At 32.4% G+C, this 54207-nt stretch overlaps 3 protein-coding genes across 13 annotated transcripts; 1 reads left to right on the top strand and 2 right to left on the bottom strand.

The window, feature by feature from the left end:
- Nucleotides 1–2452: 2452 nt before the first annotated feature.
- Nucleotides 2453–4282, bottom strand: LOC120771835 (zinc finger protein 775). Of its 2 annotated transcripts, none has more exons than XM_040100077.1 (3): nt 3799–4282; nt 3351–3727; nt 2453–3294 (listed from the first exon to the last, which is right to left on the bottom strand). In XM_040100077.1, the coding sequence occupies exons 1-3, from the start codon at nt 3878–3880 to the stop codon at nt 2536–2538; spliced, it is 1218 nt and encodes a 405-aa protein (XP_039956011.1). In that variant the 5' UTR covers nt 3881–4282; the 3' UTR covers nt 2453–2535. The 2 variants fall into 2 exon arrangements, with proteins under 2 accessions (XP_039956011.1, XP_039956010.1); XM_040100076.1 differs by having other exon boundaries at nt 3787–4282.
- A 2189-nt stretch (nt 4283–6471) lies between these two features.
- LOC120770998 (myosin heavy chain, non-muscle) lies at nt 6472–44403 on the top strand. 9 transcript variants are annotated; one of them, XM_040098754.1, is made up of 14 exons: nt 6969–7539; nt 9771–9985; nt 15156–15371; nt 23895–24051; nt 30387–30508; nt 33524–33547; nt 35053–35196; nt 35843–35935; nt 36206–38945; nt 39159–39463; nt 40573–41103; nt 41168–42463; nt 42527–42690; nt 43849–44403. In XM_040098754.1, the coding sequence occupies exons 2-14, from the start codon at nt 9854–9856 to the stop codon at nt 43973–43975; spliced, it is 6051 nt and encodes a 2016-aa protein (XP_039954688.1). In that variant the 5' UTR covers nt 6969–7539; nt 9771–9853; the 3' UTR covers nt 43976–44403. The 9 variants fall into 9 exon arrangements, with proteins under 9 accessions (XP_039954682.1, XP_039954685.1, XP_039954683.1 ...); XM_040098753.1 differs by lacking the exon at nt 35053–35196 and adding an exon at nt 42887–43016 and having other exon boundaries at nt 43849–43936; XM_040098748.1 differs by lacking the exons at nt 6969–7539; nt 35053–35196 and adding an exon at nt 6472–6551.
- A 3067-nt stretch (nt 44404–47470) lies between these two features.
- On the bottom strand, nt 47471–50201 carry LOC120771000 (dolichol kinase). Of its 2 annotated transcripts, XM_040098755.1 has the most exons (6): nt 50088–50201; nt 49901–50011; nt 49241–49721; nt 49006–49185; nt 48460–48952; nt 47471–48397 (listed from the first exon to the last, which is right to left on the bottom strand). In XM_040098755.1, the coding sequence occupies exons 2-6, from the start codon at nt 49999–50001 to the stop codon at nt 48180–48182; spliced, it is 1473 nt and encodes a 490-aa protein (XP_039954689.1). In that variant the 5' UTR covers nt 50002–50011; nt 50088–50201; the 3' UTR covers nt 47471–48179. The 2 variants fall into 2 exon arrangements, with proteins under 2 accessions (XP_039954689.1, XP_039954691.1); XM_040098757.1 differs by lacking the exon at nt 50088–50201 and having other exon boundaries at nt 49792–49987.
- Between the last annotated feature and the right edge of the window lie 4006 nt (nt 50202–54207).

Genomic DNA, 54207 nt, shown 5'->3' on the forward strand with positions numbered 1-54207 from the left:
CCTTTGGTACCAGGCGACTATAACGCGCATCTTTGACATTCCTGCTTGTCAAATGTCGTAGAGGGTGAAGCTTATAGACGATTCGAAATTGTACACAATGAATGACGAATAAAGCTAATTGGCACAATGCACTACCCATTCCTACGGACGTAATTGTTGCCGAACGTCGCAGCTGCTACCGCTCGCTTCATTACGGCGAGAAGAATCGTGGAACTTCACCCAAATTTCCTAGACGAAGCAGCAGATTTAGCTAAGGAATATATGATCTCAATTTGGAGATTCGGCAAATGGTAAACTAACATAAGGGGATAAAATGGATAGAGCACCTGAAGGCTCACCACCAGTGTGAGTAAGCTTTGAACTACTGTCTAGGCTTCGCCTAACCCGAACAGACGTGATGACCAAGTTGAAACTCAATTCATTGGCCATGCCTCTTCGGACTCGAAGAAGTGCGCTAGATATTTTAGTTAAACGACGGCTGTGCAAAATGCCAAAAGGCTGCGCACCACTTACTTTCACCGATGAGGAGGTGAGTAGTGTCATCAATAGAGAAAAATCCTCTAAATCCATTTGCCTTGCTGGAATAAGCTACTTCAACTTGTCGCTGGCCACTCTTCAAGTACCCGATGATGGAAGATTGGTCCCAATACTGAAACCTGGGAGACCCGCCAATAAAAATGTTCTTATCACGAGATAACTCTCCTTTCTCCAGTAGTGAATACACTTGAGGCCTTGCTACTCCTAACATTCGCTCCCAACCACTTGCATGGCTTTCGCAAAGTACACATCAGTGGCGTCATAAACGCCCAGATAGTTCATGACCTCAACCAAAAACCATCCGGTGAGAGGACGATCTTCGTATTGTTGGACTTGACATGTCCTCAAAAGTAAACAGCTATCTCTCTGACCTTTCTCACTTCTTCGAAAACTGAACGAAGGACTACAGAGAATATTGCAATAGAGGCCGTTAAAATTCCGACTGTCAATAACCCTAAGATTTTAGGCATGATACTAGACAGTTTGTGCTCCATCACTCTTCATACGACCGCGGGAAGAGTCGCAACAAAATATGTAGATGCAGTGAATGCCAGAAGATCTCTAAACAGTTTCTGCTTGCGTAGAAATAATACCCACAGTCGCCTGCTTGAATCAGTACCGGCACCCAAAAACATCAAATGATCTTTACTTGACTACGACATAAGACAATACGCCGACCAGACTTCGGACGCAACATGGTTCAGACACAATGGAGCCTAAACACCTTCTCCGCTCCCTCTCAGTGAATGGCGTACTTGAAGTCAAACCACCACCTATTGCAGACGACGAGCTGGAGTTACCGCGAGAGACGCAGCTTCATTATGGATCATGTTGCAGGCTAAACTCCTACTTATCCAAAATAGACCCCAACATACCCAATACAATATATGTCCAGCATGCAACGAGTCCTCGCACGACTCTAACCTACCTATTCTCATGCCCTGCTAACCCCACACATCTGGCACCCCTCTCCCTATGGGCTGACTCTTTCTAAACAGTATGTTACAACAACAACAGGGTTGGGGAGGATTACCATTTGAATATTGGTAGAATCTCATAAACTCTGTTACCAAGATGTGTGGTAATCTGCTAAAAAACCCGAAGTTATTGAATGAAGGTAGGTTGTAAAGGTTTGAAACCATTTTAAAAAGAAAATTGTCATAATACATAGTATTATCCTATTTTTATATGGAACTAGGTTTTCCAATTTATTTAGCATAAATTTTAATACATCATTGGTGAATATGTTGTGTACAAATTTTGACACAAAAAAATATTTTTCTTAATAATAATTTAAAGTTTCGCTTCGTACATGTGATCACTTCCTTTTTTGTGCACAACTGTATATATGTACATATATGTATGTATGTAAATGAAAAATATTTATTTTTTGTAGATAAACATTATAAATACATTATAATAAAAGTTTTTAAACATAATAAAAAAAAAAACTATATACACATTAATTTTGACAACAGTCATTAAAATATTAAAAAGTTGAGTAAGCTTTATAATTTTTAAATAATACCCATATTTTCAATTAATAAATGATTCAGTATTTTGCGGATAAATGTTTTTAACAATGTGAATATCCGAGATCAATATATAACTCTTACTTTACATATATATTTTATTTTATACACACAACTTAAGATTGCACCGTTTATCCTGGAAATAAAGCATTAATAAAGCAAAGCAATAATATATTTTTTTCTAATGATTGATTGACGATTTCCAGACTAAGGGAAGTCTTTTGTAAGGATTTCTGTACGCGATATATTTATGGCAAGATGTAAAATTTTGGAAATCTCAATAAATATGTTTCCATTTTCTGCCAAATTATAATAGTTAATATTTTGACTTATTACTCACATTGCGAAAGAAACTCGTCGATTACATAATAACCATCCAAATATTTTAGATTGTATAACTCATTTAGTATTATGCATTTATATTTATTTATCCATATAACATACGTTTACTATTTGCTTAATATAACTACCGACATTTAGTATGAGTTTTAACATGTTTTTTTAAATGATCACTACGCATGAACCGTCGCTCACATTCCGTGCATATAAAAGGTTTCTCTCCAGTGTGCGTACGAAGGTGGCGATTGAGATCATCCTGTCGTTTAAATGACTTTTTACAAAGATTGCACCGACATGGACGGTGGGGATCAATTAAATCTTCCGAAGTATCTTTTCCTAGTTGGGGCCACCCCATAAATGCACCCTGCCCAGATAGCACTGTTAAACGTTGTTCCATCGTATCAGAATTTTGCTTTTTCATTGTATGTGTCACGAATTCAGAAGACATTTGATCTTCCGAGACCAAAACTGAGGAATTTTGTTTTTTTTGATCAGCTGTTTCGGGTGGCACTATATGGTACTCTTCGCTATTTTCCGGTCGTTCTAGTTTTATTTTTATAGGTTTGTGATCCAGTAAGCAATCAGACGTAAGTTTTTCAGACACTTGTTTAACTTCAGCTTCAGACGTTACATCTTTAGACTGACTACAGTTTTCAATTAGAGCTGCCATAAAATGCATCCCGTTGCTATATTCTTCCGTTTCGTTAGGGAAATCTGAATCATCAAAGCTATTTTTCGAATCAGATGACTCATTTAAATAACATCCCTTTTTGGAACGATTTCCCTCTTCATGTACTCGTACTTTTTTAGAACAATTTTGCATCTGTTTAGCATGAGTAGCAAGGTGTTTTGTGAGATGGTCACTACGAGAGAATTTCTTTGTGCACTGTGAAAACGCTAAGCAAATATAAGATGTTAAAGTTTAAATTATAAATTTCCAACCTGTATACATTCAAACGGTTTTTCTCCCGTATGCGTTCTCACGTGACGATTAAGCTCATCGGATCTAGTAAATCCTTTACCACAGTTTTGTTGTGAACAAACAAAAGGTTTGATGCCAGTATGCCAGGTTAAATGTGAACGTAGATGAGAACTCTTTCCATAACTTTTCGTGCAATTCTCATACGGACAAGCAAACCTTCGTTTGGGATCTACCGGATTTGGTATGGGCATCAGCTTAATTGTTGGTGTAAGACGAATTTTAGGACTATCTGTACGTTCATTGGGATTTGTATTGCTAACGTTTTGAAAATTTAAAATACTTGCTGGGCGATCATCGATATCTTCGGGAGGTTCATGCTTTATCTCGCAACTTAATCCTGGAATCAATGAAAATAGGATTTAATTTGCGGTAAAATTATAATTATATCTACATTACCATCACTCCCACCTATAGCAGTTGGTAACAACAGCGATGTTGCAGCTGACGTCATCTCTTGCGGTGTGGGCGTGTCATTTATTTTGGCAGACATTTTGTTGCGTACTTTAACCAATTTTTTCTTCAAATGTTGACTATTAGCATATTAGTGTGTTTATTTGTACAAAATATGTGTTTTTAATAAGTAACTTTGGACTATGAAGATAAGAATATTCGATTTGTTTTTAAGGTTTTGTCGCCGCAAGTTTTCAGTAGGCGTTCCCGTTTGCTTTAGAAGTCCAATCCCACCCCGCTTATCTTTCCAATTTGAAGTACACTATTGTAATTTTATGTCTACAAATAACAATCCTTAAAAACATAGTATTTTTGCTGCCGGTGAAAACTAAACAATAACAATATGTTACAATCAATGCATTAATTATGTTAAACGCGTCAAAACGGAATTTTTTCAATATATGCCCACATACCGGGGAAACCACTTGCATTTACTATGCACAATAAATTACAACGTCTCCCTGTGGCATTACCAACATAAATTTATTCTGACTAATATCGTATTCACACATTGTTTTTATTAATATCTCTATGCGATAATTATCGTTTGCCTAATTGTTTTTTCAAAGAAAACGTTGCAGGAATAGGCATTTCCGTAGACTAAATAAGATTATTCTATTTCAAATAAAAATAAGGGAAAACTTTAGTAGACCATCTTAAGATTTCGGAAATAGAATGGTTATGGTCGGATAGAGGAGGTTCTCCAGATCAAGAATATATATAGTTACAGCCGCGGAAAACTTAATTTTCGACATATTGCGTTTAAAGTTGAAAATTACCACTGTTTGAAGTATGTATTTTTCGATTTTAAATTATTTTTACAATTATATATTGCAATTTTATATAAACATTAGGGGGATTCTCTTGCTCTTGCAAGATTGCAGATTGCAAAAATCCTATACCGAAATATACAAGGGCACTAGAGCACCAATTGCAGAATCTAGTGATATATGAACGGCTGATTAGGTCAATTTATTGTAAATGACTATTGTGCATGGCTATTGTCAATTGGCGCACCTTCTGCATCCATTCTTAACAAAAAAAACTGTAACAAATATTTATAATTTAAATAGAAATTATAAAATCTATTTAAAATTTACATTCCTCAACAATTTAACGTCAAAATATGTATTTAAGTAAAATGACAGCTAGCACAGGGTTGCAATTATTTTTTTACGTGTCATCGCACGAAAATAAACATGGATTTTGGTCTGACATATTTTACAGCCCTTGTAAATATTTTTCGTTGCATTAATCTGCAATTCGTACACCGTGCAAGGGTTTTGCAAGAGCAAGAGAATACTTCTATTATATAGTGCAAAAATAGTTTTATATCAATAGTAAAATTATTGTTCGTCTTTTACTGCTGAATTGCAGAGAATATGGTGAACTCCCCGCTTGAAGTTTTTCAGCTCTGTTAGCCGTCCAAACGAGCATCATGCAAAGTTCAATTTGCACCTTCTCATTGTTTGATGTTCCCTGGTCAGCCAGAACAATAAGCCAGAGATTATCAATTGTTTTCTTATTTTTTAATTGTGTTATGCTCCCTGATCAAACAATGACTTCGAATATTTGTAAATTTTCAACCGGGGAACTCACCTCACCTGTTATCCAATTATCGGTTAAGTCACCGTTTAACTACCTAACGGGGCATCTCGACAGGACGCATGGTTTGAGCTCTTGAAAAGTTTATATATTTATAAAGATCCCTTTTTTCACAAATGTATTTCTGGGAAAAATAAGGAGTCATATTTTTGGATTACGATATAATAATTGCCCCATATATTTTATATACCAATTAAAATAATAAATTTAAAATGAGCAATGATATTTTGATTTATGCTTGTATAAGTTTATTAAATTTAAGACTTCGCTCACTCCCAACATAATTTGCATAATTTTTATGTAAATTAACAATAATAAACTAAATATTAATTTTTTGAAAAAATGTTATTTTGAAAATGTACTTTATTTTTATAATATAACACAACCGTTTTAATACTCGCTCTACTAAATTTCATATTAACGAAATGAAAATGCCGTCGGCATATGTGCAAATGGAATATGTTGCCTCTTCGTAATTTTCATAGAAATGAAAACTGCGCTGTCAAACCGCTGAAGTGACAACTTATTGCTTTCAATATATGGCATACTAATTAGTATTCCATATACTGAAAGCAATAAGCAATATGGAGTCTCCACAGGCAATAGGCACGGCAATACAGTTGGTATAACATAAATTTTATCCTGTCGAAATGCCCCGTAACAGCAGCATTAGAGATCTCTGTTCAAGTTTATTTTTTTCAATTGACAATACAAACCGAATTTCCTGTGCATGAATGATCTAACAGTGTGTAAAACTGAAAAATAGCAGGAGAAGACCTTAAAAACGAATCGAATTGTTTTATAGTACAACAGTATCTATGAAAATACTCATATATTATAAAGATATATACACTAATATACTAAAAATTGCCACAATAATTCTTTATACACTAAAGAAGTGCATTTGCATGACATAAGCGAGTTATCTGTCTGTGATTTTCCAAAAATTTGGGTTATATTGTGTTGCGTTATATTTGCTCAAAAATGTAAGTGGCGTGAAATGCAACCCTAGCGAATTAGTCAGCCATCGCACAAACATAAAACTTAACGAAATCCGCCCGTAAAGGTGTTCGTTTCTACGTGTTTTCTGCCGTATTGGAAAAAAGGTTTTGGTTTAAGTGATAAATTGTGTACAAAAAATTCCAAACATATAAATCTTTATATTTAGTATTTGTGGAGTGTTGAGTGATAGTGTTTTAAGTAGGTATTGGGAAAATTTAAATAGTGATGCAAGTGAGCTATGAACAAGTCGTAGTGATGACAAAGAGAAACTTGATTGGAATGCGTAGATGAGTAAAAGTAATTGAACAAAGTAGACAGTTACAAGCTTGTAATAATTAGTAACTTCAAACTTTAAATATTAAAATATGTTTAGTTTTTGTGTACATTAGCAATTTGATAAAATATAACATTTACATTAATATTTGAGATAAGGTGTTGAGTTTTGAGAATGTGTGTTGGCATTTGTTCATAGTATTGCGCGAATAATTAAATAAAAAGGGTGACTAAGATGCAACACTGCTCTACTGGTAGATATTCGATTGGAAGAAAGAAGCCGGTCGTAGTCGTTTGAGAGTAGAGTAATTGAGAAGTCGTTTAACGAAAGTGGAACAAAGTGGGAAAGTATGTGTTGAATTAAGGAGTGGAGTTAAATATTTTAAAAATCTCCAAAGAAAGGATTAAAGTGTCGTGGAATTTAAATCTATCGGAATTCTCTTTTTTTATCAACATTTTAAGAAACTCAACACAAACAGTTAATATACGATTATTACAGCGGTTAAACGTTCATTCGTATGTACAAACGTGCGGTACTTAATTTAAAAAAGCGAATGTAAATGTAATAAAGAATTCGAATAAATTGTGAAGTGCAAACCTTGTGTGCAACCAACGGTATTACACAAACATCAGTATATATGTACTACATTTGCCTCATATGCTCAGATTACAGTCGTGATTAAAAATTTTTGCATTAAGTACGTCTTAAATGCATTTCTAGTTATTCAAAAATAAAAAAATGCCAGCTGTCTGACCAAACTCTACATATAATAATAGCAAGCAATTTTCACTTTCAGATAGATTTTATATAAAAAGGAGGTGAATGAAGAATATTTTCACAATCTTGTAATTATGTGATGTGTTTTGTTTAATTTGACTAAATTCTTTCGCTTAAATAAACAATCCTCAGAACGGCTGAGTTTTACTATAGCATCCCCGTATTCCGAGATAAAATTGATATGGGCGATAGAAGGTTGTACTCCAGATTAAGAAAATAGGCTGAGATTTATGTGATTTCGCTTAAATAAACAATCCTCAGAACGGCTGAGTTTTACTATAGCATCCCCGTATTCCGACATAAAATTGATATGGGCGATAGAAGGTTGTACTCCAGATTAAGAAAATAGGCTGAGATTTAAAATAGCATCCCCCAATTTCGGGGTTAAAATAGGTATGTACAGATAGAGGAGGTCCTCCAGATCAAGAAAATACATATGTATATGTATATAGTTGTCGCTGACTTATGGTTTTTGAGAGACTGACATTTAAAGTTCAAAAATTCAACTATTTAAAACGCTTACTCTTATATTTTTAACTTTTATAACCACTAACATTTCACTTAATCGTTTCCAACTATTTATTTTAAATTAAAAAGTGTAAAAATAACTGTAATTCCATATTAAACTTTAGTTGAAATCAATTTATTTATACAATAAGAAAATGGTTGTAAAGAAACAAAAAATTCGTGTTACCATATTTTGTAATGGAATAAAAATAAGACAATAGAGTGATTATGACGTCATTACAAAATTCATTATAGTGCAATGAGGAATGGAAAATCTTTCAGAATTTTTATTATCTTATTTCTCGGTGTTGGTCCGACCAGGGTTATTTTTTTGAAGCGCAGAAAGGAATTCTATGCGAAAAACTAAAGTGTTATTTATTTCCTGTCATTGGGGTATTATTCTTTATTTCTTTTGGTTCGTTTGTGAAATATGAACGTAAGATAACACTGATTATTAGTTAGAATGCAACCCTTTTGTTATTGTGTGAACAAAAATAATTGAACAAAAGTTAAATATTGAATAAAAGTTATTTTTGCACTATATAATATAAAATAAATGGTTAGAAACATATTAGTGAAGTCTTCGTGGACAAAAAAGTTAACCAAAAAAATGGATAAACACATGTATCTGAACATTTTAACAAAATAATTTAAATTCTAAGGGTGCTTAAATCGGCTGTTAATAGCAGCCACTTCTATGTACAACAGGATAACGACTCAAAACAAACAAACTGTATACATATTTTCTTGATCTGGAGGACCTCTTCTATTCGTACATACCCATTTTAACCCCGGATTCGGGGGATGCTATTCTAAAATTTATCCAGAAAGTCCAAAAATTCACAACTTAGATATGTAATCTTTCTACGAATTAAAGAAATTTACAATTATATTAATTAATATTTTATTCACTAACACATACATATATGCAATAAATAGAATTTTCACATTTATATATTTATTAATAAATAATGCACATATAGTATAAATCGTAATTAAAGTATTCTCAAATTTGACTTATTTACAAACATACATATAATAAGTGTTACCATACTCATATTTTGCAAATGGACAAAAGTAAACAAAAAGAGAAAAATTCAAAATCCGTAATAGTTTGTTGGCTTATGTAAAATCTTTTAGCGCGGTCGGAGAAAGCAGTTTGACTTGAAAGAAGTAAGAAAACCCCGGTGTTGGATAGACCAGGATTATTTATTTTAAATGCGGCTGCAGGCCACATTGCAGAAAGAGGTTTGACAGAGTTATTTTTTCCCTTATCGGCTACTGAAGTCAAGGATGTCTTATAACTATTTGTATCCTCTATTTTCAGTTCTATCTTTTCCATTTGATTAAATTTTGTCCGTTTGAAAAATATGGGTACGGTACTACTAATTGTTTGCATGTAACTGTTATGTTACGTAAAATTATAAATCTTTAATAACGATTCAAAGCTATTTGTCCATTGTTTATAAATAAATAAATTTCAAAAACTATTTAGTGGTGTGTTTTTGTATATAAAACAATAGAAGTGGAATTCATAATAAATTGAGAAATTGTGTTCTTTAGTTTGTGAGTTTTGGACTCGAAAATCTCGAAAACTATGTCTCCTCTGGCTACATATATATGTAATTCTTAATCCGGAGAACATCCTCTATCCGCATATACCCATTTTATGTGCGAATTCGGGAGATGCTATATTAAAGTTTTCCCTAATCAGATAATAATTTCTTCATATTTGTGCGTGTTATTAAAAACTGTGTTGTTTCAGGTTAATCTGTTTATAACCTTTTAAGTGCTTAATCGATATTGTCTAAAAGTGCCGAAATAACATTTCATAAAAGTATAATAAAAATGGCCGAAGAAGTCGATCGTAACGATCCCGAATTGAAATATCTTTCCGTCGAACGGAACCAATTTAATGATCCAGCAACTCAAGCTGAATGGACACAGAAACGTCTTGTTTGGGTCCCACATGAGAACCAGGTATGTATGATTGACATATAAATTTAATGCAAACAAAACAATGCCGTTAGTGAAATGTTTGAATCGCTAACAGAACAGTTCGAAACAATACACGAAAATTATTCTGATTAAATTCTTCACATCTTCAGTTTAGTCTACTTTAATTTATTAGGTCTTTTCGTTTGTTGAACAACGCTAATTTATAAAAAATGGCGCGAGTCGAAGATATAACCAAATTAAATAATTACTATGTACATATGTATGTATAATTTTGTGTACAAAAAAATATTACTGCAAAAACTTTAAGTAAAATTTTTCCCAATGAGAAATTTGCCTTATCTTGCAAAATTAACAATTCCTTGTTCTTGGTAAAAGAAAAACTCAAAATAAGATATCAATTTATATTTATTTATTTTTAATTCGTAATTGCTACATATTTTAAATAGAAATTTATAACTAAATAAAAAAAACATAATCTTTAAAGAAAAGCTAGAAAAAATAGGGTCGTATTCACGGCTTATAGTAGTAAGGCGGCCGAAAAAAACATTGTTAAAAGGCGTTGGCTATGTTGAAATATCATAGTTGCGGTATCTCATTTATGTAGCAACATAGATATATACAGTTGTCCACAAAAAAATAGGAATGACCACATGAGGAAAACGAATTGTTAATTTTAAATAAAATGTTTTTTTTTTTCAAAATTTCTGCACAATGTAATTTGCTAAAGATCTATTAATATTTCCAGATTTCATCTATTTCAATTTAAACATAAACAAAATTTTATATAGCAGTTTATATCAAGTAAACCAAAAAACTAGTTCCACAAAAAATTACAGTATTTTATGTAATACGAGACCGTTCTATAATTTTAATATATAATGCTTCCAAAGTTTCACAGAATATTAAAATAATTAATATTTCGTTGAATAACCTCGATTTTTTAACACAGCATCACATCTCCGAGGCATGGGGTCTATGATATCCTGGCAACGTTTTGTTGGTATTCCTTTCCAAGCCTCTTTCCCCACTTGCCATAAATCTTTCGAATTGGTTGATTTCTCTTCAGCTACTTTCTTCTTGTTATCTGTTCACAAGTTTTTAATGGAGTTGAGGTCAGGAGACTGAGCAGGTTACCACATAACCTCAACTCCGTTGGACCTAAACCATTTTTTGGGCACTTGCTAGTATGTTTAGGGTCATTATCCTGTTGATATACCCATATCAATGGCATATTCCATGAGGCATGTGTCAACATTACCTCATCTAATATTTTGACATAAGCCCTTTGGTCCATGATGCCTTCAATTAAGTGAATTGTACCAACACCACAATGTGAAAAACGTAGTTTTTTTTATGTTAAACTACGTTTTTGCCAAAATGTTGCAACTAAGCGAAAAAACAACAAAAAAACTGACAGATACGAACGCCAAACACTTTGAGGGTTTTACTATACTGACCTAGTACCATCACCCTAACTTGGAATTTCTCACCCCCCCGATTAGCTGTTGTATTGTGTAATTTAAGGAATTTGCTATCATTTGAAGAGAGCATTTTACGATTTCTTGGATCTCTTTATACGTTTTTCCTAGTCATCTCAATTTTTTTATTGTTTTCCGCTTTTCCTCTGTACAATGATTTCCTCTACCCACTGGAGAAAATCCCAATGATTAAATAAAATAATAACTAATTTAAATTGCTGCTAGATTGTGGAGCTATACTTACTTTTTTAATTTTGTGAATATACATATTTTATGTTAAGTAGAATAGCAATAATCATAATAAAAATTTGTTTTGTATTTTAATGCTAGTATCCCGTTATTTGTATCGTTATTGTTTCGCGTCATTTGCATGTGATTTAAAAAAGTTATGCAGCCAAACATATTTTTCATATTGGCACTCCTATTATTTTGTGGACAACTGTACAAATATACCCAGGTATTTTTTTAGACCGTTCTATACGCAAATGTGTAAAATGCTATTGGCGATTGTCTTTTGTAAGATGCAAATGCTTTGAGAATTACCGATTGACATAAAAATTTTATGTTATGTTTGGTAAGGTCGCGGTGATATATTTCAAACATTCTAGGTACATGGCCAAAATAATAAGTACATTTAATACTTTTTAGAGTGAAAAGAAAATTAATTGAATTAATAAAAATAATAATAATAAATATAACATTCTCTCCAAACCTGAATGAAAGTGAATTGATTAGTTAATGAATGCCATACGGGTGTATGTACTTATTATTTGGACCATGTGTGTATGTCTAAATATGTACACGTATTATGATGTAAATTTACCTACGTTCTTAAATATATTTGTTTAAGTATGATTTTGATTCTTCAGTATTTCAGATGGTTATAACAATATGCATACATACTTGGTATTTTGAGCAGTTCGATGACTTGAATAAGCCTGCATGAAAAGAGACGTTGGTCTCGATCACGTGGTTGACTGTAGTTAAGAAAATTGTAATAATAATAATAGTAGTATAAAAAGTTGTCTTTAATTACACCACTATGCATAAACAAATTTACTATTAACCGATTTGGATAAATTTCGTGGGTGTGTGGTGAATAAAAACTGGTTTTTCTCAATGGTTTGCAAATAAGTATGTACGAGTATTATTGATTACAAATCGTAACACTGTTCTAGCGCTGACCGTATACGCTAAATTAGAGAGGGTGATACAAACTGTTAGAATTCTACAGATCAGAAGATATACCAGCAACCTTAAAAGTTGATAAGAAGAAATGTCTTCATTTCAAATCTTTTAGTTTTGGATATCTGCCATTTTAAAACTAATATGCTGTGGGAAAAATCGAGAAACATTCATTTAATTCGGAGATTGTTTCTAAATCGAAATTTTTTGACAACGACAATAAAATATTAAAAATATAATGTGAAAATGTCTTCATTGCTGTCTATATTCGGATGATCTAATCTAATCTATTCGGATGATCAATTTTTCTATTCCCTTTAATATTTTTATTTAAATCTAAAGAAAGAATTAATAATGTTAAAAACTGCATAAAGCGAACATGCAAATTAATATTATTCTTTTTTTTATTTTGTAAGCCTCGTGCATATAATATTTATACTACAAATTTTTTTTTTTTTTTTTTGTATTGTTTCTAGATACATACATTGTTCTATTTAAACTATTTACATTTGATGTTCCTATTCTATGTAATTATTAAGGGTGCGAAAATAAAATTTTTAGTTACTACCTATGTTGTTATCATGTTTTTCTTTTTTATGCATTCATCTACCCTACACTACTTAACACCGGCTTGCACCAAATAAATATTTTTGCCCTAACATGAATATTTCTTAAAATTATTCAGAAAGTTTCTTAAGCAAAGAAAACAAATAATACCCCCGCAGGAAATAAATAAGTTTTTATATACAGTATAATATTTCTTTTATTCGTTTACTAAATATGGTAGCACTTATTTTTTGCTTCCTAGCAACCATTTTCTTATTGTATGAATAAAGGGATTTCAACGAATTTCAAATAGGGAAATGCAGTTAGTTTTGCACTATTTATTACAAAACAAATGTGTAGAACCGAGTTAGTGAAGTGTTAGTGGATATAAAAGTTAAAAATATGTATATGTATGTGTAAAATTCATTATGAATCAAAGGTACGCGCACTTTATATAGTTTAATTTTTGATCCTTAAATGAAAATATTTCAAAAATCATAAGTCAGCGCTAACCTATAACCCATATATAAATATTCTTAACCTGGATAACCTTCTCTATCTGTACATACATATTTTAACCACGAAATCGGGAGATGCTATTCTTAATCCCAGCCAAAATAATCTCTTTTACAAAATATTAGCATTTCAGTAAAGAATAAACTCTTTTTTTTTATCAAAATATCAAGCGTTGTTAATTATGTGGCCGAGAGGTTATGGTAGATCCTTCCTTAAATAGTGAAAAATGTAGCACAAAATAAAATAATACTAACAAAACACATTAGGTGAGCAGACGTACATAATATGAACCTGTTGTCCTTATATAAAGTTTTCTTTAGTAGTGTTAATGAAATTAAGCATTAAATACAAGTAAACTTTTACTAGCACAGGAATTAAATCACAATTATTAGTACAATTTGACTAAAAACAGCAAATAAAGCAGCAACCAAATAACTTTTACTTCTAAGGAAACATGTCATTAATAAATTTATTCCTATATAAAAAAAATTATAAAAGTAAAAATATTTGTATCCAATGGTTTATGATTTTAAATTTTTTCAACAAGTTAGCACTTTAATTGACAAATCAGTAGATAAGTTGCAAACTACATTATCCATCGCGTAAATAAAATTATAATATTTGAAATATTAAGTCGTCCAAATCAGAATTGTTTTGGATATTTGTTATGATGAACACAATCTCTTTATTAAAACCAATGGTATATGTTCTCGGATAAATAATAAAAATTCGGCATTGACGGCATATGGACGTGTCAAAAATATTATTTTGAAGGGATTGGTGCAGTAGTTTTGAAGTTATAAAGGGCAAACGGTTTACAGTTTTGAACACTAAAAATCTAATGACAAACGTTTATAAGACAGGTATACAAACACTCGGAACGTAAAACTTGCTCAATCAAATTAAAAATATTAAGAATTCAATTAGGGTTTTCATAAATGTAGTCTCACAAAGTTACAAATTATAACGAAGCGAAAACATAGCGTTGAAAATTGTAATTGCGTAAACACATTTTTGTATGTAATCCAACAACAATTTTTTTAAACAATTGTAAAAACTTATGTCTAAATATAATAAAAAAGTGCAAAATAAAAAATTATAATAACTTAGCCATTAAATTATTTTAAATTGGTTGGATGTAGACACTACTGACATTTGAAATAACCGATACCTTATATCTGTGGACGAATCTGTGTGAGAGTGTGGATAAGCCAATTGGACAAATTGTGTGGAATCGAACGACATCAGCACAATGCCATTTGTATTGACTACTAGGCATTAGTTTGAAATCAGATTAGGAAATATGAATTTATATATATAATGAGTTGAAAAAGCCATATTTTTTACTATTTTCAACTATTAAATGTTTGTATACATAAATATTTTTAAACTAAATAAATTCATATAAACTTGAATTTACAATTTTATAAGACGTTTTGAAGAAATGAATGTTTAATTTTTTACAGGGATTCGTAGCTGCTAGCATTAAACGCGAACATGGTGACGAAGTTGAAGTGGAGCTCGCCGAAACTGGAAAACGTATTATGGTTTTGCGTGATGATATACAAAAGATGAATCCGCCGAAGTTCGACAAAGTCGAAGATATGGCGGAACTGACATGTCTGAACGAAGCTTCTGTTTTACACAACATCAAGGACAGATATTATTCTGGTTTAATTTATGTAAGTATGATTGCGTATTATTGGTTAATTGATTAAGTATTCGCGGAAGTAATAGCGCATTTTCTTGCTTCTTGCGGATTCTGCGAATTCTCGTTGTGTTTGGCAACTATCTTCATCAAGTAATGCTTCCAGTTCCTCGTCTTTAAATTATGTTCTTCGTCCTTCTATCCAAAATCAACACTTTTATATGGTACAAATTACATTTGGCACGTACGCTCAGCTAGATCGGTCACTATAAACTTCCACCAAAATACGGTGATTTTCGGCTGGGTGTTTCTTCGTATCAAAGTAATGAAAAATAACTCAACGCAAAAACACTTTTTCAGGCACAAAGTTCGACATATTGGAGTGAAAAAAATTATTGTTGTTTCCGCTTCAATTAAATGACATATATATTTACATATGTGTACTGAAAAATACGCATAAGAACATGAAGCTTTCCAACTTATGATAGAAATATTCGAACAATTATTATTTATCAATTTACGCCATCCTTTGGTAAACCGCGCGAATATACAGGGGTGGCACACTAATTAGCACACCCTCCCATGTGCACTAAAATTAACACAAAATTAAAGAAAAAACTAAAAATATCGAGGATTTGAAGCATAGGTATACACCAACATTTATTCAATAATGTACAAGGGAAACAATTCATAAAAAAAACATAATAGAAGCATAAGGCAGGCCAATTCAGCAAAGGAATTGCCTGATTTTGAAGCCACTGAATCACAGACCTCGACTTATGGTAGGGTGCATTGTCCTGTTGGAAAACAGCGGAGGAGTATACAGATAACGGAAAGTCTTCGAAAAACTGTACGAGATGCTTTACATTATGGGATCAACACCATGCTTCGTAAAGCAACCCCACACCATAACACTTTCCCGTCGAACTTAACTGTCTTCCTTGTATACTTTGGGCCCAATTTTTTATTTGGGAAGCGTCGCACATAAGTTCTCCCATCAAATCCGTGTAAATTAAATTTAGAATCGTGGTTCCAAACTACAGAATTCCAAAAAGAAAGAGGATGAACCCTATGTAACCTGACAAATTCCAATCGCGCATTTCGTTTATTGTGTGCATTCCCAAACACATCCTTCTCGTTCATCGTTTTTTCCAAAAGTCGCTGTCTAATAGTCCTACTGGCGATGTTTTCGCCATATTCCTCGTGCATTGAAGCTCGTATTTGTGAATAAGTTGCAAAAGGATCTTTAAGCGCCTGCCGAACAAGGAAGGAATCTTCTCTTTTTGTGCTTAGATCTCTTTTTATTTGCAAATGTTTTATTCTCACGAGAATATCTGAGAAACTCTGAGAGAGTTTTGAATTTTTTCCCGGGAACTTCTAAGGCAATTTTACTAATATTTTTCCCGTCCAGGAACATGTTCCCCTTTTAAATATTTCGCACTGCTGTCTATTAAAAATTTTACTTACAGCTATTCTCGCAAAAAATCAAAACCTTAGACGCAAACGATTTATTAAAAAATTTTCTGATGTCAGGGTGTGCTAATTAAAATGAGGGCTTGAATTAAAAGCTTTTATGAAATAAAATCATTGAAACCCACTCGAAAATATTCACTGATGCGTGATTTATAACGGCTATATAAGAACGTAATAATATGCAAAAAAAAATTTCCTAAAATATCGTTATCTTACATTTTGAAGCAATAGTATTCGAATATGTAAGGTTGTGCTAATTGGTGTGCCACCGGTGTAGAACTATAAATTTAGAAATGGCAAATAATGAAATGAAGTAATAAGTAAAGCGAAAAGGTGTGTGATAGTATATCAGATATAAATTCTATATTCATACATTATATACCATAACTTAAAAAATACCGAAAATCCTCTGGATCGCTGAACACTGTAGTGGTTTGTGACTGTATTAAGGAAGTATTCCAGTCTAGAGGCTCGAATATCGCGCTGATTCTTGATTAGTACGAATGTCGCTATCTTGACAAACGGCAATAACTTTGGAAACGTTTCAATTTGTGAAAAATTCTGTAAGGATATATTTTTGAATATCTAAACTATCGAATTGTGAAATAAACTTTTTTTTTTTTAAATTTCTAGATTTCTAGTTTTAACTAATTACAATTTAAGAGTTTTGAAACAGAAAGTCTTAAACCCATCTGTTACGTCTAAGTGACGTCAGTTTTCCTCTAAAAAAATTCTTCTTATTATTGAATCTATAAAGAATAATTGGAATAATTTGTATGTATTAAATATTTCACACAAATTTTGTGTCACATTCTTTATAATTGGCACAAAAACCAATTTGCGAGCGAGGGCGAGTATGTCCATTTGAACATTATACACACAAATGTATCGTTACCTAAAATGCAAAGCAACGTACCCTAAAAAAATAGAAATTGGATTTTTTATTGATGTCGATTCATTACATTATATTACATACAAGCCTTTCTAGCGAATTCGTTAGCATTGAATATCTTGAATAAATATCAACGATTATGAACAATATCTAATACTAATATATAGTGTGTATGTACAGTGGTGGTCAAAACATTTGCAACCATATTAACTTTTTTATTTAAAAACATTTCTTTAGCTTTTGATAAAGTATTCCTTTATCTATGTACAAGGAGTGTTCCAAAGTAAACTGGACTTAAAAAAACAGAACAAATATTTTTTTCGGCAAAATTAATTTATTTTATTCAAAATAGTCAAAATAGCTTTTTGCACGGTCCAAAAGCTTGTCGAACGAGTGTTTTAGCTCGTTGGCCGGTATGGCCGCCAGTATGCCGGTGCAAGCCTTTTGAATGACCTCTATGTCTGCCTAACGCTTTCCTTTCATGGGCAAATGTATTTTTCCGAAAAGGAATAAGTCGCACGGTGCCATATCAGGTGAATACGGGGAGTGGTTAATGGTTAAAATGTGATTTTTGGTCAAATAATCGGTCACAAGCGTCGATCGATGAGACGGATTCTGAGCAATTTTTGGTCGTCAGTCAAGTTGTGCGAAACAAACCGTGCACACACCTTTCGTAAGCTCAAATGCGATAAATCGATGTGAGAGATATTCAGTTCCATTTCCATGAATTTCAATAATGATTTCGGCTGATTTTTGATGAATTCACGCACAGTTTCGATGGAATTTCCGATGATCACGGATTTTGATTGGCCCACATGTTGTTCGTCATTTATGTCCTCACGACCACTTTGAAAACATTGAAAGCACTCGTGCACTCTGTTAGGGGATAAGCAATCATCGTCATAAACTTGTTTCATCAATTGAAACGTTTCGGTAAAAGTTTTACCAAATTTTAAAACAAAATTTAATGTTGGCTCTTTGTTCGAAGCTCATTTTCGCACCGATAACACAAACATACTGACACTTCAAACGCAATAACTTCACTTCCAATCGATGAAATGTCGTGAAATTCTCACTGGACAATTGATAAAGATAGCAGATTCTAACGCACCAGTCGACATATGAGGGCGCTAGATTCAAAAAGTCCTGTTTACTTTGAAATGCAACTTGTATATTTTTATTATATTATTTTACTGAAACTTTAATTCATTTGCTTGTAGTAGTAAAAAGATATTAAATAAATAATAATAATAAACCAAAGTCGAATTCATATAATTTAAATTTTGATTTCAAAATTGGAGAGAATGTTTATTACAATGTAAACTATCCGATAATGCAACAATAAAAAATCAATTTTTTGAGGCGACCCTTAAGTTTTTTGAGGTTCCATATAAAAAATATTTATATAGCGTTTTAATAAAGTAATATGTATATACACACATGGTCAAAATAATAAGTACATACGCCCGTGTAACATTCAATGACTAACAAATTCTCTTTTATTCATGTTTAAAGCGATAATATTATCATATTCCATCTCATATATGGCTTAAATAACAAAAATAAAGATATTTGTAATAATAGTTGAAATAGGTGCTTAAATTTCTAGCAAATAATAAAAATACTAAGAAAATGGCTGGACAAAATAATAAGTACATCAGGTAAGGTAGGTGAAAAAATGTATCAGTTTGAGTTTTCTGTTTCCTATTTGATTTTTATTTACTTCTTTTATCAGTATCTAGTATATCCGCCATTATTTTCAATTGAGATTCGTTTCGGCATACTGGAGATAAGTTTGTGGCACGTATCAATTGGAATCTCATACCAGGTTTTTTCAACAAAATTCCATAACTGATCCTTATTTTGGAACGATTGCTTCCCAATCCGTTACTTTAGCTCCCTCCAAAGGTTTTCAATTGGATTCAAGTTGGGAGATTGATATAGCCATTTAAGAGAATTCACATTATTATCCTGGAAACAATCTTTTATCAACCTCGAAGTATGCATAGGATCATTATCCTGCTGAAATTTCCACATTAGTGGCATACTTTCCTCAGCATATGGCAGCATCGTGTTTTTCAAAATATCTTTTTATTAGAACCTATTCATGGTGGCTGAAACACGAACCACGAAAAGCAGCCCTAGACCATTATGTTGCCGCCACGGTGCTTAACGGTCTTTTTTGTAGACTGTGAATGCAATTCTTACCTTTCGGATGACGATCATTCCGTCGAACATCATTTCCAAACAAATTAATTTTTATTTCGTCACTCCACAAGATATTTCGCCACTTTTCTCATTTTTTTTTTTGCAATTATGGTATTTTTCTGGCTATCCTGCCAGGTAAATTAGCTCGATGTAGCCTTCGTCGGGCCATTCGGGAAGATATTATGCTATCAATATCGGCTGATATTATTTTTGAAGATATAAATGGGTGCTTTTTACCAAGAGTGACGATACGGTTGTCCGTTGTTGTTGATGTCTTTTTTGAACCGCGAGTTTCAACATTCTTTTTAAAACTTAGGCCATTCTGCACGAAATACAATGAACGGCCTAATGTTTTTGCGATATTCCTAAGACTTTGGCCCTCTTTTCTGAGGTTTAAGACGATTTCCTTTTCCTCCGCACTCAGGCTTTTTTCTACCCATATATACAATTTTTTAGTTTTTAATGCGTTTTAAACATTGAGCTATACAACCGAAAGAGCAAACCATTAAAATAAATCGTTCGATTTGCTGAAAATCTTAAAATAATTAGCAATGTACTTATTATGTTGACCACTTAGAAACACGAGCATCAACACTCAATTGCCACGCTCACTACAAAAGGGGGGATTCAGCATTTTCTTTTCACTATAAAGGGTACTACAATATCAAATTAACCCGTAGTTGCATTCGTGTACTTCACCAAACATTCAAAATTCAATCATGAATGCAGCCTAAAGGAATGTACTTATTATTTTGACCATATGTGTATATATCTAATAGTAAGATGTTTTTTGTATGCTTATTGGGATGACATATAATGTTAGTACGTAACAATCAAAACCATCGTGCTATTATTGACGAACAAATCTTTAACGGTAGTAGGTCTAGTTTAAAAGGAAAAGGCTGTAGTCGGCTATATAGACACAAATACTCATATGTACTTTTAAATAATAACTTTTTCGCAATCAATGAAAGAAAGGTAAATTTTTTCAAGATTGAATAGCTTTGTTAAATAATTAGGCACACTACGTATACGTAAAATTAGCATAAGTACACGAATTTACTCATATACATACATATATTTAGTATTAATAATTCGATAAATGTATCTAGGCGGTAAGTATATAATAAATATAATAAAAGATGAATAATTAACGTCTCGTGCGAAATGTGCGGTTGCTATGATTCAACATCGACGTGTTCGTCTGTTATTAATTGCTCGCATCTGTTTTGGTTTAAAAATTCAATTAATAAACTTTGCTAACATTACGATGATATACTCTCTCTGTTTTGGTTTATTAAATTTTCATATAATATTTCTGACTTGGTTGGAAAATAAATTTGTCCATAAACATTCAAACTCGTTTACCTTACTAATACCCTTTTCATTTTGATTTAGAAGATATTGTATGTTGTGTTATTTTGAGCTTTTTCCCATATTATTTTAAATAATGTTCCAATTAGTTTGGCCTATTTTCACTGTAATAAATACATAAATGTTCTTATAAGACGAATTGTTTTGCTACTTGATTGAAAACTTTGCATTTCGGCATTGTTGTGTTTCATACCAAAAGCGGTGAATTAGCAAATGAAATCAGATCGAGGTGCCGTGTTTAATTGTCAAGTAAGCGAGTTGCTGATTTGTTGAGTCGTTAATTTCGTCGCTATCTCCGGCTATAATTGCTGAGCTTTGGCCGACCACCTTTTGCCTTCAATGTGTTTTCTTGATTCATTGCATTTTAAGTCAATGCACGTACACTATCTCATCCATTCAATATAAAATTGCTGTCGCGTTACATTTCATTTGAAAATGCAAGAAATGTGCATAACTGGTACATAAATACGTATGTACATGCCATATAGTATATATGTACATTCAATTAAACATTGCCGACTTTTAACATGTATTGTTTTGAATAAATAATTTTCAACAAATCATTTACCACCACATTATTTTAAGTCGTTTTGAAATTTCTCAGTTAAGTGATGTCCACGGCACACACAACTTTTATAAATGTAATTTAGTTTATTCGATTCAAATTTGTAAATTCCTATTTATGTTAAAGAGATGTAATAATGAAAACCAAAAGTATATTGAATTCAGCTTAAATATTTAATATATCATTTAGGTATGTCTGATTTTAGTAGAAGTAAGTAATGTAGGCCAATATTGATACATATGTACATAGATGCACATGCACTCCCATATGTGGCATATAACAAAAAAGGAAATAAATTTAGTATACTTGTATATATTATATTATAGTTATAGAATATTTATACATACATTTTTTTTCAAAATAAATTGTTACATGTATAAATATTATGGTGTCATACTGTTTACAAAGTCAGCCCCTTTAGGAAAGCAATGATTGTTGCCGAAATAAGTAGGTTAAATATCTACATTTTTTTAATTAGTGTATAACATGAAAATAATATGGTAAATGACGTTGTAGCCGTATCCGAATTTTTGTATAATGTATGTGGTAGTAATAGTTTAACTAATTTTTAGAATAATCTGTATTGGGAAATTATTAATCTGAAATCTTAATGATGCACATTAACAACAATCAGCGTTTATTTAGCCGATCCGAAAGTATCACAAATGGATAAAGTAAAAGCAATTCTTCTAATTCCTTATTATTATAATAAATTAATAAAAATCACAAGTAAGATTTGCAAAGATTAAAAAAAAAATTGATAAAGCGAAAATAAGTTGACAAAGTAATTCCTACTTATTTAAATAGTTTTATGGGTTATTTGTTTTAACTCCATAGGTCTAATATTTTCTTAAATAATAAAATATTTACTTACCAAAACATTTCGTAAAGTATAATTTAATTTATTCAAATAATTAAAACAATCGCCTTTAGGCTGAAATCTTTTAAGTAATTAAATTAAAGTAGTTGCATAATAATGCTGTTGTGGTGCAATCCAGCTATTATGATGTGGTTATCTTGGAAATACTTTGAAATTTTTAATGGAGGTTTATTTATTCGTTTTACAGAACAAGCTTTTAAAAAGTTCTCAATTGTTTATTTGTAATTAACTGTGTTTCAGAATTTCCATTTTAATACTTTTCATCAATTTCACTGGTCTCCAGTGGTTTTTTTTTGATATAAGATTGATTTTGGATATGCCACAGTTTTATCAATGGTTTTATAAGTTTTGCTCAACACAAACCTTCCAAGCTTCAATTTCCAGAACATTCATAACCTTGAAAACTTCTGTATCTTTCTTGAATCGCCGTTTTTTTAGGACTAGCAAATAGTGAACTTTTCCCAAGCTTCGAAAATTCTACAAATGTAATTGAGACAATATTTTTCCACGTCTAACGCTTTGATAAATTGTTTTATATTTCCTAACTTGATCACGTATTGAATCACTGGCTTTATTTTGAGAAAAAAACTTTGGTGTAGACGTGCACCCTATTATTAACATCTATTGGTAGACTGCACTGATATCTAGGTATTTGGCGACATTATTTTTTCTGTGTAGTCCATCCGAATTACTTTTAAAATGAAAACGAACTTTTCATCGAGTAAAATACGTTATTTTGTAGACGGCAATTCCAAAACCTTAAAATCTTCGCATAATTTTTCCGGTATGAGAGTAAGGCAGTACATATGTATGTAACTTAACAATATTAGATTGTTTTAACTCCATGCGTTGTTGGTATACGAATGTTTACTTAAAAACGCACAAAAGTTTTTTTTTTTGCTTAACTGAAGAAATAATATCCCGTTCATATGTATATATGTGTTTGTGAGCAAGAGTTTAAAATAAATAAATATATAATATAAGAAATTGTGATAAGGTTTCCTTTTAAAACACTTACTGTAACATTTATCTATCGTACATATGCATAAATTTATTCGTTTTTTACTTAACTTAAGTTAATCATGTTTCTTCCTTTTTTCCTTATTCTTATTCGTTTCCTTTATCTTGAATATTATTAATTTTTATCATATATTTTCTTTTACAGACTTACTCGGGCCTATTCTGTGTTGTTGTGAACCCTTACAAAAAATTGCCAATCTATACCGAGAAGATAATGGAACGGTATAAGGGTATAAAAAGGCATGAAGTGCCTCCCCATGTTTTTGCAATAACCGACACCGCCTATAGATCTATGCTGCAAGGTAAACCATTCCAAATAATTTGATGAAAAAATATCAATAAATATTAGAGAGCAAAGGTCAAAGGTCGACAGGGGTCAGCTCAGTATTTCCTTTCTTTTATTAATAATGTAGTGAGGAGCTAAAGGAAATCGTAGTGCAGTAATTGCTTTACATACGTATGTAAGTGTGGAAAAAGCTTACGGGGAAAATTATGATCTTCTCAAAAAACTTAAGGGGCTATATAATTTCTACAAATATTTAAAAAAATATTTTTTGTTTTTGCTTTTTCGATAGTTCATATTGAAAAATATCATCCTTTTGAATGGCAGCGTTCTAAAGAGCGATCGCTCGTAGGGTTAAAGCGGATAGTTGATTTCAACTTTAATCGCTTATTTCTCGAAACGACATTTTTCAAAATTGCTGAGATCATAACTCAACGAGAAATTGACCAATCGACTTCAAATTGAAATTGAGTATTCTTGAATATATTTACTATACAATGACCTACGATTTTTTTGATTGGTTGAAAATTGTCAATTTGGCATGAAAAAAACGACAATTTTTATCTAAAAAAACGACGTTTTTTTTCGGAACTACGCCATTTTGTTAATTTTTGATAATTTCAAATAATCGTGGGTCATTGTATAGGAAATACATTCAACTTTAATAACCTTTTTGAATTTTTTTGTATCAGCTACTCATACGGCCGGAATCATGTCAGCAGTTGGGGAACTTTTTTTTGACAACCGAAGACAGCTTATTACTCTGTTACTTTTCAATATTTTTGTAATAGCAATCGCGTTTCCGAATCATCTACTTCTTTTTCTTAATTGGCGAACCATCTACATTTGATGAAAATTATGCCAAGGAAAATAGTAATATCGACCAGATCAATATATAAACTTATTTACGACGATATCCACATAAAAGCCTAATGTCGGGCAACTAGGTCATCTTCAATCTTTAGTTCGAGTAGCGTTATCAATGCCAACAAAAATTGTGCGTGCTGCTATTGATCAATGGCCGAATCATTTGAGGGTTTTTGTGAAAGCAAAAGATGGCCATTTCGAATAAAATTTCTACTTTGCATTATTAAATAAAATCAACTTTATTAAAAAATTAATTATAGTTGGCTAGCCATGCTTCGACAAAACTTAAGTGCTCCACTAATATTCTTGATGCTATAATGTGGCTCACTAAAGCTATGTATGTCATCCGCAAAAGTTGAAGTCAATTCATTATTAGCTGTTGGAAGATCTGCTGTATATATGATGTTAGACTTGGACCTATAATGCTGTCCTGTGGTACACCAGTCCTTATCTGTCGTTCATCAGATATGAAATCCCCTACTTTATATATTCTATATAGTATTTTTTGGATTCCGATTCTCTTGTTGACATTTTATACCCTAAGGAATTTCCCTGGCTTTGATTGCTGCAAGTTGCAAGGGTATAAAATTCTCGGTTGCACCCGCACTTATTCCTTCATTACTTGATGTACATAATTGAATTGAGTTTATATTGATTGAAATTACTGAGCATAATTTTTGGATGTTATAGTCTGGGAATGCTTTCTGCTTCTGGTTTGGGGTCACTTCCTCGTATAAATGGCACCATTCATCGGTAAGTCTATAGAGAGGAACTCGTAATGCGCCCACATGATGAATGGAAAATGTAATGGAGTGGCCCGCACAATCCCCAGACCTTAACCCCATAGAAAATTTATGGTAAATCACACAAAAAAGATTGTTGATCGCTGAAATGTGGCAAATGCTTATCTGTTTTTCATTGAGAAATATACCCCAAACGATAGTGGATAATCTTATAGCTTCAATATCGCGGCGATGCAAATCACTTATTGAATGTAATGGGTTTGCCACAAAATACTAAGACTTTCTTCTTATTTTCAATAAAAATAATGTACCGTTTTCTTTGCTTTGCAATTGTTTTGTCTAATTGAATTTAGATGTTTTATCGTTTTTAATACTCTTGGAACCAGTTGCTGCAGAGTAAATATTATAATTTTGTTCACCTAACGGTTGTACCTATCACCTAAAACTAAGAGAGATAGATATTGGTTTATATACATACATACATATGTGTATATAAATGATGAGCATGACAAGAAAAGTTGAAATCTGGTTGACTGTCTGTCTGTCCATGCGTCCGTCCGTGCAAGCTGTGACTTGAGTAAAAATTGAGATATCTCGATGAAACTTGGTATGTGAGTTCCTTACTATGAAAAAATCGAGTTCGTAGATGGCCGTAATCAGACCACAGCCACGCCCAGAAATCGCCATCAACCGAAAACCTATAAAGTGCCGTAACTATGGACTAAATTAAGATATAAAACTATAATTTGGTACAGGAGATCGTAGTAGCAAGGGGCACTAGTGGGCAAAATTTTTGTGATAAAGTGGCCACGTCCTCTAATAAGTTTAATGTACGTATCTCCTAAATCACTTAAGCTACAACTACCGCAAAAATTTGTTACCTTGCATTTTTCTTACATTCTTATGTCAAATTGCACATATACAAGTAGCACAATTTAAAATTCCACTTGATTCACAGTACACAAATCAAGAAGCCATTATTATAACGAGATACAACTTTGCACGAATAATGTCTTTAGTGCCACCTTATGACCAAAAATTCTTTAAATCCAATAAAAACTATACAAGCCCCTAGGTACCGAATATTTAAACCCTCGGTACCTACATACATATAAGTATGTATGTATTTTGATCGAAAATGTTGATCAATATGTGATATGTATAACTGAAATGAAGGGATAATCTTTTTCTTATAATGATATGTGTGTTTACACCTTAAAGCATTTCCCTGGCTTTGATTCTTGCAAGTTGTTGTGTTCGGTTGCACCCGCCGTAACCCTTTCTTACTTGTTTTGTTTACATTAAACAAATAAAAAGTTTATTTTTAATAAAGGGGTTTAGTTTAGCCTAGAAAACTTCCAATATTTGAAATAAAATTAAAATAGTTGGTATCCGGCAATCACGGGCGGTGTAATCGGCAGTATTTTCATTATCATATTTCAGTTGCAAATGTTTTGTCCGATAATGTTCATGAATGTATAAATAAATCCTTTCACGAATTTACCAACGTTCATAAACTCTGACATCATCGCACCAAATGTGTATATATGTTCATACATATGTATATGACTTCTATTCCTGAAAAGAAGTTACATATATTAAAAGATTAGTTGTGGTGGAAATTATTTATTACATAAACCGTTATTTGAAAACATACCCTGCAAGACAGCTATCGGTTAAGTCATCAGCTAATTATTCAACACCACTACCAGATATTTCTGTTAAAGTTTCCAAGAGTTTCTTAAGGCCCAATTGACAATTCTAACCAAAATTCTTATGTAAGTGAGATCGTTCATCTTTCACCTACACAAAGGCCTCATGAATAGCACGGTGTGTATGTGTTGGTTTCCGCGTTAATTTTTTCAATGCATTGGAGGTTCGTAGCCGTGGCTTGCTGGACAGCTACTTAATATTGTTATTGTAGAGGAATAAATAAACAAGACGTTGTCATACTATTTTAAAAGAATTACTATTTCAGTGATACGATACGATATCTTTGCTTGAAGTATTCGTTTTAGATAAAGCCCTAAGCTCCATTTGCTTTGCACTAGTTCATGTATGCTTTTTTCGGAGAATTGTTCATGCAATGTTTTCATATACATATGTACTTATATGACGAATGTTCGGCAAAAAACACAAGAGTGACTCCTATTTAAGTATGTTGGTATGTTTGGGTATACATACATACATATTATTTACTTGTGTATATGCCGCATCTACATACATACATACTATATACTTAAGTAACCCGCAATTTTGATAAGTATACTTAGTGTTTTACAAAAAAGGCATTCGATGGTCATATTGAACATTTTTAAGCGTAAATTTATGAATCACACGGTGACAAATCAGTTGGAGGCACCGAGCCGGTTAGCTATCTTTATTTGCACTTGGATTTTTATATTCAGATGTTTTTCGTATGTAAATTCAAACGCAACTGCTGAAACTGGTTTTTGGTTAAACATTCGAAACCTTTGATAGCAAAGTGGCCTGAGTAAAAGAAAGAAATCGATTTCTTTCTGCTACTTAAATTCCTCAAATGATTCACAACACTGAACGGTTATGGTAGAAACAACCGTTTATTCGGTCATCATATTACATATGTACATACATACTTATTTATATCACATGTGTATGTATGTATGTATTAAGGAATTGCAAAGAAAAACTATAATTAAATTCCTTAATCCACCATAGTGTTTAATACAAAATCTAATCGTGAAAAGTTTCAAATATCAAATACCACCCATATAGTATACTTACGAACGGGAATTTCCATCAAGTCAGACGTCGTGACAATAGCAAGCATTTTAACTAAAAAAATTATTCATTAAAATGTAGTTTAATTTTGACAGTAGGATTTTTAAATAACTCTTTGTTATTCTTGTATACAGTGTTATGGTTGATTTTGCAACAATTTTTCAAGATAATTGCAGAGCACGAAAAATAAAAAAACTGGAGTTGGTTTTTACGATGAATGATTCAAACGCGGATTTCAGCAAATTCTGGGGCAATTTTCATATGTTACTGATATTAGACCGTTCGGCATTGATGTCTTGAAAATTGGTATGATTTATTTCTAAAAGTAATTTCAAGATTTTTTAATTAAATATTTACCACAGTCGAACGGGGTATTTTTTCCGTCATAATATTTATTTATATGATAACAAAGGACTTTCTAATACATTTTTTTGTTCCTTGTGTCCTTACAAAGATTTTATTCAGAGCAAAAGTTAATGCATAATATGGTTTTATGGGTTAACAGGTTTAAAAAAAAAAGTGTAATTGAAATGCCGAAATGAGAAAAGTAGCACCTGCGTGACTTGGCCTTCGTATATCCGGAGATAGGTTATGAATAAATTTACATACCCTTGTAGACAATAAAAGCGTTCCACCTAACATAATTGAAATAAGATCACTTAGAAATTTGTTTATAAAGTTACAATATTAGGACCATTTTTATTTGTTTGGCCACATAATGTATTTACAGGAAATAGCCAGTTTTATAAGGAGTAGTTTTATATAAAGAATAACCAATTAATTTAAAAAAAAATTAACAAAAATGTACATTTATGATTAATTAAAAGAAAGCAATGTTCACAACAAAATTCTCAATAGGCTCTTCTAGTAACGATTCCTGCCTTCTTTAGCCTCAAAATTTGCCTTCATTTTTGAAGGCATGGAACTCGCTAGGACCTCAATTGGTTTCCTTGTAACGCGACCATACCAGTTCTAAAATCTTTATCAATTGATTTTTATTTGTTGACTTGTAGCAACTTTATACTTCACTATGTACCATAAGTGCTCAGTAGGGCTTAAATCGGGCGAGTTTCCAGGCCAATCTAAGCGTTGAATCCATAGATAGCTAAATGTATTGACCAAGTAAACCTTAAAATTCGAGCTGAATAAGATCATGTACCCCAATATTATATAGAAGTTTTATACATGATTTGCTCTTAATCTAAACTTAGCCATTTTGCACAATGGCTTGGCGCTGAGCCATCCTGAAAAGCATTATCCGTATCAGTTGCGGGGAATAAACAATTGTTGACCACTCCATCAACAAGGTACATATATACATAAGTCCTAAAACATGGTAAGAAAAGGAGGAAAACTTAATTTTCTTTACAACACAATTATCCTGGAACCTGGAAATTAAATTTGCTTTCGTTAAATCACATGACCTGTTGCTAATTGAATAGTTACAATTCTAGGTGCTATTTGCTGAGAAGATCAAGATGAAGAATCTCTTGCCAAAATGGGAGTTTTTAGGTCACCCATTAATTTCTTCTGATTATTTGGCATTTTGCACAACTTTTGAAATATACAACCAAAACACGGCTATGACTGAATGGTGTTGAATCCAATTTGATAGAAAATAATTCATTTCTCAGTGCCTACTAGATCTATGTAGTAAACATTTTCTCAAATTTACAGTTAAACTATGTATATAGTAAGATAAAGATAGGAAAATGAAGAGGAAAAGTAGATTTAATAGAGCTGCCTCCCACAATCCGCACCAGGCGGTGATGGGTTTTTACATTACATATACATTTTCAATACTCAATTTTCAACTATTGCTTAAATATAATTTTAGGATATTTAATACTAGTTTTGGAACGTTAATGTTTTCAAAATTTGTAATGGAGTATAATGAATTTATTCGTAACAATTAAATTTATAGTTCTTACAGGTACCGCCCATTTCTTAATGTTTTTAAATAATCTTTTATATAATTTTGTAGATCGTGAAGACCAATCGATTTTATGTACTGGTGAATCTGGTGCTGGTAAAACCGAAAATACAAAAAAAGTGATACAGTATTTGGCTTATGTAGCGGCTTCAAAACCAAAAGGCTCGGGAGCGGTAAGTCTATAAATTTGAATGATCGAGTTCTAAATACTGCATTTGACACTTAAGTGGATTAATTATGAATGTATAATATGTATGTAAAAAAACTTTTCTTTTCCCAAACCCTTCTTAAATAAAAAAAATATAAATTTCGAAAGCGTCATTTAAGTTTTCATTATTTGAACTTAAACATTTTGCCAATTTATTGTTTACATGTAAATATGTATACATATAAGCAAATTTTTATGATACATGTATGTGTATCTACATACTTAAGTATGTATGTAAAATGCCATGTGGTGTACTACATGCATATACATACATATAAGTATGTATAATAGTATATGTACGTTTATGAGTAATGAAATTGTATTCATTATTATGATTATCAGAAAAAACGAGTAAAAGCAAACATTAACTTATTATGCTAAAAAATTATCTGAAGTGAAATGATTAAAAACCTTTTCGTTGGCAATTCAGAGCGAAAATACTTATGTGGTGACTCATCAGTTCAGTAAATAAACAAAGAAACAGAAATATCCGTAAAAGTAAAAAAGACGAAAGACAGTTGAAAACAAACCACGAATCAAAAAGTAAAAAATAAATAAAATCGAATGTACAAATGAAGAATGGGGCAGAGTGTGCAGGGCTATATGGCGTAATGTTAATAAAGAAATGGTGCACAGGCTGAGATCGCGCTCTTTGAATAGAATATCTAGCTCTCAAACGTGTTGCAACCTCGACTGCGGCTTTTAGCTCCATTTAAGGTGAACCGTGTCATCTAATATGGAATGCTAAAGTCCTAAGTTTATACAAATATTGAAAAATATGTTTATGCATGTACAAACTTACACAAATATATGTATGTACAAAAATATGCAATTAGTCGGTATATATGTATGTATTTATACAGCTAAATGCAAAATGGAAGCATGAATTTGTGATTAGCGAAAATTCATACATACTGAGGACTGGGTTCCATATCTTTAAACATTTAAAAAATGTTGAGAGAAACGATATTTCATTTTTTAACCCTTTTATAAATATAAACGCTGTGCTTTCAAAATAAAATAAAGAGCAATGATGTTTTATGATATAAGTATGTAGGAGCCACATTTTAAAATTTCGGCTATTCCACTTATGCTGGTGCGTTATGTACATATGTGTGTAGATACTTCTTCCAACTGTCCACCATTGATAAATTTGCTACATCAATTGGATCGATTCAAATGAGATATAGGAACGTGAAATCATATGCTTTGACGAAGTGTTAAAGTAGAAATTGAAAACAGCAGCACTTTAAAGTAAAAGTTTTGCCGCATGCTCATTTGTATAGATATGTATGTATATATTATAAATATGTACATACATATGTATGTATGTATCTCAATCAAGTGCATGCGCTTACATATATTCGATCATGACATTGTTGCTATTTTTATTTTTTGCCCGTATGAAATAGAAATACAACCGAATAAGTATTAATCACTTCCAATAAACGTATTTAAACATAATTACACATTACATATATGTATATAAACATGTATGTATACAGTTTGATATATACGTTTGGTTTATATCTAAACTTATTTTATACGATTTTGTACAAATATGGAATTTGGCATGTTTTCGAGCGGAGAAGTTTCCTTTTAAGGCAACCAAAATTTCGTTAAGAAATTCTTCTAAAGATTTTGAAGTAATTAAATTGATTCCATAAATGCTAGCGTGTGCACAAGTGTGCCAACATATACATACATACATTCATATACTTATTATTTACATATGTACATACATTTGTAATAAAGTCAAATGGGTTTTGATATGTGTACATCGAAATGATCATACATGTACATAAATGAATATGTATGTACATATGCCTATCTGTCTATTGATTACCATATAAGGATTAAATTATTTTAACTTTGAAAATATGCTTTATTGGCTTATTGGCTGCTGTCGTTGTCACTGTCGGAAACGTATGTTCAATTTGGTTGTTCTTATTATTTCGAACACGTCTGTATGACAACCGAAAGCGTTGTGTGTGTGACTACCAACCTATGGATTGCCGGATCAAATCCGACCTGGTAAAATTCTAAAAATTATGACTTTTTAAAACCATGCGCCGATCTGCATGCCGTGTCAAACCTCTTCATTTACACTCGATTCTCTATTCTAAAGGGAAGCTCTGCAAATTTTTTTGATAATATATACTGTTGAAAATCGGCTATAGCAGTGTAATTTTATAAACATACATTTGGGGTACTCACAACGAGTCAAAAATCGTAAAATAATCGTCGTAAAATCATAAAATCATAAATGTTTATACTAGTTTAAAAACCTTGTTGTTGGATTGTATACTAAAATAAGTTTACGCAAATACAACTCTGAACGCTATGTTTTCGGATCGTTATAACTTATAACTTAATGAGACTATGTGAAACCCCTAATTGTATATGTGCATACATACATATGTAATAATAGATACAATGATATTACGTCGAAGTACAGAAATAACTAAATATGTATTTTAAAATAAAACTATTACCAGAATATTAGGTGTTTAATATGAATATTAAAATAGTTTTTTCTTATTAAACACATAAGTATGTAAAAGTTATTAGGACTTAATTTTATATTTAATTTGTGATATTTTTTATATTTTTATTTCATGTTTTCTCTTCAACTGCTCTACTTACTACCCACTACCACTACTATGTTGTATAATTGATTGGTTTGATGTCTACTATTCGAACACTTTATGCGCCGATTTTATTTAAATGAATAATCAAAATAATGTAAATATTGAAAAAATAATAAAATCGCATCAAAATGGAAAATATATATTTGAAAATAAATTATTACACCCACACACTGCAATCTACTATTAACGTTTGTACACCTTTATTCACCAACAAATAATAACTTTAAAACGATACCACAATCACTAACACCACGAAATGTCCAAACAACCGACCGATTACCAACAATCAACCCAAACAAATAATTACCTCAACAATTTCTGCCAAAAAGGGACCTCATCCGGCTTTGATTATTGTAAGTATCTGCAACCAACCCATTTTTCCCATATCACTAAGAGCTATTATTATTCTGATTCTGCGTTATTGTTCTTATAATTCTCTTTTATTTCGTTATAATTATTTATGCTTTCATTTAACATAATCCTTAAGGTTTTAGTTTGGAAACAACTTAATGTTACTTGTGCTAAAAGTTGTTAATAACTGTATATATGTTAGGTAGAGATAACTAATGACTTATTTTTCACAAAATTTCCTGTGTTGGCGCATTTTGTTACTTATATTTATATATTTGTTTGGTTCCGTTTTCAATCCTGCGCTCTGACCTAAATAATCGGCGTGTTCAATATTTCAATATTTTATTACATGCAAATTTTGTATGCAACTTACATACATATACATATGTATATATGTATATATGTATTTTTAAAGAGCGGCTGCTCAAAATATTAACCTTTGAGCATTGTGAAGATACTATTTCGGGTTTTTACAAACATACAATAGGACAATACTATATATAAAATGTATCCGTTCCCGCGACAGTCAGATCTACGTAATTGGAACTCTTGATCGCTATTTATTAAATTAAAAAAGCGTTTATTGCTTTTCATTAAAATTGTTTAATAAAATCCCTTAGGATTCAGATTTCTCTCGAAAGTCGGTACATTATACTTTATTGGTTTTCTTTGTTAAAATTGACGATGATTTTAAGCATTTATTTCTTCTTTAAGTTGTTGCGATTTACGATTTTTTTTGGTCAGAATGCATTTATAATATTTTACCCAAATCAATAATAATTAATTATTCTAACATATTGATGACGACTATTGTTATTTTCGCTATATGCTATGCTATTTAACGCTTTTACCATTTCGGCGTTCATCGAATCCACTAAATGATTCGTCCCGATAAAATCACGTGTACAACTAAATATGAATTTTAGAGTAATAATGCGGAAACGTTTGCGGTAAAGTACCATAATGCCATAAGATTTGCCTATATCATTTTTACTTGAGTAAGCTTTTTTATGACTATCCAAGATTGAGAATGTAATTTTGTAAAATGTATTTATTTTATTTGGCTTTTTGGTAGCTACAGTTTGATGCCAATGTGTTGTTATTTATTATTGTTGTTATAGGTGCACTGTTTTTCTTTAGGCTACAACAGATTATATATATTTCGTACAATATAATATTCATATTCATGATCAACTCCTAACTGAACCGTCTTTATTACGGTGTCCTCAAAATATTGTTTATTATACTGAAAAGCCCAGTTGTACTCTGCAAAATTTCATCCATTAATATTTCTACGTCCACGTCCTTAGCATAAAACGAAAGTCTTTAATAAATGGAGCACTCCTATAATATTTTTTTAGAAAGGCAGAATGTAATTAAACAAATGCAATTAACATTACACTATTCTGAACAAGACAGACATACTCGTACTTACTTTTCGAACTCCACTTTTTAATTGGCATTGAATATATTCATGAAATTAAAGCCAATTATTCCAATTTTACAGAATTTGCAAGTTAATGCGAAGAAAAGTTATAAAATCAAATGTCATGTTCATGGTGTATCAGATTCTGTTTGTATTAAGAATGAAACTCGAAAAGAAGTTCCCAAGTTGAAAGAAAATATTGGATGCCGATGTATGATGTCGAAGGTATTTTCGTAGTTGTTATATCAATACATCTGTTGCAAGTAGACCATTATGGTAGTTTTGTGCTGATTTATATAAATATGTAAATACAAAGCACTCATACGGATATTATACACTTATGTAAGCACCTACATATGCATATGTACATATGTAAGTACACAAATATTTCAGGATGGTTTTGTAAAAATTATAGTTCCATTTTTAATTGAATCTTCATATTTAATACTAAATATTTTGTTCTTTTTTAATTGTGATAAGTAGTTTGTTTCTCTGCAAATGTACAACGAGAACACCCAAAAATTGTAGTTAACATTAGATGATTTTTATATGCACGGTTCAGTGAATGTTTATTTTTTGAATAATTATATTGAAGACATGCATGGACGTATCAGATATGTCACAAAATAATGAAAAAAACTAATTTTGGAGATTTAAGCTTTTGTCCATACCATATTCCCAATAAGGGAGGCCAAGAAATATATACACGCCGAGATACTTAAATTCATCCATTCAAGTCATCAATATAATTTTTATTTTTCAATATATTGCCTTAATTTTACAAATAGTTTATATTCGAAAGATCGTCAAGTAATTTGGTCTGACTTAATTATCGTAAATAATAAACTAATGAAAATGATTTATTACACAGGGTGAACTGGAACAACAACTTTTGCAAGCTAATCCCATTTTGGAAGCTTTTGGAAATGCGAAGACTGTAAAAAACGACAATTCATCTCGTTTTGTAAGTATCGATTTAAAAAATTAAACATAATTGTACTACTGAAACTTGTATATATGTAAGGTCTTAAATATTATTTATCAATATCAACATTTTTTTTATTTAATTTGCTCGAACTAAATAATTGATCAAAATTAAAAATATGTATGTCGTAGAGGACGGCAACAATCGTTTTTCGGTTGCCTGTATTTGTCTGTTTTTATTATTATTATTATTTTTTTAATTATAAAAATTGTTATGCAGTTTTAATGACTTTTTGTTTACCATATTTAGGGTAAATTTATACGTATAAACTTCGATGCGTCGGGTTACATTTCGGGTGCGAATATTGAAACTTACCTGTTGGAAAAATCTCGTGCAATTCGCCAAGCGAAGGATGAACGAACTTTCCACATATTTTATCAATTACTTGCCGGTGCATCGCCGGAACAACGAGAAAAGTTCATACTCGACGATATCAAATCATATCCGTTTCTTTCAAATGGAAGCCTACCTGTGCCTGGTGTGGATGATTTTGCTGAATTTCAGGCAACAGTTAAGTCTATGAACATCATGGGAATGACCAGCGAAGACTTCAATTCTATATTCCGCATAGTTAGTGCTGTACTGTTATTTGGGTGTATGAAATTCCGACAAGAGCGTAATAATGATCAAGCAACGCTTCCAGATAACACTGTGGCTCAAAAGATTGCTCATTTACTTGGTTTAAGTGTAACCGATATGACAAGAGCCTTCCTAACACCCCGTATTAAAGTGGGCCGTGATTTCGTTACAAAAGCGCAAACGAAAGAGCAAGTAGAATTTGCTGTGGAAGCTATTGCCAAAGCCTGCTACGAACGTATGTTCAAATGGTTGGTAAACCGTATTAACCGGTCGTTGGATCGTACCAAACGCCAGGGTGCATCTTTTATAGGTATACTTGATATGGCTGGTTTCGAGATATTCGAATTGAATTCATTCGAACAGCTTTGCATTAATTATACCAATGAAAAATTGCAACAACTCTTCAATCACACGATGTTCATTTTGGAACAGGAGGAATATCAACGGGAGGGTATTGAATGGAAATTTATTGACTTTGGATTAGATCTGCAACCAACGATTGATTTAATTGATAAACCTGGCGGTATAATGGCATTATTGGACGAAGAATGTTGGTTTCCAAAGGCCACAGACAAAACGTTTGTTGACAAACTTGTATCAGCACATTCCATGCATCCGAAATTCTTGAAAACAGATTTTCGAGGCATAGCTGACTTTGCTATTGTTCACTATGCTGGTAAGGTTGATTACTCGGCTGCCAAATGGCTAATGAAGAATATGGATCCGTTGAATGAAAATATTGTTTCGCTGTTGCAAGCATCGCAGGATCCTTTTGTTGTGAATATTTGGAAGGACGCTGAAATTGTGGGTATGGCTCAACAAGCATTAACCGACACTCAATTTGGTGCCCGCACCCGTAAGGGAATGTTCCGAACTGTATCACATTTGTACAAAGAACAACTTGCCAAACTAATGGATACCTTACGAAATACAAATCCAAACTTTGTCCGTTGCATTATTCCAAATCATGAAAAGCGTGCTGGCAAAATAGATGCGCCTTTGGTTTTAGATCAGTTACGCTGCAATGGTGTATTGGAAGGTATTCGTATTTGTCGTCAGGGCTTCCCCAATCGCATTCCCTTCCAAGAGTTCCGGCAACGCTATGAGCTACTTACGCCGAACGTTATACCCAAAGGCTTTATGGACGGGAAGAAAGCATGCGAGAAAATGATTCAAGCTTTAGAATTGGACACGAACCTGTTTAGGGTTGGTCAATCGAAAATCTTTTTCCGAGCAGGCGTATTGGCTCATCTGGAAGAAGAACGTGATTACAAGATCACCGATTTAATTGTGAACTTCCAAGCGTTCTGTCGTGGCTATCTAGCACGCCGCAATTACCAAAAACGTCTACAGCAGTTAAACGCAATTCGTATAATACAACGAAATTGTGCCGCATATCTGAAGTTACGCAACTGGCAGTGGTGGCGCCTGTACACAAAAGTAAAGCCCTTGTTAGAAGTAACTAAACAAGAGGAAAAACTAGTACAAAAAGAAGATGAGCTTAAACAGGTGCGTGAAAAACTAGATGTTTTGGCGAAAAGCACACAGGAGTATGAACGTAAATATCAACAAGCTCTGGAGGAAAAGACCACATTAGCTGAACAATTACAAGCTGAAATTGAACTTTGTGCTGAAGCAGAAGAGTCACGTTCCCGTTTGATGGCTCGCAAGCAAGAGTTAGAGGATATGATGCAAGAATTGGAAGCGCGTATTGAAGAGGAAGAAGAAAGGTCACTTGCACTCGGAGCAGAGAAGAAGAAGTTAGAGCTGAATATTCAAGATCTCGAAGAACAATTGGAAGAAGAAGAGGCGGCTCGACAGAAATTACAACTAGAAAAGGTACAGTTAGACGCTAAAATCAAGAAGTACGAAGAAGATTTGGCTGTTACTGATGATCAAAATCAGAAGTTGTTAAAAGAGAAGAAAATACTAGAGGAACGTGCCAATGACCTTTCTCAAACATTGGCGGAGGAAGAGGAGAAAGCAAAGCACTTAAGTAAATTAAAAGCTAAGCATGAAGCTACAATAGCTGAATTAGAAGAACGATTACATAAAGACCAGCAACAACGGCAAGAATCCGATCGTTCCAAGCGTAAGATTGAAACCGAAGTGGCCGACTTGAAAGAGCAATTAAATGAGCGTCGTATTCAAGTGGAGGATATGCAAACGCAATTGGTGAAACGTGAAGAGGAGTTGACGCAAACCCTAATGCGTATCGACGAGGAATCTGCAGCGAAAGCCACTGCGCAAAAGGCGCAGCGCGAATTAGAATCACAATTGGCGGAAATTCAGGAAGACTTGGAAGCCGAAAAGGCTGCAAGAGCGAAGGCAGAGAAAATACGCCGAGATTTAGGCGAGGAGCTGGAGGCACTGAAAAACGAACTTCTAGACTCTTTGGATACAACAGCTGGTGAGTAAACAAAATCTCTTATAACGAATGGGGCACAAGGTACCTTTGAAATTTTGATCAATAAAAGCTGTTCACATAACTATTTGTTCTAAAATAGAAATATTTAAGGTATTTATTTTTATATGCATATACATACATATACGTATATTTTCTGAATATATTTTTTAATTATACAATTGAATTGAATGTCGTGCTTTTCTTTCCCACTTGTAGCCCAACAAGAGTTACGTTCAAAGCGGGAACAAGAACTGGCCACTCTGAAGAAATCACTAGAAGATGAGGCAGTCAACCATGAATCCTTTTTATCTGAAATGCGGCACAAACATTCACAAGAACTGAATGCTATTAATGATCAATTAGAAAACCTGCGCAAAGCAAAAGCAGTGCTGGAAAAATCGAAGGGCACTTTGGAGGCGGAAAATGCAGATTTGGCTACCGAATTGCGTAGCGTTAATAGTTCACGTCAAGAAAATGATCGCCGAAGAAAACAAGCGGAATCGCAAATTGCTGAACTTCAGGTATAACATTTGAATTTGTATGTGTATATTTAGGCCATACATGTATATAGTATGAGTATATACGAGGTGTGCTAAAAAAATAACGGGCATTTTAGTTTTATGAAACAAAATATTTATTCATACGTCTGTTTTAATGTGGACGCCATCCAAATAATCCCCATTCGAAATAAAGCACTTATGCCATTTCTCAAACCCGATTTTTGGAGAAACCTTTAGTTTCTCTTTATTTTAGGAAATAGGTCACACAGAGCCATGTCTGGTGAATATGGAGACTGGTGCATAGTCACTGTATTGTTTTTGGCCAAAAATTTACGACCAAATAACGAAGTGGGAGCTTTTAACAAACGAAAATCGCAAGTTCATAGGAACACGTCTAATCTTAGCGGCTACTATAGGCAAAGTAAGCAATGAATACTGCCGAAAATTGTATCGTACTTCAAGGGCATGTAATATATATCGACGTAATCAAAAAATTACAATTGTACTCTCCAAACCTCGATATTATTTCTGAACACACCTCGTATGTATTTATGTATGTAAGAATTGTCGCTCGCTGTTACAATGACATACCTATATCCATATTGCAATGTTATCATGTTAACCAAACTGGACGTATCCAGTTTCTCAGCTCCGAGTTTTGTGGTTTATAGACTACCTTTATGGCATTTCCAATAATATTCGTCGTGTCGTGTTCTTAGCAGTGCTGGCAGTTTCAATTTAAAATTATAGCTACATAAATTGTGTTTGCATAAAATCTCGATTTCACAATTAGAGCATCTACATTCTTTAAAACATATTCTTCTTCACAAAAAATGTCAGCTAAAACCCTTTAAACCATCATTAAGATATGAGTAAAAAACAATTTCATAGGTAATTTAATTTTATGTTCTACAATTTTTGCCTGAGGTAATTTTATGATAAAATTTACCGTTCGCTTTGAAGGTTTAGACTGATCGGACTACTTGATGTTATATAAAAATTAGTTGAATTTCTGTTAAATTTGTGTATTAATCACATAATAATATTATTTGCTCTACATTCATATGTATGTTTGTTTGTATATATGTACTGTACAATATACCTAATTGATAAATGTTAATCATGTGTAGGTAAAACTAGCTGAAATCGAACGAGCCCGATCGGAACTGCAAGAGAAATGCACAAAACTGCAACAGGAGGCAGAAAATATAACGAATCAGTTGGAAGAAGCTGAATTGAAAGCATCGACTGCTATAAAATCTGCTAGTAATATGGAATCTCTACTCACAGAGGCGCAACAATTACTTGAGGAAGAGACGCGGCAAAAGTTATCGTTGAGCTCAAAACTGAGGCAATTAGAATCAGAAAAGGAGGCATTGCAGGAACAACTAGAAGAGGATGAAGAGTCGAAACGTAACTATGAGAGAAAATTGGCCGAGTTAACCGCACAAATGCAGGATATTAAGAAGAAGGCAGAAGAGGATGCCGATCTGGCTAAAGAATTAGAGGAGGGCAAAAAACGTTTGAATAAAGAGCTTGAAGCCCAGGAAAGACAAGTTAAAGAATTGATAGCTCAAAATGATCGTTTAGACAAAAGTAAAAAGAAGATACAGTCGGAACTGGAGGACACAACCATTGAATTGGAAGCACAACGTACAAAGGTATTGATATTTGAATTTTTGAATGTTCGAAAATGTATTTAGTTTTTGCTTTTGTTTTTGACAGGTGCTTGACCTGGAGAAGAAACAAAAGAATTTCGATAAAATACTTGCGGAGGAAAAAGCCATTTCGGAGCAAATAGCTCAAGAGCGTGACACCGCAGAGCGTGAAGCCCGGGAAAAAGAAACAAAGGTGCTTTCACTAACTCGTGAATTAGATGAAGCGTACGATAAAATCGAAGATTTAGAAAACAAAAGAAAAGTGCTTCAGAACGAGCTCGATGATTTGGCAAATTCGCAAGGTACTGCGGATAAAAACGTACATGAGTTAGAAAAAGCCAAACGTGCATTGGAGTCCCAACTGGCTGAATTGAAGGCCCAAAATGAAGAACTTGAAGATGATTTACAATTGACCGAAGATGCCAAGTTGCGCCTGGAAGTGAATATGCAAGCATTGCGTTCACAATTCGAGCGAGATTTACAAGCAAAGGAAGAACAGGCGGAGGAGAAGCGCCGTGGTCTTATTAAACAAATACGTGACTTGGAGGCCGAGTTAGATGAGGAACGAAAACAGCGCACTGCTGCTGTTGCAGCAAAGAAGAAGCTAGAAGGTGATTTAAAAGAGATGGAAACAACAATGGAAATGCATAACAAGGTTAAAGAGGACGCGTTGAAACATGCTAAAAAACTTCAAGCCCAAGTTAAGGATGCTTTGCGCGATGCTGAGGAGGCCAAGGCAGCGAAAGAAGAGTTACAAGCTGCAAGTAAAGAAGCTGAACGTAAAGTTAAAGCTTTGGAGGCGGAGCTACTCCAATTAACAGAAGATTTAGCAAGCTCCGAAAGAGCTCGTCGTTCTGCCGAAACCGAACGTGATGAACTCGCCGAAGAAATTGCAAATAACGCCAGCAAAGGTTCACTTATGATTGATGAAAAACGTCGATTAGAGGCTCGAATCGCTACGTTGGAAGAAGAATTGGAAGAAGAACAATCTAATTCAGAATTGCTATTAGATCGTAGTCGTAAGGCGCAGTTATCCATTGAGCAACTTTCGACTGAGTTGGCAAATGAAAAATCGAATTCTCAAAAGAACGAAAATACTCGTGCATTACTTGAGCGCCAAAACAAAGAACTTAAAGCCAAATTAACCGAGATTGAGACGGCACAGCGCACTAAAGTAAAGGCTACAATCGCAACGCTGGAAGCGAAAATAGCCAATCTTGAAGAGCAGTTAGAAAATGAAGGAAAAGAACGCCTCTCGCAACAGAAAGCCAATCGCAAAATGGATAAGAAGGTTAAAGAGCTAACAATGAATATTGAAGATGAACGTCGCCATGCTGATCAATACAAGGAGCAAATCGATAAAGTACGTTCTTGTAAATGTGACAATTAGTTACGAATTATACTAATCAAATTATTCTTAATATAGCTTAACAGCCGCATGAAGCTACTTAAGCGAAATCTTGACGAAACCGAAGAGGAATTGCAGAAGGAAAAAACGCAAAAGCGCAAATATCAACGCGAATGTGAGGATATGATTGAAAGTCAAGAAGCAATGAACAGAGAGATTAACTCTCTAAAAACAAAATTAAGGTAAGAGAAAAAATTAATAAAACATAGTTCCAGAAAAATACAATATAAATAATAAATATTCAGGGAATTTATATCAATATATATTTTTCACCTATTACAACCATTTTTATTTCTAAGCTTTAATTTATAGTTATTTCTCATGCTCATTGATGATTATGCTTAAACAATTTAAAATAAAATTAATGCCAAACTATAGATCGATGCAAGTGGCAGAAACGGAAAAGGCTAAAGCCTATTCACCTAAGAAGGACGCTTCACTTATAATGAATTGTGAAGGCTTGTAAAGCGGCGGTTAAAAATGTTTAAAATGAGGAAAAGTTTAAAATGTAAGGGCGTCTAATTTGTTTTGCCTTTCTGAGTTCTCGCACGTATTTTAGATTATTTGACCCTATCCACAGATATCACAAGCCAACTCAAATACTGAAATGAACTTACATATCCCTTATCTCAAAAAAAGCTTATATGTATTTCGTTTTTGAATATCTTGAAAGTGATTCAAATAATCAACCATAGAGAATAGAATTATTGACATACATACATATATTGTGTTTTGTTTTAATGTAATCAGACTAAATATAAAAATTTTGGCGTAACGTATGCAACGTACTTTCCTCACTAAAATTTTTTTCAGAAATAAAGATTATTGAGGTCAGCACTTCTTTATACATTTATGTTGTCTACATCATTCTAATTACGATAACAAGAGGAAAAATGTATTAGGAAAATGTTGATTGCTTTTCTTCGAAGTTTTGGTTATAAATCCCACATATAAAAAGTTTTAGGTTATTTTCATCTGCAGTCTAAAGTGACAACATTATCATAGAAGATTTGTACTAAAATATATATACCCATACCTTTTTCGTAATAAAAATATGTCGATTCTAAAAAAGTATTATAACTGTCAGCGTTATTGAATCGAAGCATGCTATTTTTGTTTGATAACGCACAATATAACACACAATAACTTATCCCGCATGCCACAGGAATCATTCCCGGCAGACCAAAGTAAACATTTGTACATTATTTGTATGAATCATAATTTTCTGAAAGAAGAACCAAATCTTTTGGATCTGTTTTGTATTGAGCATGCAAAAGTGTTGGTGTTAATATTCCTTCTCTCATCTGATCTCTTTTTATAATGCTTTATTTTCTTTGCAGGCGAGCTGGTGGAGGTATTGGTTTAAGTTCGAGCCGCTTGACTGGCACACCATCATCGTCGAAACGGGGCGATGATAGTTCCTCGGTGCAAGATGAATCATTAGATGGAGAAGACTCGGGCAATTAATGTATTAATTGGAAGTTAATTTTTTAATTGAATTAATATACGAAAGAAATTTGTATTTTTGTTAAAATCAAACACTCCATTATCTGCCGACTATTGTTAGCAGCAACTAAAATGTAAAACGTATTGGAAAAGAGCATTCACTCTCACACACAACACATCAATTCGGAAATATGAATAAACACATCGAAATATGAATTGATTAACGATTAGAAACATTTGTACACTTTTTATACGCAACGTCATTTTATACATTTCCTTTTAAGCAATGACGTACAATTTACGAGCATGCATACCCTAACTTAACATAATTACATAAACATTTTATACACCTACGAAATTGATGATTCAACTGAGCCTACAAACGAGTATTCGAGTAATTACGGAAAATTGCATTTATAAGATTAAGATAAAAATAAAGTAATAAAAAATGGTAACACGGGAATTATAACATTTATTTCATACAGTATGTACTCAGTACACACAGTGTACAGTCGTTCAGCGCATTGCGATTTTCCAAATACTTAAATTGGTCAAATCTAACATATACTACTATTGCATATATCTGAGCATGGTGAGGATAGTAAATATTGAAAATACCATCGTTTCTTTATCTTCTTGGAATAGCTTCTTTAATAACATGTAACTACGTATGTGAATATTAGGAACTCTTGCACCACATCTTATCAGTTGTTAAAATACTTTACAAATACCTTTAAGCTGTGAGAATTTGAAGAATTTGTCAAAAACCTCCATTGAGTGGCAAGCTAATATGATATTGTTAATGAATTGCCTACACTGTTCATAAAATAAATTTATTAGCAGAGATATCATGCAACTTATTGAAGCATTTCTGAATGTCATTTTATAAAATTTCGTATAATAAGAGAGATGGCACAACTCCAAAGAAATTCAAAATAAAAATTCAGCTGTAATTATACATTGATCTATCCAGCAAAATATGTCTACATATGCACATACGATATTGACATGTGGGAAGGCCAGAATAAAATCATATCAATCGTCATATTTCACAATTGAGTATTCTTTTTTCATTATATTTCCCATGCATTTTCGGAGGTTTATAAATAGTATTTATATGCATAAAAGAAAACAGATTTAAAGGAGTGTTGAGTGCCTTTTTAATTTCAGTGACGATGATCCATACATATACATACACACTTGCTCTGTAATGTACTATTATCTACAGCAAAATCCTTATTCATATAAACTTTATATATCTACTTGTCGCCGTTCTTGCAATGTATATGCATATGCAAATGTCATATGTACATAAGTATAAAAATATGAAAATATCCAAGTTTTCATAATGATTCAATTATAGAAAGTTCTTTGTTTTCCCATGAATTTTCTTTTTACATTTTGATGATTTTGTGTTATTTACAATCTATTCGTATTCAGTTATCACTCAAAAAAAGTATTTTCATTGATTAAAATCTTTGAAAAATATATTTTTGAATCATAAAAACAAAACAGCTGATTTTGACATTATGGATACAATTCCAATGGAAAATTGGTGTTTTGGGCTATCGACACAACTTTATGTAATTGAATCATGGTTTACATGAAATTGAACGAACTCAGTATCCGAATATAACGTTACATTATTAATCTTAACTGGAATTAATATATTTCTAGCTTGAAAACGTTATGTATTCTCTAAGTGTTTCTAAAGACGTACGTACATATACACACATACATATGTCTTCAAGTTGTCGCCCCATATCATATAAAATATATTTTGTTGTTATGCTCTGCAATGTGCCATTTATTTATCTGTCGTTCAAATCAATATAACTCCACGTCCAACAGTTATGTATTCATATGTACTGTTAATTTTTAAATTTGAAAAACATCTTGTGTTGCCTCTTAATATTACAGTCTCTCTTATTGCATCGTAATTAGTCGATAGTATGCGACAATTGTTTTATTTGAAACTTTTAATGTTCGCCTTACCATTATTTGTTATAAAAATTAACTTTAAGAGTAAAACGAATGCGGAGTAATTGTTCAACTTCAGTATAAGGAATTTTTGTGCTTTTGAAGCAGGCAATGGGCGCTAATTCTTAAAAATAACACAATTTCATAATTGCCTGTTTGCATACAGTTTTCCAATTTATATTTTGTACTTAAGACATATATTTCATATACCTTTTACATATTTCTAATACTTTCTTCGTAATGAAACATAAATAATAATGACATAAAAGAGAAAATCACTCTATATTAGATATAAGATTTTATTTTTTTTTATATTTTGTTTAACATTATAAAAATTGTATTACCAATATTAAATGTTTATAACTAAAAATCACATTATTCTTTATAATTTAATAAATACTGAAAAAAAAACTATTTTTTATCTATAGAAAATATTAAAAATTACAAATAACAAATCTTGATATTGTTTTTCTCACTGCAACAATGTTTTCGGCAATCCATCATCTCAATTTTGTCAGCGAAGAATATACAATTTTTATATTGGTAGATTTTATGATGTGGCTCATTGCATATAAAATTGTTTAAAATAAAAAAAATTCATTTTCCACTAGAACTACTGAACGTTTTTAGAAATTGGAAACTTAGCATGCAAATTGTCAAAGCTCTTCTTTGGAATCAAATGGAAGATATGTCGGTGTCAAATATAGATATACAAATTTTATTTCTAGATGCAACCATGCTTTCCTACGAGCAGTTCGGATGCGGTATCACTTTACTCCAATCACCATCGCCTTCAAATCCATTTAATTGAAAGCATAGTCTTATCCATCCTATCCACATTTTAAAAGCTATTCCAGCGTTGCCATGGAAATTTCAAATAAACGTTTTAAGTAGAATTATGTAAGTTTAATTTCCTGCAAACTGAAAACTATAACGACTATATTTACATATTATTACGACGGTACGTAAACGTTTAAAAGGAGAAAAAATGAGTAAGATTGCAAATTAAATCAAACCGTTATTCGACGCAATTGTGAATGTGGACTGATTTTTACAAGTTTTAGAAAGAACTAACATTTTGTCTAAAATATTATGTTCCCATAAATAATTTAATAAGTTATATGGTATATTCCACAATATTATCGAAAAGTGGGACGGAAATCATAAAGTTAGTTGGATTAATATATGAGTTCTGAGGTAAATTAATGACTGATTTTACCAAATTAGAGTAGTTTAAGAAAATTCGTTCCAATATGGTATAAAGTCAAATAAAAATCCATAATCATCAGGAGTGCAGTAGTGTCCAAGAGAGATTTGCTTGGTTGTCAGAATTGCAACCCAATTCTGGTTTTCAACGGTGTCGCAGGATCTGATTGGATTTCGTGTTTACGAACAAACCACAACCAAACCGCTGTTGGCTACTATGATAAAATTTCCAAATCAATAAATATGAAAGCAATTGTATTAAACTGAGTTCCGCAATTTTATCTCTTATTTAATTGAAGTAAGAAAGCAACGAAAAGATTAAAAGACAGATTTTAAGATATCGTAGTAATCCCCTAGATGTCCGAGGGGAATCGTAAGTGAATTTTAGTTGCGTTTACTTGTATTCTTGTATGTATTTACTTGCTTATTTTACAGATTTATAATACATTATCGAATAAATATAGATGCATTTTTTTCGTGTTAAATTACGTTATATAAATTCCTTAAAATATATGAATTATTTTCCATTAACTCAATAATTATACCATTTTCTGTTCTATTCTTATATTTTTCCCTATAGAAATAGGTTAATTTATAAAAATAAAATAAATTATTTTCTTAACTTACATTTTAAATATGTTAACGACTATATTCTTGCTTTGATTCTGATAAAATTAGTTTTAGTGTTTCCCAAACCCGATACAGTTTCTGCTTCGAACATTAATGTTTTGAATTCCTGACATCTACTACATTACCCGTATAGGGAATAGAGAGAAAAAGGCTGGAAAAAAAGTTATTATGGTGGGGTATACATGACATACGATCAATTTAAAACCGTATATATATAAGTACTGTATTAGTTCATACGTAAAAATAATTTTCTTTGCAAAATTTTGACTTTGCAGTTTATTTGACTAAAACTTTCTTATCTAAAAACAGTTTCAGTTTCCTTTTGATTCTTTATAAAATACATATTCAAAAGTTTTATACATAACTAAAATAAATTCTATGTACTTTTCAGTCAAGACGGTAGTTAATCTTAAAATATATTCACAATTATATAAAATATTAGGGGAAGGGTTAAATTATCGATTTGATCTGTATGCGCCTCAACTAAAGAAGTTGTTGTTATTGCTATTGATGTGCTAAACCACTTCATAGGTGACAATTTAGTGTAACCAAAATAGTTTAAAAACATTGTTGCCAAAAAAGTCATCACCATAAATGCTAAAGTGCCTTCCAAAGATTTTTTCGAGCCTACGAAATAAATTATGTTAAAATAGTATTACAAATTTATTGAATAAATTATAAATACTTACTACGCCACTTAATGCGACCAAATTTCGAACCAACCACACTGGCAGCAGTATCGCCGAATCCAATTGTCAGAACTCCAGCTAAAATTGAAAGTAATCGGGAATTGTCATTCGTATACTCATTTTCCCCACAAGGGCAAGAGCTTATCCAAAGAGGTATGGAACAGCCAATAAGCAGACAGAAAGGTGTTAAAGCGAGTAAACCAGCATCTTTCTCGTCGGAGAATGATGCAAATGCTCTGCGCAAAGGTATAGCCAAAGGCGGTATGTTGCAAACACGAATTAGTTCAAACACAGTAAAAATTGCCAAAGCTACTCCAGTAGCAATATATAGAAAACTACATTGATAAATTATTCCAGGTATGAACACAAGCACAATAAGGACATGAAATATTTTTCGTATTCTTGTGGAAGCTTTTTCCTCATTGCCAATTTGCCACCACACAGTCAAAAATGTCAACAACACCATTATTACGTAGAAAACAACTATGTATACCTGTAAATCCAAAATTACCCCAAATTTCGTATTGCAAAATTATATTTACTTACCCTGACTTGGTCTTGTAATATAAAATTCAATAAGAAAATTATAGGCACTGGATCCGTTATAGGAGTGGATGTTACGCCTATAACTAAAATAAACATTAAAGCATAAAAGTAGGTAGGCCCACGTAGAACTTTGGCAGCCGATAGTAACCCACAGACCACAAGAAGATAGGTTAGTGCACACTGCCAAAAAAATAAAATGTTAAAAATACATCACGTTATATTTTTATTTACAAACCATCATTATAATATTTAGATCTTCAAAAGTACTCCTGTTTTCAGTTTTCAGCAATAAAGTGAAAAACTTTAAAATTACATTTAATAGGAAAAGCATCAACCCCTGAACGAGTATAGATGCCTCTCCAAAACTAAAACAACCTGGTAATCCACGTAGCACACGAATATAAGACTTCTGATAAATGAAGGTTATGATAAAGCCCCAAAATAGTCCATAGCTCCAGGACTGTTGCAATAAAACTTTGTATAATATTGTGGTAATAAAGCCAGGTACAAATGAAATAAATAGTTTCAGCAGCAAACCCGTCTTGCAGAACATATATAGAAACAAGCAGAGGGTATCTATGCTCATACCTATTGCGGCAATTGTGAGCATGGGTTGCGTGGAAACTTGCGTATTGCATTTGTTTTCATGTATTAAGTTTGATGCAAAGGCAAGTGGAAGTAGCAAACACAGCCAGTAACCAGGAGATGCGTTCGGTCTGGTAATGTTAATCATAAAACCATAAAATATTATTCAACACATCTTAACGTATGAAGTAATAGCATAACCTTATCTAAGATTATAAATTAGGCGATGATGTTATCAGTCGCTATTATGTTATTGGTGAAAGGTGCACTAATAGTCATTAGTGTCCATGCAACGTAATTACATTTGTACCTTACAAATAGGGAATTTGAAATTCTTCCGTTTCCTGTGTGCGCAATTCCACTATTATCTTCACTTGATTCCGCAACAACTTCGTTTTTTTCTGTCCCCATTTTTTATGACCTGTCGTAAGAAATGTTTGTAGTTTACTGATAATAAAACTGACCGGCACTTGCCGGAACAATGTCTACGTATTTACTTTCCGTCTGGTTTTACAATTAATCTTAAAGAAATACAAAACTAAATATTTTCAACATAGAGCAATGCTTCTTTTTACTACCAAAATTCATTCACAGTTGAAAATAATGAGACATTAATATTGAGAATGACTTAAATCGATAAAGCCATAGTTCATTACAAACGATGCTACACCATCGCAGTGAATTTCAATAAATGTATACATAACAAATTAAATATACAGATATTATATCAATAAGGTGGAAACTGCCAGATTCAATTCAAATTATCTAAACTTATAAAATATCTTATAAAAGGGCCATATATGTATACAGCCCAATTCTAATGCCCTTACAAAAATCACCACCCTCACTATTGTGAGGTTTTTGTTATTTGTAAAGTTTTCCGTATGCTGACGTGATTTCAAAAGCTCAAATGCTCACAATTACCTCACAAATTTGTGATGTGTGAAAGCAAACCTCACAATACAATATCGGTTGCATTTGTTTTGATAACTTCAAATTCTTAAAGAAATTTGCAATTATTTTATTGAAATATAATGGAGAAACTATTCTTTCAAAGGCGTTATCTATTATAAATGTAAGTATTCGTCTATTACAATAAATAAGTAATTTACGTTGTTTGTACATTTTACTTCCTTTTAAGTATGAATAAGAAGACATATACATACATATTTATGTTCAAAACGATTCAGACAAAATTTTATTGTAAAGAATACATATGCGGATAAAAATATATTTATGTTGAAATAATACCCTGTAAAGCTGCAACTGGTCCTGAGTTGTTCTTTCACATTTTGAAATCCTTCCGAAGAAATGAAATTATTATATATGCACCAAATTTAATAGATTTGAAGAATTACTCACTTTTCTTGGTTGTACATTTCTTTATTTTGTCTTGTTTGTTTTTGTAAAATAGCTGGTTCACAGCAGAGTGCTATTCACCTCATATGGTGAGTGTTTTGTGCTTTTTTCTGGTAAGGTTTGAGCAAGAATAACCTCACAAAATAATCCTCACAAACCAGTTGTGAGGTTTGCTCAGAATAGAGTGATGTATCTCTTTCTCGGATATGTGATATGACTGGAGCTGATACTGCTGATGTAGTAATGGCTATGAGACTTTTGTTATTTGGTTGATAGATTAACGTCATCTATCATGGCAAAAACATATACTTTCCTTTTGGACCGAATAATGAAATTCGGAAATATTGGGACGTTGTAGTTGCTACCAATCACATCGTGTTATACCATATAGTGTTGGAGAGGTAAGATTTTAAAATTAAATTCGGGGAAGTTAACAAAAATTACAGCTGTTCAAAAATGAACGAAAATTATGAAAAAATTTGCTATATTTTGAAGTTTTTGTATAAAAAAGAGAAAAATGCCACGCAAGCCACCAATGAAATTTGTGAAGTCATGGTCCAAGCGTGGTGAAGCTCAACAAATGGTCGCAAAGCCAGGATTGATGCCTCGAAAGATTATGCTGAGTGTTTGGTGGGATTGGAAAGGAATAATCCCCTATGAGTTGCTCCGGCCTGGTCAAACGATTGATTCTACAGTTTAATGTCAAGAGCTGACGACATTGAAGCAAGCAAACGAAAAAAAAACGGCCAGAAATGATCAACAGAAAGGTCTTACATCAGGACAACACTAGTAGACCACACACATTTTTAATGCATCCACCCTATATCCCTGACCTTGCACCATCGGATTACTTTTTGTTTCGGTCAATGCTGAACTCCCTTAATGGAGTAAAGTTGGCTTCAAGAGAAGCCTGTGCCGCAGTTTTTCGCCGAGAAACCTGAAAACTTTTACACTAATGGAATAAAGTCTCTAGCTGAAAAATGGCAAATAGTGGTCGACCAAATGGGTACATACTTAGTTCATTAAAGTTCATTATAAATATATAAAAAAAAATAAATTACAAATACGAAAAGACTTTTTCGACTACCACATAAGAAGCATAGAGAAAGCTAATATTTGCTCCACCTTGTGTTCGGTGATACTCGAAGACCGTTGAGTTTCGCTCAGCTTGCTCCTTATTAGTACTTCTGGTCGTCCAGAGTTTCATTTGGAGTTCAGTATTCAAGTTTAGTATGTAATTTGGGTACATAAGCATCGCGGCTACTTGGCCCGACCGACTAAGCATTTAGGTAACGGCATTAGGTTCTAGCGATTGCTGTAATGAAATGCTTAAAATTAGCTGAGAACAATGGTCTCTGCGTTGCGTGAAAACACTGACAGATCGTTTGTTACGGCTTCATTCGGACAGGATATAAAATTCTGGTTGGCTTCTTTGGACGCCACCCCTGGAATTCACAGATCGAACTATTTGGGTACAAAAACGAAATATTCACTTTGGTTTAAATCACTGTCCATCGTAAACTTTATCGTCAAGAATAATTGAATTCTGTTGTTCGATTTGTACCGCAAACTTTTCAATCAATCGACCATACACGAGCAAAGGGATTGGCACTGTACCTTAAACGCTATCTTAGAACTATAACTGTAACTGTGCCCTGAATGTGAAAAAAGTGCAAAAGTTTCTCGTGTGGTAGCAAATTAGATTAATTATTAGAATAAAAAACAAGCGGTTCAGCAAACTTTGGAGAATTTTTTTGGAAAAATAGACTTCAATGGCCGCAAGTTCGTCTACAGGGTCTGAATATTTAATTTTGGATTGAATTTCTAGTCTTTCTTATGTTTTTATATTAATAAAATTTTACGTTTCTTTTGTTAAGTAAATATTCTTCATCCATGAAAAATGCGGTAACTTATCTTTCTTGTTTATAAGAGTCGCGATATCTTGGAATTACGAAAAGAGGTAAGTATGTGGGGCTAGATGAAATAACTAAACCGAGTATATCTATTATCAACACCGAGAAACTTTATGATTGTTAAGATATTGGGTCTAATTATTGAATCCGCATGGAAATCGAATTCGTTGCGGAAAGAATTTTCGATCGAAAATGTTCATGCGATTATTGATACCGTCGATAACCTGCTTTACCATACCTTAAGTAAACTGTGTTATCAACAAATTTGACAAGTTTGAAATATGAAATAAATTGTCTTAGCTTTTTGGTTCGTTTTTACAAATATTTAAAATGGATACAATTGCATTATATTTAAGTGATAGTGATGATGAAAATAGTGTAAGCATTCGTCGTGAGCGCAGAAATTTGAGGAATATCTCAAAAGACGTGTTGGAAATGTATGGCTATAAGTGAGTTGAAATATTTAAGCTAAAAAGCATCATTTTATTTACAAATGTATGTATGTACATACGCAGTTTCATCAAAAATTTTCGGATGAACATTTATATACGTTTTGGTGGAATGCGAAAATGAATTTGGAAATGACAAAAGACAAGGTTCTCTTTCTTCAAAAATAATACTTGCTGCATATCTACGTTTCTTAGCCACAGGCAGTTATCAACATTGTATTGGAAAGGAGCTCAATATAAATATGGCCCAATCGACATTTTGTGTTGTATTCGATGAAGTATTCAACATTCTTGAGTACAGGCTATGTTCAAGATGGATTTCCATTGACATGACGGCCAGAGCGGAATTAGAAGCAAAAACATATTTTTTGGAAAATCAAAAATTCCTGGTGTGGCAATGGCAGTTGATGGGACTCACGTAAAGATAATGGCACCGTCAAGAGATAAACATCTGTATTTTAACCGCAAAGGATTCTCAAGTCAGAATGTTATGGTGGTTAGGCCTTTTCAAAATTAACCTTTCCCTCAGCATTCTATATATACATACTATATGTTTTTCGTATGTAGGTGTGCGACCACAAGATGCAAATACGATACGTTTGTGCTAAGTATTCCGGCAGTAGTCATGATTCTCACATATGAGATATGAGTGATTTGAATTTGTTCTCTCTAAATTACACATTTAAAACATAATTTAATGCGTTCTCAAGTATTTTTTTACATGAATACTTACAAATGCTCCATTTTTGCCAATTTACGCAGTTCACTGATCAACGGATAGATTTCGACAAATATTTTCGATTTTGCGGTTTCAATTATTTCGAAATTAGCGCCATCTGTTAGCCACGGAATGTATTTTATCAAGTTGGCAATTAAGTTCAACTGCATCGGAAACT

The sequence above is a fragment of the Bactrocera tryoni genome, chromosome 3 (genome assembly GCF_016617805.1).
Source record: "Bactrocera tryoni isolate S06 chromosome 3, CSIRO_BtryS06_freeze2, whole genome shotgun sequence".
In the NCBI taxonomy this organism is placed as follows: domain Eukaryota; kingdom Metazoa; phylum Arthropoda; class Insecta; order Diptera; family Tephritidae; genus Bactrocera; species Bactrocera tryoni.

Excerpts from the sequence above, each read along its gene's own strand:
- LOC120771835 (XM_040100076.1), bottom strand. The coding sequence starts at position 3,880 with ATGTCTGCCAAAATAAATGACACGCCCACACCGCAAGAGATGACGTCA. Across the intron at positions 3,728-3,786 it reads TGCTATAGGTGGGAGTGATG|GATTAAGTTGCGAGATAAAG; the intron begins GTAATGTAGATA and ends CATTGATTCCAG. Across the intron at positions 3,295-3,350 it reads AACCGTTTGAATGTATACAG|TGCACAAAGAAATTCTCTCG; the intron begins GTTGGAAATTTA and ends GCGTTTTCACAG.
- LOC120770998 (XM_040098754.1), top strand. The coding sequence starts at position 9,854 with ATGGCCGAAGAAGTCGATCGTAACGATCCCGAATTGAAATATCTTTCC. Across the intron at positions 33,548-35,052 it reads CTCATCCGGCTTTGATTATT|AATTTGCAAGTTAATGCGAA; the intron begins GTAAGTATCTGC and ends CCAATTTTACAG. Across the intron at positions 42,464-42,526 it reads ACAAGGAGCAAATCGATAAA|CTTAACAGCCGCATGAAGCT; the intron begins GTACGTTCTTGT and ends TTCTTAATATAG.
- LOC120771000 (XM_040098755.1), bottom strand. The coding sequence starts at position 50,001 with ATGGGGACAGAAAAAAACGAAGTTGTTGCGGAATCAAGTGAAGATAAT. Across the intron at positions 49,722-49,900 it reads TCAAATTCCCTATTTGTAAG|ACCGAACGCATCTCCTGGTT; the intron begins GTACAAATGTAA and ends TAACATTACCAG. Across the intron at positions 48,953-49,005 it reads TATTACAAGACCAAGTCAGG|GTATACATAGTTGTTTTCTA; the intron begins GTAAGTAAATAT and ends TTGGATTTACAG.